The sequence below is a fragment of the Bos grunniens genome, chromosome 28 (genome assembly GCF_055505025.1).
Source record: "Bos grunniens cultivar Pamir isolate PY7600 chromosome 28, Bosgru_T2T1.0, whole genome shotgun sequence".
Lineage (NCBI taxonomy): Eukaryota > Metazoa > Chordata > Mammalia > Artiodactyla > Bovidae > Bos > Bos grunniens.
In genome coordinates, this window is record NC_141192.1 from 9,413,954 (window position 1) to 9,486,042 (window position 72,089).

The following is a 72,089-nucleotide window of genomic DNA, read 5'->3' on the forward strand; positions in this document are numbered from 1 at the left end:
TAAGCCAAGAACCAGTAAGTGACACATGGATTAAGTGCCAAGAGACTAGTAAGTAAGTAATGAGACTCAAAAATCAGAATGTCTGAAAAACAAGAAGCAGAGAGACTCCTAGCAAGAGAGTCAGAGCACTATTTCCACATGCAATCCATTTAATTCAGTATTTTTGCTTGGCTCTTAGTAGCATTTTATATAAAATCTTTTGCATTCATTAAATTTTATTAAAATAATCTATGAAATATGCATGTAAAGTTTAATGGAAAATTATTAATAATCCTTCCATCTGAAGATATTTTTTGTTGATGAAATTAATTTTTGTCTTGTATTTTAATACAAAATTTGAAGTTACAATATATAGGTGATTTTGTAGCTGGTCATATAAGCATTATCCACAAATTTGTGTTAATTAGTTATGTAAAGAAAGGGCTGCACTCAATATGCCAGCAAATTTGGAAAACTCAGCAGTGGCCACAGGACTGGAAAAAGTCCGTTTTCATTCCAATCCCAAAGAAAGGCAATGCCAAAGAATGCTCAAACTACTGCACAATTGCACTCATCTCACACGCTAGTAAAGTAATGCTTAAAATTCTCCAAGCCAGGCTTTAGCAATATGTGAACCATGAACTTCCTGATGTTCAAGCTGGTTTTAGAAAAGACAGAGGAACCAGAGATCAAATTGCCAACATCCGCTGGATCATGGAAAAAGCAAGAGAGTTCCAGAAAAACATCTATTTCTGCTTTATTGACTATGCCAAAGCCTTTGACTGTGTGGATCACAATAAACTGTCATAATTCTGAAAGTGATGGGAATACCAGGCCACCTGATCTGCCTCTTAAGAAATTTGTATGCAGGTCAGGAAGCAACAGTTAGAACTGGACATGGAACAACAGACTGGTTCCAAATAGGAAAAGGAGTACGTCAAGGCTGTATATTGTCACCCTGTTTATTTAATTTACATGCAGAGTATGTCATGAGAAATGCTGGACTGGAAGAAGCACAAGCTGGAATCAAGATTGCCAGGAGAAATATCAATAACCTCAGATATGCAGATGACACCATCCTTATGGCAGAAAGTGAAGAGGAACTAAAAGGCCTCTTGATGAAGGTGAAAGTGGAGAGTGAAAAAGTTGGCTTAAAGCTCAACATTCAGAAAACGAAGATCATGGCATCCGGTCCCATCACTTCATGGGAAATAGATGGGGAAACAGTGGAAACAACGTCAGACTTTATTTTTCTGGGCTCCAAAATCACTGCAGATGGTGACTGCAGCCATGAAATTAAGACGCTTACTCCTTGGAAGGAAAGTTATGACCAACCTAGATAGCATATTCAAAAGCAGAGACATTACTTTGCCAACAAAGGTTCCTCTAGTTAAGGCTATCATTTTTCCTGTGGTCATGTATGGATGTGAGAGTTAGACTGTGAAGAAGGCTGAGCGCTGAAGAATTGATGCTTTTGAACTGTGGTGTTGGAGAAGACTCTTGAGAGTCCCTTGGACTGTAAGGAGATCCAACCAGTCCATTCTGAAGGAGATGAGCCCTGGGATTTCTTTGGAAGGAATGATGCTAAAGCTGAAACTCCAGTACTTTGGCCACCTCATGCGAAGAGTTGACTCATTGGAAAAGACTCTGATGCTGGGAGGGATTGGCGGCAGGAGGAGAAGGGGAGGACAGAGGACAGAGGCTGGATGGCATCACTGACTCGATGGACGTGAGTCTCAGTGAACTCCGGGAGTTGGTGATAGACAGGGAGGCCTGGCGTGCTGCGATTCTTGGGGTCGCAAAGAGTCGGACACGGCTGAGCGACTGATCTGATCTGATCTGAAAGATATAATCACATGAATGGTTTGATTTTTGACAATTTCCATACATCTGAGATATTTTTCCTTTTTTCCCCATATAATATACAGCCCTGCCATGAACAGATTTGTGTACATACTTCACCTTGAAAATATTGATAAATTATTTTTTGAAGTGATTGTAATGCATGCAGTTTCAAAAGTAGAGTATTTGACCAGTGCTTTTTGAATTTTAATGTGCATATGAGTCACCTGGGGATCTAGTTAAAATATAGATCCTGGTTTTGTTAGGTCTCAGATGTGACCTGAGATTCTGAAATTCTAACAAGCTTCCAGGTGAGGCCAATGCTACTGCCTTACAGACCACAGTGCCAGCTGCAAAGCAGTAAGTTGCATGTTCCACAAATCCTCACTCAATGTGAAAATTTTCATTTTCTGAGTGTTGGTTATTTTGATAGTTGACAAGAACTAATCACGGGATATTAATCCTCATTTTTTAAAAATTGCTGCTAAACAGTTTTACAGATTTTTACATTTTTCTCTTTCATTATTTGTCCATTTATGTCCTTTTGTCATTGCTGAAGTGGGAGCTCTGACAAAGATGGAACTCATAATTTTAGGTAATTTAATAAATTTTATATGCACTTGTCATTTGACAACTTGCTCTCATCCCCAGAACAATAAACAATAAATTTGAGTTTATTATAAATAAATATATTATCTGTAAAACTGATAAATTTGAATATAATAGTATTAAGGAATTCTATTTATCATTTTACCTTAAAGTAAAAAGACAGATTATAAATTTGAAAAGGAGTTTTGTTTTTAATTTATTTTTTATTGAAGAATAATTGCTTTACAGAATTTTGCTGTTTTCTGTCAAACCTCAGCATGAATTAGCCATAGGTTTATATCCCCTCCCTTTTGAACCTCCCTTCCATCTCCCTCCCCATCCCCCCCCCCCATCAACCCTCTGTTGATACAGAGCCCTGTTTGAGTTTCCTGAGCCATACAGCAAATTCCTGTTGGCTATCTATTATACATATGGTAGTGTAAGTTTCCATGTTAGTCTTTTTATACATTTCACCCTCTCCTCCCCTCTCTCCATGTCCATAAGTCTATTCTGTATGTCTGTTTCTCCATTGGTTCCCTGTAAATAAATTCTTCAGTGCCATTTTTTCTAGATTCCATATATATATGTGTCAGAATACAATATTTATCTTTCTCTTTCTGACTTCAATCTGTATAATAGGTTCTAGGTTCATCCACCTCATTAGAACTGACTCAAATGCATTTCTTTTTATGGCTGAGTAATATTCCATTGTGCATATGTACCACAACTCCTTTATCCATTCATCTGTCAATGGACATCTAAGTGGCTTCCATGTTCTAACTATTACAGATAGTGCTACAATGAACAATGGGATACATGTGTCTCTTTCAATTTTGGTTTCCTCAGGATATATGCCTAGGAGTGGGATTGCTGGGTCATATGGTGGTTTTATCCCTAGTATTTTAAGGAATCTCCATACTGACTTCCATAGTGGCTGTATCAATTTACATTCCCATTAACACTGCGAAAGTGTTCCCTTTTCTCCATACCCTCTCCAGCATTTATTGTTTGTAGACTTTTTGATTATGGCCATTCTGACCAGTGTGAGGTGATATCTCATTGTAGTTTTGATTTGCATTTCTCTAATAATGAGTGATATTGAGGATCTTTTCATTTGTTTGTTAGCCTTCTGTATATCTTCTTCAGAGAAATATCTGTTTAGGTCTTTTTTCCCACTTTTTGATTGGGTTGTTTGTTTTTCTGGCATTGAGTTGTATGAGCTGTTTGTATATTTTGGAAATTAATCCTTTGTCAGTTGTTTCATTTGCTATTATTTCCTCCCATTCTCTGGGTTGTCTTTTCACCTTGCTTATAGTTTCCTTCACTGTGCAAAAGCTATTAAGTTTAATCAGATATCCTTTGTTTACTTTTGTTTTTATTTCCATTACTCTAGGATGTGGGTCATAGAGGATCTTGCTTTGATTTATATCATTGAGTGTTCTGTCTATGTTTTCCTCTAAAAGTTTTATAGTTTCTGGTCTTATATTTAGGTCTTTAATCCATTTTGAGTTTATCTTTGTGTATGGCATTAGGAAGTGTTCTAATTTCATTCTTTTATATGTAGCTGTCCAGTTTTCCCAGCACCATTTATTGAAGAGACTGTCTTTGCCCCATTGTATATTATTGCCTCCTTTGTCAAAAATAAGGTACCCATAGGTGCATGGGTTTATTTCTGGGCTTTCTACCTTGTTCCATTGGTCTATGTTTCTGTTTTTGTGCCAGTACCATACTGTCTTGATGACTGTAGCTTTGTAGTATAATCTGAAGTCAGGAAGGTTGATTCCTCCAGCTCCATTCTTCTTTCTTGAGACTGCTTTGGCTATTCAGGGTCTTTTGTGTTTCCATATGAATTGTTAAATTTTTTGTTCTGGTTCTGTGCATTGGTAATTTGATAGGGATCATATTGAATCTGTAGATTGCATTTGGTAGTATAGTCACTTTCACAATATTGATTCTTCCTACCCAGTAACATGGAATATCTCTCCATCTGTTTATGTCATCTTTGATTTCTTTCATTAGTGTCTTATAATTTTCTATGTACAGTTCTTTTGTCTCCTTAGGTAAGTTTATTTCTAGATATTTAATTAATTTTGTTGCAATGGTGAATGTGATTGATTCCTTAATTTCTCTTTCTGATTTTTCATTGTTAGTATATAGAAATGCAGGTGATTTCTGTGTATTGATTTTGTGTCATGCAACTTTGCTAAATTCACTGATTAGCTCTAGTAAATTTCTGATACTACCTTTAGAGTTTTTTATGTACAGTATCATGTCATCTGTAAACAGTGAGAGCTTTACTTCTTCTTTTCTGATCTGGATTCCTTTTATTTCTTTTTCTTCTCTGATTGCTGTAACTAGAACTTCCAGAACCATGTTGAATAATAGTGGAGAAAGTGGACACCCTTGTCTTTTTTTCTGATTTTAGGGGGGATGATTTCAGTTTTTCAACATTGAGAATGTTTGATGTAGGCTTATCATATATGGCCTCTACATATAGTGGAAGTGACAAGTAGATTCAAGGGATTAGATCTGATAGAGTGTCTGAAGAACTATGGATGGAGGTTCGTGACATTGTACAGGAGACAGGGATCAAGACCATCCCCAAGGAAAAGAAATGCAAAAAGGCAAAATGGTTGTCTGAGGAGGCCTTACAAATAGCTGTGAATAGAAGAGAAGCAAAAGGCAAAGAAGAAAAGGAAAAATTACACCGTGTTATTACTCAGCCGTTAAAAAGAATACATTTAAATCAGTTCTAATGAGGTGGATGAAACTGGAGCCTATTATACAGAGTGAAGTAAGCCAGAAAGAAAAACACCAATACAGTATACTAACACATATATATGGACTTTAGAAAGATGGTAACAATAACCCTGTATACGAGACAGCAAAAGAGACACTGATGTATAGAACAGTCTTATGGACTCTGTGGGAGAGGGAGAGGGTGGGAAGATTTGGGAGAATGGCATTGAAACATGTATACTATCATGTATGAAATGAGTTGCCAGTCCAGGTTTGATGCACAATACTGGATGCTTGGGGCTGGTGCACTGGGACGACCCCGAGGGATGGTATGTGGAGGGAGGAGAGAGCAGGGTTCAGGATGGGGAACACGTGTATACCTGAGGCGGATTCATTTCGATATTTGACAAAACCAATACAATATTGAAAAGTTTAAAAATAAAATAAAATTAAAAAAAAAAAAAAAGCAGAGACATTACTTTGCCAACAAAGGTCCATCTAGTCAAAGCTACGGTTTTTCCAGTAGTCATGTATGGATTTGAGAGTTGGTCTATAAAATAAGCTGAGCGCTGAAGAATTGATACTTTTGAACTGTGGTGTTGAAGAGGACTCTTGAGGGTCCCTTGGACTGCATGGAGATCCAACCAGTCCATCCTAAAGGAGATCAGTCCTGGGTGTTCATTGGAAGGACTGATGATGAAGCTGAAACTCTAATACTTTGATCACCTGATGTGAAGAACTGACTCATTTGAAAAGACCCTGATACTGGGAAAGGTTGAAGGCAGGAGAAGGGACGACAGAGGATGAGATGGTTGGATGGCATCACCAACTCAATGGACCTGAGTTTGAGTAAACTCTGAAAGTTGTCGATGGACAGGGAGACCTGGCAAGCTGCCATCCATAGGGTCATAAAGAGTCGGACACAACTGAGCAAATGAACTGAACTGAATGTTGAGGTAGGTTCCTTCTCTGCCCATTTGTTGAAGAGTTTTAATAATAAACGGGTACTGAATTTTGTCAAAGGCTTTGTCTGCATCTATTGAGATTGTCATATGGTTTTTATCTTTAAATTTAATATGGTGCTCTTCAGAAGTTTTTTCCACTGTTTTATCTTCCAGCTCACTGATTCATTCTTTTGTTTCAGATATTCTGCTATTGATTCTGTCTAGAATATTTTTAATACAGTAATTTTGTTGTTTGTCTCTCTGTGTTTATTCTTTAATTCTTCTAGGTCTTTGGTAATTGATTCTTTCATTTTCTCCATTTTGTTTTCAAGGTTTGTGATCATCTTTACTATCACTGTTCTGAATTCTTTTTCAGGTAGTTTGCCTATTTCCTCTTCATTTATTTGGACTTCTGTGTTTCTAGTTTGTTCCTTCTTTCTCTGCCTTTTTATTATTATTTTTTTAAACTTACTGTGTTTGAGGTCTCCTTTTCCCAGGCTTCAAGGAAATTTGAAGTCTTTCCTTGAAGAAGGTTGAATTCTTTCTTCCTTTTGGTTTCTGCCCTCTTAAGGTTGGTCCAGTGGTTTGTGTAAGCTTCGTACAGAGTGAGATTTTTGCTGAGTTTTTGTTTGTTTGTTTTTCCTCTGATGGGCAAGGCTGAATCAGGTTTTAATCCTGTCTTCTGATGATTGGGTTTGTATTTTTGTTTTGTTTGTTTATATGCGGCATCCTGCGCAGGGTGCTATTGGTGTTTGGGTGGTGCTGGGCCTTGTATTAAAGTGGTTTTCTTTGTGTGAGTTCTCACTATTTGATACTCCCTAGGTGGGCTGCAGTCCATGGGGTCACTAAGAGTCAGACACGACTGAACGATTTCACTTTCACTTTTCACTTTCATGCATTGGAGGAGGAAATGGCAACCCACTCCAGTACTCTTGCCTGGAGAATCCCAGGGACAGGGGAGCCTGGTGGGCTGCTGTCTATGGGGTCGCACATAATCGGACATGACTGAAGCGAATTAGCAGTAGCAGCAGCAGCAGCAGCAGGGTTAGTTCTCTCGTAGTCTATGGTCTTGGAGGCAGTGCTCCCACTTCCAAAGTCTCAGGGCTTGATCTCTGTTCAGGAACAAAGATTCCACAAGTGGTTTGTTATGGCATTAAGTGAGATTAAAACAAATATCCCAAAATGAGAAACCAAAGATGAACCCCAAATGGCAGTTACAAAATCAGGCAAGTAATAATTAAAATAATGGAATATATACATATATATACACCCATGAGCAAAGTGAAAACAAACAAAAATGTAAAGTAGATTGACCTGGCAAACAAAGGAAATCAGAAATTATATTTACCAGTTAACAACAAAACTAAAGCACCAACTGGAAAACAAAACTAAAACAAGGAGCTAATTGGGGAATAAAGCAATGAAAATAAAACTAACAAATGTGTTTAGAGGAAAGGAGAGAAAGAAAGAATAGATTTGCAGAGTTAAATAGAGGCAGATGAAGAAGATTTATATACATTAAAGATTAACTGCAAGGGGAAAAGAACACTAGGAAAATAAAACAAAGGAATAAGTGTAGAAAAATAATATTAGATTTAAAAAATTAAAAATTAAAATTATAAAAGATAGAGAGAGAAAAAAAAGAAAATCTCCACAGAACTGCAAAAGCCCAAGGTAGAGGTAGAGGTTTATTGCAACAATTAAAAAAATATGTGACTGAGAAAAAAGAAAAAAAGGCTCAAAGTTTAATTGGGTTTCTTAGTTCCAATAAAATTGACAACTACAACAGAAGGAGGGAAGGAAAAAAAAATCCAAAAGAATCTGCAGAACAAGTCCAAAAATAAAAATAATAAATGTTTTTCTTGAGTCATTGCTGTCAGAGTCCTTTCCCTTGCTGTGAGTCACAGTCCATCTTACCTCCCTAGGATGCCCTCCAACACTGTGCTGATCTCTGGACCTGCTGTGGGGGCAGCTCAGATTCTAATCTGCTCCTACACCTATGTGCTCTTGATGCCAATGTCCGGAGCTGTCAGAGCTAGTGCCTTTTCTTTTGTGGGAGCTCTCAATGGCCTTTCTTATAATTCCATAGACACAGAGCCTGGCTAGTTGATCATGTGGATTTAATCTGCAGCTTGTACAGCTGGTGGGAAGGTTTTGGGTCTTCTTCCTTAGCCACACTGCCCTGGGTTTCAATTGTGGTTTTATTTTCACCTCGACATGTGGGTCGTCCACTGGAGTTTGCTCCCAAGGCTGCCCTGGAGGACTTGAGTTAGCTCCTGTGAGGGCCAGGTGTGGAGGTGGTGCAGCTGCCTGGGTCGCAGGGTTTCTGGCAGCACCAGGTACTCAGGGGAGTTGGCGGCTAGGGCAGCAGGAAATACAATGCTCTCGAAGGGTATGGCAACCAGTTTTGGCCAATACGCTCCAGTATTCTTGCCTGGAGAACCACCCTCCCCCTGGCAGAGGGGCCTGGCAGGCCACAGTCTATAGGGTGGCAAAGAGTTGGACACAACCAAAGTGACTGTGCGCACATAGACACAAGCCTTTTTGCCTGTGGCAGCTCTGCCCCAGTTAGAGTTGAGTGTGAAGGTGGCACAGCTGTTTGGCTTGCAGGGAGCCTGGTGGCGCCAAGTATGCAGGGACACGGACTTCCTCCACTGCAGGAGTTATGGCCCTATCAGGGTCTTTTTTCCAGCCTCTTGTAGTTGGTGATCAAAAGGGCTTTTTGGCCAGTCTTTCTCCATAGCTCCACCCATACAGGTACTTAGAGGGCTCCCTTGCCTGGGGTCCTTCTCTGTTGTTTGTCACATCAGGCAAATAGAGGGCCCCCCCCTGGCTGGGGTCCTTCTCTGTAGACCAGTGTGTCAGGCACTTAAAGGGGCACCCTGGGTGGGGTCCTACTCTGCAGTTCAGTGCATCAGGCTTTTGATGGGCCAGCATATTGTTCAGCTACTGATACTGGCATGTGGGGAGAGAGGCTATAGTGATGGCTTCATCCACTGTTCGTGATTCAGCAGTATTGCCTTGCTTCCTTGTCTTCCTGGCTTTCCTCCACCAGCATTCCCCACCACTATCTCCTCCTTCATATCCCCTCAATCCGTCTCTCTTCAGTCAGTAGCAGCCCTCGCTCTGGGATTGCTCCACAATCCCCAAACTCCAGATCCCAGCCACTGCGCCTTCCAGGGTACCAGCGTTCTTGTCCGGGGCATGCATGGCTGTGGCAAGGACTGATTCTCATTCCATTTACTGCCATAGATCAGCTGTTTCACTCTCAGCTTTAAATGTTTCTCCTCTGACTCAGACAATTGCCCCAATGTAGGGATTGGACCCCTGCTTCAGTTCCCCCACCTGCTGAGGGTAAGTCCAGTCCTACTAACACTCCTGTTTTTCACCTAGTTCCTTTGTCCTACAAAGTTTTGAGTAGTTCTATATATTTGTTTTCCACTGGTCAGGTACTCCTGTCCACTCTTAGCTGGTGTTCTGCATGCACCTGTGTGTCTGAAGGTGTATTCCTGATGTATCCATGGAGAGAGAGATATTCCATGTCCACCTACTCCTGCACCATCCTCTTATCTCCCTGAAAGGAGTTTTAAAGTATATAATTTACAAAAGATTAGTTTCAAATATATAAATAGCTCTTAAAATCATCAAGACACATCTAATAAAAAGTAAGCAAAATAAATGAACATTATTTCAAACAAAAGAACACATACATGGCTAAACATTTTTTAAAATGATATTTTCACTAGAATCATAAAAATATCAATCAAGATCCCAATGAAATTCAATTTTTAAAAATAAAAATTTAAGATGAAGCCTGATAGTGCTAATTGTTAAAGGAGTCATGGATCAGGATCATCCTACACATTTTCAAAAATAAAAAAAAAATTTTTTTGACTGTGCCATGCGCAATGTGGGACCTTAGTTCCCTGAACAGGGATCAAATTTGTGCCCCCTGTACTGGAAACATGGAGTCTTAACCACTGGACTACCAGCAAAGTTCCCACTACACATGATTGATGGGAGTTTAAATTGGTGCACTTTCATGTATGATACATTCAGCAATTCCATTGTTGGGCATAAACTGATGAAAAAAAGGATATGTGTAATCATTGGCATTTATAAGAATACTCAGTTCAGTCACTCAGTCGTGTCCAACTCTTTGCGACCCCATGAACTGCAGCACGCCAGGCCTCCCTGTCCATCACCAACACTCAGAGTCCACCCAAACCCATGTCCATTGAGTTGGTGAGGCCATCCAACCATCTCATCCTCTGTCGTCCCCTTCTCCTCCTGTTCCCAATCTTTCCCAGCATCAGGGTCTTTTCAAATGAGTCAGCTCTTCGCATTAAGTGGCCAAAGTATTGGAGTTTCAGCTTCAACATCAGTCCTTCCAATAAACACCCAGTGCTGATCTCCTTTAGAATGGACTGGTTGGATCTCCTTGCAACTCTCAAGGGACTCTCAAGAGTCTTCTCCAACACCACAGTTCAAAAGCATCAATTCTTCAGCACTCAGCTTTCTTTATAGTCCAACTCTCACATCCATACATGACCACTGGAAAAACCATAGCCTTGACTAGACGGACCTTTGTTGGCAAAGTAATGTCTCTGCTTTTGAATATGCTATCTAGGTTGGTCATAACTTTCCTTCCAAGGAGTAAGCAACTTTTAATTTCATGGCTGCAATCACCATCTGCAGTGATTTTGGAGCCCAGAAAAGTAAAACCAGCCACTGTTTCCACCGTTTCCCCATCTATTTGTCATGAAGTGATGGGACCGGATGCCATGATCTTAGTTTTCTGAATGTTGAATTTAAGCCAACTTTTTCACTCTCCTCTTTCAGTTTCATCAAGAGGCTTTTTAGTTCTTCTTCACTTTCTGCCATAAGGGTGGTGTCATCTGCATCTCTGAGGTTATTGATATTTCTCCTGGCAATCTTGATTCCAGCTTGTGCTTCCTCCAGCCCAGCATTTCTCATGATGTACTCTGGATATATGTTAAATAAGCAGGGTGACAACATACAGCCTTGATGTACTCCTTTTCCTATTTGGAACTAATAATAACAAAAATTTTGGAAACAATATACATCCACAGAAAAGAGAAGGGATGCCATGATAAGTAAAATGGCATATTCTCACAATGCAGTACCTAATGATATAAAAAAAGAATCACAGTCACATACAGTATCATGGGTAAACTTAGTAATATAATACTGTGCAAAAAGGAAAATCATAGAAGAACTGTATCCCATAACATCTCCTATATATAATTTTCAAATGAGAAAATCTAAATTTATTGTATAGGCATATATACTTATATGAGAGCTTCCCTGATGGCTCAGATGGTAAAGAATATGCCTGTCATGCAGGAGACCCAGGTTCGATACCTGAGATGGGACGATCCCCTGGATAAGAGAATGATTACCCACTCCAGTATTGCCTGGAGAATTCCATGGACACAGGAGCCTGGTGGGCTACAGCCCATGGAATCTCAAAGAGTTGAATGACTGAGTGACTCATACTACTACTACTATAAACTTATATGAAGAACAAAAGGAAGTCTTCACAACTGGGAGTAGTTGTTACCTCTGAGCAAGGAGATAAAAGGATGGCCTAGCAAAAGAGATGGGATAATCATTCTTTTGTGTTTTGATTTGTTAATTGGACAGTCTACTGTGTATTTTATTTTTTAATGTCTGCTCAAAACCTTGTTTTGGATCAGAGGGCCTGGTTTACCAGGTATTAAAAAAAAACACAAAACTTCTGGGCATAGGTAGGTAATGAGGGAGAAAAAAGAGACTTTCAATCAAATTTATAACACATGAGCTAACAAATAACTCTGAGAGAGATAGCCAACAAAACTGACAAACTAATAACCAGATGATGAAGAAGATAAAGTAGTATAAGAACCTGGAAAATATTTTAAAGCAACTTATTAGAAAAAAGTAGGCAGAACTAAAATGAAAACAGTTGGGTATAAAATAAAACCAATGAGAAATTTGTTGTTTTAAATGCAAAACAGAAACTAATTAAAAATAAGGACATTTGTAATTAATTTCATCAGTTAATGGTAGAGTATGAAAATACTCAAGTTGTTCAGGATCTGTTTAGAAATATTGAATGACTTTAGATTTATTAGAAAAAAGCATAGCATATCTATTAAACATTTAATAACAGAAGATTCTAATAATAAACTCCTTTCATCTAATAATTTATTTTGTTTAAAATATTTATGTTTATTTTATTTATATTTGTATATAATGTATCATTATTTTTATAAATTAAATTTTATATAATGATAACATTTATTATTATTTATATATAACAGAAACAATTATGTTATTTTCATTTTATTCTAATTATTTATTTATGCTAGTAACTTTTCATTTATACTAGTCATTTATCTGTGATATAGTTTCATGTTTTACATGAAATGTGAGTCTAATTTTTTAAGAGAATTTTCCACTTTGAAACCAGTGATTTCTGCATTGGTCATAATAGTCCCTTTTCCCACTGGTTGATGATGGCTTTACCATATATCAGTTGCCAAATATACATGAGTTCTATAGCCTCTCTAATCTTTTACTATTTGATTATTCCTGAGCAAATAAAAAGTTGTATTTATTGCCATATCTTTGTAAAAACTACTTGTATACTGTAGGGCAAATCATTCTATCATTTTCTTTTTCATATTTTTTCTTTTGTTTTTTTGTTGTACTTGACCTATGTCCTCATATTTATATCTTTCTCCTTTAAGATCTGGCATGTCTGCTCTTGGATATTCTATACTCACTGTGGAATTTATGCACTGTGAATGACATGTTTAGTATATTTTCTTATTGATTTTGTATATTGATCTTTCATATACCATCCCTGCTGAAATTCTTTAATACCTTATACAGTGTATAGATTATTTTGTGTTTTCTAATATAGATAGCTATACTGTGTGGAAATGACAGTTGTGTTCCTTTATTTCCAATTCTCATACTTACTTATTGGTTAGAATCTCTAGTATAACAACAGAAGTAGTTATAGGAGTATTTGGGTCTTTTTTCCCACGTGTGCTGAGTTGCTTTAGTCTCAGTCCTGAATATTCATTGGAAGGACTGAAGCTGAATCTCCAATACTCTGGCCACCTAATGGGAAAAACTGACTCATTGGAAAAGACCCTGATACTCTGAAAGATTGAATGAGGGGGAGAAGGGGACAACAGAGGATGAGATGGTTGGATGGCATCACCGAATCGATGAACATGAGTTTGAGCAAGCTCTGGGTGTTGGTGATGGACAGGAAAGCCTGGCATGCTGCAGTCCACAGGGTCGCGAAGAATCCAACACGACTGAGCGACTGAACCGACTGACTGATGGTAGCATTTTGGTCTTTTTTCTCCACTTATGCCAAGTTGCTTTAGTTGTGTCCAACTCTTTGCAATCCTATGGATTGTAACCCACCAGGCTCCTCTGTCCCTGGGATTCTCCAGGCAAGAATACTGGAGTGAGTTGCCATGCCCTCCTCCAGAGGATCTTTTCAACCCAGGGATCGAACCAGCATCTCTTATGTCTCCTGCATTGGCAAGCAGGTTCTTTACCACTAGTACCTGGGAAATCCCCTGTTTCTCCATATATTTAATTTTTTTTCTTTTTAAAAACTTTTCATTTTATATTGGAGTGCAGCTGATTAACAATCTTGTGATAGTTTCAGGTAGACAGCAAATGGACTCAGCCCTATATGTACATGTATCCATTCTCCCCTTAACTCCCCTCCCATGCAGTCTGCCACATAACATTGAGCAGAGTTTCTTGTAGTAGCCTTGTAAACTAGTAAACAAGCCTTTGCTAGTCTTGTTACTGACTTGTAAAATTTGATCCCTGTGCAAGTTCTTTGCCTTCTAGTAATTTTCATACACTGTTGTTCAGCCACTCAGTTGTGTCTGACTCTTTGTGACCCCATGGGCTGCAGCATGCCAGGCTTCCCTGTACTTCACTGTCTCCTGGAGCTTGCTCAAACTCATGTCCATTGAGTCGATGATACCAACCAACCATCTTGTCCTCTTTGTCTCTTTCTCTTCCTCCCTTCAATCTTTCCCAGCATCGGGGTCTTTGCCAATGAGTCAGTTCTTCTCATCAGGTGGCCAAAATATTGGAGCTTCAGCATCAATCTTTCCAATGAATATCCAGGCTTAATTTCCTTTAGGATTAACTGATTTGATCTCTTTGCAGTCCAAGGGACTCCCAAGGGTCTTCTCCACCACCACAATTCAAAAGCATCAATTCTTTGGCACTCATGCTTCATTATGGTCCAACTCTCACATCCGTATATGACTACTGGAAACACCATAGTTTTGACTCTGTGGACCTTTGTTGGCAAAGCAGTATTTTTGCTTTTTAATATGTTGTCTAGGTTTGTCATAGCTTTTCTTCCAAGGAGCAAGTGTCTTTTAATTTGCATATATACCACATAGTATATTATGAAAATTCCCTTATATTTCTCATTTGCTAAGAGTTCCATTATGCATGTTTGTTGATTTTTAGCAAATATTTCCACATTATTAACACCATATTTTCTTCTCTTATCTATTAATATACAGTTTCCTTTGTACATTGCCTTAACTATCATGGGATTTGTAATATTGTTCATAAATATTCACTATTCCCTTTCCATGTGAAAGGTTTAAAATCTGTACCAAAGGTCATGTGACTTGCTATTGCTATGCCAACTGTGAAATAACTAAATATCCTTTTCTGTAACTTTGCTCCTGTCTAGGTTAATGTTTTGGTTGCAATTTGAATAGAGGCACAGTTTGTAGCAAAGCTGCAGCTGGGTGCAAAGCCATCATTGACCTGCAGCCTACATGGAACAAGAGTTATAAAGGAAGTTGTCATTTTAGGTCATTGAGATCTGAGGATAGTTTATGTAGCAGAGCCTACTAAAATAGCCTTAGCATATAATATCTATTCCATAATTTTTTTGTTATCATCATTTTATAAAGATTTTACAGGTTAAATTTTGATTTTCTTTTCTCATAATGTTTCCAGAATTGGAGTGCATTTGTCTCCCCATTGAACTGCAAATTTCACTGTATTATTTTAAAATGTGTTGGGCTGTATTTTTTCCAAGAATTGTAGTTTATTTTATTTACTATGAGGTCAATTTTCAAACACTATCTATGTGCATTTGAAAGACATTTCTTCTGTTTTCAGAGAACATGATAGTTATGTGTGTGTGTATTCACACATATATGAGCTATATATATACATGACCGTATTTATGTCATTTCAGATCTTTATTTTTTGGTTACTCTAATTTATCTCTGAAGTATTGAAAGCAAAGAATAAAAGTGTAAAACAATCTATAAATATCTATTGCTCACATTCATAAATGACTGACTCTAATTTTTTTTTTTTTGCTATGATTTTTATACCATGACTATCTTGCTTTTCATTTACAGCATTTACAGGCTCTGTTCTTGTTTATTCTTTGTTGTTATTTGTTTTGCCTTTTTGGCCACGTGGCATGTGGGATCTTAGTTCCCTGACCAGGAATGGAGCCCATACCCACTACAGTGGACATGCAGAGTTTTAATTGCTGGACCACAAGAGAGATAAATCCCTGTTTATTCTTTTCTTTTAAACATTTATGATATCTTTTACTTCATATTATTTTTGTATACTTTAACACTATCTGCATGCCTTTCATTTTTAAAAATGTTACTTTAATTTACAAATATGAAAATATGTTTGGTCTTTATCTCTACCATTTTCACTTGTTTGTTTCGTTTTTGAAGAATGTATTTTCCATCACTTATACTTTGTTGTGTCATCTGAGGTATTTTTTAAAATATCTGTGTTTTCCTTTTTAGAGTTTAAAACATTTCTATGCCCCCTTTTATTTGTAGCTCTTTTGTATACATAAACATATATGTAGTTTCTAAACTTCTTTATTGGTAGTGTTGTGCATGTATGCTAAAGTCTCTTCAGTTGTGTATGACTTTGTGTGACCCTTTGGACCATAGCCTGCCAGGGTCCTCTGACTGTGGGATTCTCCAGACAATCACACTGAAATAGGTTGCCATGCCCTTCTCTAAGGGATCTTCCTGACCCAAGGATGGAATGAGAGACTCTTAAGTCTCCTGCATTGGCAGGCAAGTTCTTTACCACTAGGACCACCTGGGAAGCCCATGTAAACATATGTATCATTTTAAAACTTCTTTATTGTTAGCTTTAGTCAGTGGATCTCTGTTGCTCAGCTGGTAAGAATCCACCTGCAATGCAGGAGACCCAGGTTCAATCCCTGGGTCAGGAAGATCCCCTGGGGAAGGAAATGGCAACCCACTCCAGTATTCTCGCCTGGGAAATCCCATGGATAAAGGAGCCTGGCATGCTGCAGTCCATGGGTCACAAAGACTCAGACATGACTGTGCACACATGTATCTAACAATAGCAGCTTCCAACATCCGCTGGATCATGGAAAAAGCAAGAGAGTTCCAGAAAAGCATCTATTTCTGCTTTATTGACTATGCCAAAGCCTTTGACTGTGTGGATCACAATAAACTGTGGAAAATTCTGAAAGAGATGGGAATACCAGACCACCTGATTTGCCTCTTGAGAAATTTGTATACAGGTCAGGAAGCAACAGTTAGAACTGGACATGGAACAAGAGACTGGTTCCAAATAGGAAAAGGAGTTCGTCAAGGCTGTATATTGTCACCCTGTTTATTTAACTTCTATGCAGAGTACATCATGAGAAACGCTGGACTGGAAGAAACATAATCTGGAATCAAGATTGTCAGGAGAAATATCAATAACCTCAGATATGCAGATGACACCGCCCTTATGGCAGAAAGTGAAGAGGAACTCAAAAGCCTCTTGATGAAAGTGAAAGAGGAGAGTGAAAAAGTTGGCTTAAAGCTCAACATTCAGAAAATGAAGATCATGGCATCCAGTCCCATCACTTCATGGGAAATAGATGGGGAAACAGTGGAAACAGTGTCAGACTTTATTTTTCTGGGCTCCAAAATCACTACAGATGGCGACTGCAGCCATGAAATTAAAAGACGCTTACTCAACTTGGAAGGAAAGTTATGATCAACCTAGATAGCATATTCAAAAGCAGAGACATTACTTTGCCAACAAAGGTCCGTCTAGTCAAGGCTATGGTTTTTCCTGTGGTCATGTATGGATGTGAGAGTTGGAGTGTGAGGAAGGCTGAGTGCCGAAGAATTGATGCTTTTGACTGTGGTGTTGGAGAAGACTCTTGAGAGTCCCTTGGACTGCAAGGAGATCCAACCAGTCCATTCTGAAGGAGATGAGCCCTGGGATTTCTTTGGAAGGAATGATGCTAAAGCTGAAACTCCAGTACTTTGGCCACCTCATGCAAAGACTTGACTCATTGGAAAAGACTCTGATGCTGGGAGGGATTGGGGGCAGGAGGAGAAGGGGACGACAGAGGATGAGATGGCCGGATGGCATCACTGACTCGACGGACGTGAGTCTGAGTGAACTCCAGGAGTTGGTGATGGACAGGGAGGCCTGGCATGCTAGGATCCATGGGGTCGCAAAGAGTCGGACACGACTGAGCGACTGATCTGATCTGATCTGAAATTTAAAAAATTATCTTTCTGGGACGACCCAGAGGGAGGGTATGGGGAGGGGGGGGGGGGAGTATGGGTATACCTGTGGCAGATTCATTTCGATGTTTGGCAAAACTAATACAATATTGTAAAGTTTAAAAATAAAATAAAATTAATTAAAAAAGATTATCTTTCCTCTTGGCTAGAAGAATTCATTTTGGTGAATCTATTTAGATGATTGTATTTTTTGCTCCTTTAACATTGCATATGTTAAGTTATATTGATTACTGAATGTATAACGAAACCTGTTATTCTTAGTCTGGCAAGAAGTACTTGTTTATTGCATGTTGCACTTATTATATATTGGGAATGCACCTAGCTAGTATTTTATAGAATGCTTTTTATATGCCTATGTGGAGAAGGCAATGGCACCCCACTCCAGTACTCTTGCCTGGAAAATCCCATGGACGGAGGAGCCTGGTAGGCTGCAGTCCAGGGGGTTGCTAGGAGTCGGACACGACTGAGCGACTTCCCTTTCCCTTTTCACTTTCATGCACTGGAGAAGGAAATGGCAACCCACTCCAATGTTCTTGCCTGGAGAATCCCAGGGACAGGGGAGCCTGGTGGGCTGCTGTCTCTGGGGTCGCACAGAGTCAGACACGACTGAAGCGACTTAGCAGCAGCAGCAGCATGTGCCCATGTGGGATATTTTTATGGTGCTTTCCCCAACTAGTTTTGGGATCATAAAGTTTCTTGGCTTATGAAATCAGTTGGAAAATGTGATAGGCAGAATAATGGTTCCCCTCAAAGATGACCATGACCTAATCCTTGGACCCTGTGAATACGCTCTCCTAGCTGGCAAAAGGCACTTTGTAAATGTGAAAGAATTAAGATTCTTGAGATAGACATTATCCTAGATTACCTGGGCGGCCCAAATATAATCATAATTATCCTTATACAAGAGAGACATGTAGGACAGAGTCAGAGAAAGTGTTAAAGAAGAATCTTGAGGGCAGCAAGAGATTATGCTTCACCTATGAAACAATTTACATGACAGTGTGTTTCTCAATAGAACCTATAGGGACCAGAGGGAAGTGGCACATTCTTTAAGTACTGAAAGAACTGTCAGCCCAGAATCTTATGCCCAGAAAATATCCTTCAGTAATAAAGGGAAGACCAAGACATTCTCAGAAGTCAAACAACGAAGAAAATTTGTTACAGGTATGCCTTTACCCCACTCCCCCGAAAAAAGCGTGGGAGAGAAATGCTCTAAATAGGAAGGAAATGAAGAAGGAATTTTAGAACTTGAGGAAGAAAGAAAAAAATATGGCATGCAAAAATACGAGAATGTACAGTAAACTTTCTCCTCTTGAATTTTTAAAATTATATTTAATTGTTGAAGTAAACATTATAATTCTGTTTTATGTAATTCAAAAAGAATATATATATTTGACAGTAGTAAATGGGGAAGGTAAATGGATTAACGAGAGATAATGTCCCAGTATTTCATTCAGACTGGTAAAATAACACCAGTAGACAGCAATGAAAGATAATAAAGGACTAGATAATAGAAATACACAAATTTGTTCAACTTATTTTTGACAAAGGTGCAAAAGCAACTGAGTGGAGAGATATTTTTTTTAAAAAACAAAGATGCTGTTGCAATTGGATATCCATTGGCAAAAAAAAAATAAAAAAGGACTTCAACTTGAACCACACAGTTTATATAGAAATTAACTCAAAATGGATCACAGAATTGGATGTATAACAAAATAACCTTTAGAAAACAATATAGGCAAAATCCTTCTGGATCTGAGGGTAGATCAACAGGTCTTAAAATTGACCCAAAACCACATTCTGTAAGACTAGTAGATAAATTGCACTTTATCAAAATTAAAATGTCTGTAAAAGATTTTCTTAATGATATGGAAAGATAAGCTATAAAGTGGGATAAACTATATGCAAACCACATATCTGACTAATCATAGGATCAATTATTTGGAAAGAACTCTCAAAACACAAAAGTAAAAACAAATCAGGTTAACAAATGGGTAAAAAATTATATAAATAGAAATTTCACTGAAGCTGATATATAGCTATCAAATGAGTGTGTTGAAAGATGTTTAATATTACTAGATATTAGGGAAATACAAATTAAATCCACAATGTGAGATCACAAATCAGAATGGCTAAACTTAAAAACAGTGAGAACATTAAATGCTGGTAAGGATACAAAAAACTGAATGATTCATACTTTGCTGTTAAATATGTAAAACAGTTCATCTACCCTGCAAAACCCTTTGGCAGTTTCTTAAAAAGAAAAAAATAAAAAAGAATACAACTATATGATCCTGCAATTACCATGTGGTCACTTATTTTAAGGAAATGAAAATTTATACAAAAACTTCTTCATGAGTGTCTATAGCAGCTTTATTCATAATAGCCAAAAGTTGGAAACAACCCAGGTATTTGTCAATTAAATATACAAACATTGCTACATTCAAACCATGGTGTGCCTCTAAGCAATAAAAAAGAATGAATTTTTAATATACAGTACAATCTGGATAGATCAAAAGAATTATAGTAAGTGAAGAATCCTGTCAAAGTTATGTAGTATATGATTTCATTTATGTAACATTTTAAAAAATGACAAGATTATAGAAATGGAGAACAGATTAGATGGTGCCTTGAAACTCAAAGGCAAAGACAGAGGGGAAGTAGTTGTGAGAGCAACATGAAGAATACTTTGTGTGGTGGAAATATTTTGTATCTTGACTGTATCAAGGAAATGGCAATCCACTCCAGTACTATTGCCTGGAAAATCCCATGGACAGAGGAGCCTGGTAGGCTACAGTCTGTGGGGTCACAAACAGTCAGACACGACTGAGCAACTACACACTTTATCCTGGCTGTAAGTGCATTGTAGTTTTTCAAGATCTTGCCACGTGGGGAAACTGAATAAAGGGTACAAGGATCTCTCTGTATTTATCTTAAAACTGCATATGAATCTTCAATTGTCTCAAATTAAAAAGTCTAATAAATTATAATAGAGGATACTGTGAACAAGAAATTTGAAAATTTAGATGAGATTTTCCTAAGAAAAAAACATATTACCCTATTCATTAAAATTTAAATATCAAGTATAAGGTATCCTATCTCTTCCAAAGAAATAGAATTTTAATAGAAGTAGTTTCTATAATCCTTCAGTCTATTTGTCTTCAAGGATGAATTTTTTTCAAACTTTTAAGCAATAAATATTTGCCAATCTTACACAAAATCCAAATATAAGAAAACAGGGAACACTTCCTGTATTTATTTTCTAGTACTGCTGTAACAAATGGCCATAAGTTTGACGATTTAAATCAAATCATTTTTCCAGAGCTCTGGAGCACACAAATCTGAAATCAAGGTGTTATTAGCAGGGCCACCTTTCTGAGGGCTCTATGGGCGAATCCCACTGTGGTTCATTCGGGTTTGGCTCCAGGTGTTCCTTGATTTGCAGCAACATAACTCCAGTCTCTACCTCGATCATCTTCCCATGGTTTTCTCTCCTGCAATCTCTCTCTGCCTCTCTCTTGGAAGGATGATTCTCACTGAGTTTCAGTTCAGTTCAATTCAGTTCAGTCACTCAGTCGTGTCTGGCTCTTTGGGACCCCATGGATTGCAGCATGCCAGGCTTGCCTGTCCATCACCAACTCCCAGAGCCTACTCAAACTCATGTCCCTCGCATCGGTTTTAGTACCCGCATTAAATCAAGGATGGTTTCACATCAACATCCTTAATTACACTGGCAAAGACCTTTTTTTCCCCAAATAAGGTCATATTCACAGGTTCCAGGCATTAGGACATGGAGATACCTTTGGAGGGCTATTAACTTACTACATGTCCCAACATATTTTATGAGGCCAGAAGCACTTTAACACCAATATTTGACAAGGATATTACAAGAAACGTATAGACCAATTTCTCATAAGTATACTTAAATTTTGCTAAAGAAAATATTAGTAAATAAAACCAAGTATGACTTAAAAATCATATGAAATTATGCTCTTTTAAGGAATGCAATATTAGCTTATATTTTTAAAAATTAATCATAACATTTGCTATAATAAAAAGAAAGATCATATGATCATTATAACACCTATTTATTTTAAAACTTCTTAGTAATCTAGGAATAGAAAGGAAATTCCTTGGTATAATAAAAAAATCATCAAAAACTTTGAAAGCTTTTTCTTTGCTATCATAACTTCTATCAACAATACAGTACATTCCTTGCTAGTGTAGTAAGGCAGGAAACAAGTGATAAAGGCATAAAAAGGAAGAAATGATTGTCATTATTTGCAGATGACATGAATGTGAATGAACAAAATTCAAAAGAATCTACACTTAGGATGTAGGACTAAGTGAATTCACAAGGTAATTGAATAAAATGTCAATAAATAAATTTTATTTCAGTTTACTGCTAATCAAGAAAAAGAAAATTAAATTTAGGAAATAGTGCCAGTTAAAAATAGCATTAAAATCAAATACCTCACAAAACATCTAACAAAATATATACTCTATTTTTGAAGATTATATTGTTTGGTCCTGCAATTTCTGACAAAGAATGTTATCCAAAATATATGAAGAACACATTTTAAGTCAAATTTTTGAAAAAGCAGAGAGTCAAATAGAGAAAAGAGGCAAAAGGTTTAAAGACATTTCACAAAACAGCCCATCCAAATAACTGATAAACTTAAAAGACGGTGCACAAGTTCATTAGCTGTTATAGAAATACAAGATAAAACTGCAATGGCATAATGTCTAAAATAAAATGACAAACACCAAATAATAGTGAGGCCCTGGAGCATCATAAGTATCAAAAGAAACATAACTGTGGTATGTAACTTTGTGCAAACACTTCTTGGCAATATTTACACATCCCACGATTCAGCATTTCCACTCTGAAAGGTTATATCTAACCATATGATGCAAACATATGTTTATCAAAATATATGTACAATGGACATTCATAGCAGCATTATTTGTAGTAAAAAATGGTAATTGTGGAATAGATAAATAACTTATGTTTTTAGAATTATTACCACTTTACAACAATGAAAATAGTCTATAAACTTAAGTTTGAGCAAAAGAATCTTGGTGTAAAATGTTCCATACTGTAAGATCTCATTTACATAACCATCAAAAATGAATAAAGATGTTATTAAGAGTCACCACGGTAGAGCAATGGTGACTGGGAGGACCAGGGATGCTTCTGAAGGAAGATGATTTATTCAATAATTTCTGTACATTATATGCATCATGCTTCATTAAATGGTCACAAAATAAACACTGGTGATAATGCCAGCTTTAGGTGTCTGAAATTTTTGTTTTGCTTTTCACATTTGAGAAAAATATGCATTCTGATTAAAAAAGAGCATTTCACACAAGTGGGAGAAATTATAAACTTTCCAAAAAGTTATGATGGAATAATTGGCTATCTTTTTGGAAGAGCATAATTTTGTTGTTCTAAACATTAAATCATCCATTAAAATAAACTGCAAATGCCTTAAAAAATAAAGAAGGAAAAGTTAACCATTTAAGAATGAGAAAAAATATGAAAAAACATTACAATAATTTTGAGGTGAAGAAAGATTTCTGAGCATAAAAGAAAAACAGGATAATTAAATATATAAATTTAACTATATATAATATAAATATTTTAATAGTTAATGAATTATCCTATATAAAATAAAAAAATAACAAATAATTTGTAGATGAGGTATAAGAGTAACAACCTTGATATTAAAAGAGTTCTTTCAAGTTAGTTAGAAATTAATCATACAATAATGATTAAATAGATACAAAGATATCGAGAGGAGAATTTCTCAAAGGAGAAACTAAAAATGCTACAATGAACAAAGGATAAAATGTTCACTTTTTGCAATCAAATAAATGCAAATTATTTCAGATGTTGTGTTGCCTATAAACAGGTGCAAAACAGCAGAGAGAGAGAGAGAGTGAGGGAAAAAGGGGGAGGAAGAAAAGAAGAAAAATGAAAAGAACCTGTCCATTATTGTCCTGGGGTAGGAGGAAAAAATAGCACATATGATGGGTACAATGTTCCATCCATTCTTTTGCTTTAATCCTTTTCCTATAAAAAGAAACATAGTCAGAAAAGTATATAATTTCTAACTTTGTGGAATATTATAAAACAAGCACCCTTGTAAGCTCAATACAAGCCTAACCATCGAACTCTGCCAGTCATTCCAGAAACTCGTTCTTTTTGACCTCTTATAATCTCATAGATAGGTCCGTTAAAAGTATTTCCAATCCTGACTTTCATTGTAAGTCTATCTTTATGTTTCTTTGTAGTTTAATCTTCCAAGAATGCATCCTTGTAACTTGTAAGAATCTTTTCATCTATAGACTCCTTTCTCTTTGTCCCTTTCCTTTCTTCATAGTTTATGAGTTGAAAATTTCATCTGTGGTTTCCTATAGTCTAGATATTGTGATGGCAGCCTCAGTTGGTGAGACTAAAGGAAGGATAAAACTTTGGATATGTCTTTTGGATACTTCCCGCAACTCGGTGCCTAGTCAATGCCTCAGTCCAGTAATCCTTTAGGAGAAGTTCACATGGTGATGTTCAACTTTCATAACTGCTTTTTGATTTATTAGTTAGAATTTTTTTAATGAAATAACACTTTCATTGTTTACTACTATTTGATTATCCAATGGTATAATTATAAAGAAAAGGTGGGAAAAATGTTTGATACTTTCTTTTATAATATTTTCACCTTTTAGATAATGGATTTATTTCCAATCATTTTCCTAGGGAGACTTACAAGCTTTTGTTTCATATTTTCATGAATTTACTGATTTAAACACATTTGGTGGGTTTTGATAAATCAAAATTATTATCTGTTTGGAAGCTCAAATTGTCCCATTTGTGATCAAAGCCTCTTCTAACTAGCTCTTGACATGACCATAGCAGTTGAGGGTTTCCTTGTTTTCTGTTATGTGAAAATGTACATTTCCTGCCTCAGACATGGAATCAGATATTTCTTTAAGATGCCCTGTTTTTTTTTTTTTTAATGGTATTTGGGTATTTCAAGATCATAATCCAGTCACTAAGGTTACTCATTACTTTTGGGTTGTTGATTATTATTTCTAGTCCTTGTCTGTTGACAGAACCAAGAAATTATATATGCTAAAAACACAGACACATACACACACACAGGACTCATAAATTCATATTGATATTGAAATTCAGGATTAGAGAGTTTTTAATGTAAACGTGTATCCGTATCTCCTGAGAATTCTGGTTCTGAAGGATACAATGGGTTAAAGACAGATTATTCCATAATTACACATTTACTTTATGCTCACACACATATCTGTCGCAGAATAACATTGTAATTTACCAACAATATACCAAAAAGAGTTAATATTTGTTTGCATAAACTCTCCCAATTCTCCCCCGTTTTCATACTTGTATAATATCTACATTGCCTGAGCATGTAGTCATGACAACCTGTACTCTTTTTAATCCCAATTTATTCTTAGTTCTATAACTATGTTTAATGATTATCAGTAGATCTTACAAATGTTTTTAAAGTTACTTTGCCTAAGCTCATTATCTAATAGAGACTTCAGGAAGTGCTCATGAAAACGATATTACCAAACTTTTTTATGTTAATTAATAATAGTTGTTTTTATGTGGTTTTTAGATTTGAAAAGTCACATTTTCTGGATATAAAACATTTGTCTCAGATTTTCTCTCCTTTAGTATATAAATATTTCTCTTTTCTTCATGTTGTCCATATGTTGCTTTGAAATGTAAGATGATAATAAAATTTTCTTTGTCTTATAAATATCTTGGTTTTTTGGTCTGCTAGCGAGAAGGCAATGGCACTCCACTCCAGTACTCTTGCCTGGAAAATCCCATGGACGGAGGAGCCTGGTAGGCAGCAGTCCATGGGGTCACTAAGAGTTGGACACGACTGAGTGACTTCACTTTCACTTTCGTGCATTGGAGAAGGAAATGGCAACCCACTCCAGTGTTCCTGCCTGGAGAATCCCAGGGACGGGGGAAGCCTGGTGGGCTGCTGTCTCTGGGGTCGCACAGAGTCAGACACGACTGAAGCGACTTAGCAGCAGCAGCAGCAGCAGCTGAGAAATGGTATTTTTTCCTTTTTCTATAAAGCCCAGATATTTTACTAGAATACAACTGGTGGTATTCATCCCAGGTTGGTATTTTCAACATGTGGGGGGCTCTTTAACATATAGTTTTAAATCTTTTTAATTTCCAGAAATCTTTTGTAAATTGCAAGTTTTAGTATTTGTTTTATTCCTTTGATTTGGTTTTATTCTTCAGGAAATCCTATTATTCATAGGATGGATACAGTATATAATTTTTAACATTCTCTCAAATATTTAAATTTTTTGCTTATTAAAAACTTCATCATTTTCCACCTTCTTTTTCTCTTAAGATATTGTCTATTGTGTTTATTTAGTCCATTTTTTTTCATAATTCAGTCTCCATTCAAGAATTTTCATTTATTCATAATTTTTTTCCAGACTTTCACCATATCGCTTGAGGTTTTTATATTATTATGACTTCACTTTCACTTTTCACTTTCACTCATTGGAGAAGGAAATAGCAACCCACTCCAGTGTTCTTGCCTGGAGAATCCCAGGGACGGGGGAGCCTGGTGGGCTGCCATCTATGGGGTCACACAGAGTTGGACACAACTGAAGCGACTTAGCAGCAGCAGCAGCATGTTGTTCTGTCATGTCTTACAAGTTTTCTTAACATATTTCAGCTTAGTTTTAAGATGTGAATTTTGATGTTTTCTGTGAGAAGACTTTTTGGTGTGTTTTCATTTAACATAGAAATGCTATTATCATTCTTGTTGTCCTATTTCTTTTGTTAACTAAGTGTGGAATTTGACCTCAGTACTTTCCTATTGATCATCTTCTATAATATGAATTAGCCTGAACTTGTGGAAGGAGGTGTAGTTCAGAGTAGCTTTTCTCATTTCTCAGAGCTCCCTCTTCTGTTCTTTTCAGTAACATTCAGAAGATTTTACTGACCCTCTTGGGTGGGGTAGACCCCAACTAGGTCCTTCCTGTGGAGTCCTATCCTAAGGCCACAGAAGCAGAGCCCAGACCCAAAGTCATTTCCGAAATTGACTGAGCCCCCTTGGTTTTGTATAGTCACTCAGTCAAGTCTGACTCTTCGCAACTCCATGGACTCCAGCCTGCCAAGCTCCTCTGTCCATGGGATTTCCCAGGCAAGAGTACTGGAGTGGGTGGCCATTTCCTTCTCTGGGGGATCTTCTCAATCCAGGGATCAAACCTACATCTTCTACATTGGCAGGAATTGGCAGGCAGACTCTTTACTGTTGAGCTACTAGGAAAGCACCCCCCACCCTCCATCACCAGCAAGCTTCCTAGCCCCAAATTAGGCAAAATGCCCACCCTGGTACCCTGGTACTCCTCCTATAGCACCCTAACCGATCACCTAATGCCACCCTTCCGGCAGGAATTTTCTTTGTCTTGAGGCTATAAACATTGGGTACTAAATCACGAAAAGAGAGTTGTTCTCCCCGGCCCACTAAATGTGCAGCACCTTCATTATCTCTGCTCTTGGTTCTGTTTTAACGAATTCACTCCCTTCTGAAATGCTCTGTGTTAGGAAATTCTTTACTCCCGTTTGGATTGCCACCAAATTTCCTTTGGCCTGTGTGGCTCATGCCAGTCAAGGAGACCGTGTTCCACAAAGCAGTACTGTACTTAGTCGGTCAGTCCTATCCCACTCTTTGTGATCCCATGGACTGTAGCCCACCAGGCTCCTCTGTTCATGGGGATTCTCCAAGCAAGAATACTGGAGTGGGTTGTCATGCCCTCCTCCAGGGGATCTTCCCAACCCAAAGATTGAACCCAGGTTTCCCATATTGCAGATGGATTCTTTACTGTCTGAACCACCAGGGAATCCCTGCTCAAATCAGAACAAAACCTATATTCCTTGATTGAGGAATTGGGCTTTTCTAGTTCCTCTTTCTTTAAAGACCCCTTTCTGCCTGAAAGAGGGAAGTGGGAAACTTTTAAGGAGTAAGTGGTGGGTACCTGTCAAAACTCTGGGAAAGAGATAGTGAAAGTGAAGTTGCTCAGTCGTGTCCGCCTCTTCGCGACCCCATGGACTGTAGCCCGACCAGGCTCCTCTGGCCATGGGGATTTCCCAGGCAAGAATACTGGAGTGGGTTGCCATTTTCTTCTCCAGGGGATCTTCCCAACGCAGGGATCGAACCCAGTTCTTACGCATTGCAGGCAGACGCTACCGTTTGAGCCACCAGGGAAGTTCCACCCGGGAAAGGTATAGCAATGTCCATAAATAGCTGGAGCATGCGCAGTTCTTCCGCCTCCCTTGCAGGTGGCACTAAGTGCCTAGCAAAGTTCGAGGCCCTACTTTAGGCGGAGATCCTAGCACTGTAGTGACGCAAGAGCAGCTTTTGGACACTTCGTGTCTCATCTGCACAAGTTCTGCCTTCGTGGTCTAGCTGGAACAGGTTTAGGGCAGTTGACAGTCGCCCTCTCGTGCCTGGCTCCCACAGGTTCTGCGGTTTGGTTGTTTTTTTTTTCCTGGGGCATCTGCCTTAGTTTTTGTTAAGCCAGCATTTTGTGGGCATGGACTAGAGATAGTGGTGCAGGAAAAAGGAAGTAGGTTGTCCTCAGTACAGGTATGGGTCTGTTCCTGGGAACAGACTTCAGAATTATGGTGGGTTACTTTCTGGAACTTCCAGACTCTTGCTTTCCCCATTTTCACCTGCAGCTTCTCTTTCCTTTTCAGTGTTATTTCTGGCTGCTGGATTTAAATGCCAAACTAAGCACCGTTTTCTGAGTGTGGGTTCCTACAGTCCCCTCCAAGGCAGGTGCCCCCGGAAATCAGTTTCGGGGGACAGTATGGGAACAGACCACCCAGCCTCTCCCATCTCCACTCTGTTGGGCTCGGCATGAATTAGAAGGATGGATACCATCTCTCAGTTTCAGATGCTGTTCTCCAACTGGTCAGCCACAAGATCCAGTAAGAATTTATTTTTGAGTTTCTGTTATCCTCCCCTCTGTGAGCTGCCTCACATCTCCCTTTTGCTCTCTCCACCTGGACCCTGATGCTATGTAGGTCTTGTGGTGATTGGTAGTTTGTCTTCATCTGTTTTTAATTTGAGGGTTGTGGTTATATTGTGTAACCTAGCTTTATTGTAAATGCTGTTCCCACATCTTTGGTTTTTGCTATTTACCATTTGCTTTAATATGTGGATTTGGGGATATTCAAGACCTGTGCCACCATTTCATCTTCCCAGAATATTTATAGGTAAGGTTTTAAATTAATAATTAATTAATATTTTTACTAGTGAAAGTAACTCGATAATGCTTCCCAAGTTGGCCACAGGCACAAAAGCCTCAGATACCTATTAATAACCAAGGAATTTCACTTCTCAGAATTCATTCAAAGAACATAATTATGTAAGATATGGTGACTTACATAATTATGTAAGACTATCTGGGCAAGTTTTCACTGGAGTGGATTTATAAGTGCAAAAACTAAGCACAACTTACATTTTCAATAACAGTCGAACAGTTCAAAAATAAATTAATAAAATGCTATCTTCTCATTAAGAATCTGACATAGAAATATGTTCAGAAATTAAGATGAGAAATAAAATGAAGAAAAGGTTCTGCAATACAATACTTAAAACATATATCTTTGTGTAGATATATCTCTTTATGTAAGTCTATTGGAAGATAAATGAATATCAATATTACAATCATTGGTTAGTATTGTGAACTTCAACGCTTTATTTACTCTATTATTTTTACATTTTAAAATGTGAACTGAGGCTCATTCAATACTCTGACCTGCATTTGGTTGTTAAATAGTAACCTTTAAGGAATGGTTGCCAAGATGCATTAACATTGAAGTTGTAAATAAATTTCAGAAAGACTTCTGGCATATATTACAAAAAAGATTTTCCTTCTCTACTGACCTCTGCAACTTGGTTTATTCACAATTACTAAAGAGTTACAGGTTTGCAGTTTCTGGTTTTGATTTGGGGTGTGGAATTTGCCATTACTCAGCAAAGTCTGTGACTTTCCATTAGATATTTGGAGGTGGAAATGCTAAAGGAAATAAGAGCCTCTAATCCATAGGTAAGCCAAAAAGAAATAAGACAACAAAGCCTCTAATTTTTTTCTGTCATGTTTCATTGGTTTTTAATGAACTGTTTAAGTTTATTGAGTAGCAAAGACAAGCCAGATGTTTAATGGTGCAATAGAGTAATTAATCAGTACTTCTGGTTTAACAGTGTTTTGCCTATCAGCCTCCATGGCACAATTTCAAATACATTGGATAGTTTAATTGCACTAACCATGCCCAGTTAACTCTTTATCAATAATTAATGACAATGAAGTATTTTTATTTACCACTTTGCTTTTACTTCATGTAATTATGTATGATCATAGTAGGTTGCAATTTGAAACTTTTATCCGTTTCACCCTTCCTATAACAATTGTTGGGCTTCCCTGCTGGCTCAGAGGGTAAAGTGTCTGCCTGCAATGCAAGAGACCCGAGTTCGATTCCTGGGTCGGAAAGATCCCCTGGAGAAAGAAATGGCAACCCACTCCAGTACCCTTGTCTGGAAAATCCCATGGATGGAGAAGCCTGGTAGGTAGTCCATGGTCGCAAAGAATCGGACACGACTGATAACAATTCACTCACTTTAACAATTATTAATATTTGGTTAATCATTATATGTTGTTCATTCTGCACAGATTCTTTGTTTTTAAATCTATCATGTAGCTCAGATACATGCTGTTTATCTTTTGGAATCTTCAACTTGTTTTCTCTTGTTTTAATAGATTTTCATGAAAATATTCTTAATAATCCAGATCTTATATCACTCTAGATTCAAAATGTTTGATGGATCACCATGCATCATAATATGGGTGCACACTAAAAGCACCTTTGTGAGCAAGGCAGGTCAGTAGGTAACATGAAAAAAGGAGTATGTCTAGAAAATACAATAGGTCTTAGAGTGCTTGGTAGCCAGTTAATTTAAAAATATTCCTTCTGAACCAACAGAATGCATCTGTGAGTCAAAAAGCTACAAGTTTGTGCCCTCTTGGAAAATTGAAGTCCAAGTCCAGATGCAGGCATACAAAGCACCTCATAACCTGAACCATACTCATCTTCCTACTTGTCACTCTTCTCAAATAGTGACGGTCACGGTTTCCATAGGCACCGACCCACATTCCTCCATGCCCCTGCCCCCAGTATACATGTATTGGGAGCACACCTGCTCATTTTTCAGTATTCAAATCACTGTTTTTTTTCTTTTGTGAAGAATTCCCTGTTGTCATAGTATCCTCTCCAGCTGATTAATTATACTTTGAGCTGTCTCTTATTCTTCCCTGTTCATAACTCAGTTTGAACATATTATCATTGCATTGTGATTATTTATTGATGTAAGCATCTTAAGTTATGCTTTAGGCTTCTTGGGGAGAGGACCGTGGGCTCTTCCCCTGTTAATGTTCCTTCTCAGTATCTGTGTGTGCTTACTTGTTCAGTTGTGTCCAACTCTTTGCGACCCCATGGACTCTGGTCCACCAGGCTCCTCTGACCATGGAATTTTCCAGGCAAGAATACTGGAATAAGTTGCCATTTCCTTCTCCTGGGGATCTTCCTGGCCCAGGGATCGAACCCACGTCTCTTGCATCTCCTGCATTGGTAGGTGGATGCTTTACCACTGTGATACCGGGAAAGCCCATCTCAGTATCTAGTACATGTTTAATGAATACATCCAGATAATTTATTCTGCTTTTTAATCTGTTTACAAGACAGGCAGTAGCATTAATATTCTGTTTATTCTCTGTATGTGTGTGTGTTCTAAAACTTGGACTCCAATGTGCATTTCAGAAAAAAAAAAAAAAAAAAAACCTCAGTGGTCACCTATCTAATATATGATTCTTAAGTTTGTGGGTATCATTTGACTGTTGATGGTCGTCATCATACATTAGGTTCTTTTACTAATAGGATGAATTATGTGGATTGTAAACAGTGTCAAAATAAAGACTGGTTTAGTGAGAAAGTTTTATAAATTGCACCACAGTTGGTGGAAATCTTGTTCCCATTCATTTATTGGGAGATTTTGGAAAGATTTCCTTTTTTTTTTTTTTTCCAGTCTATTTAAAGGAATTGACGATACATATTTTACCAAGGTGCTGTCAAATTATTTTAGGTACTTGATAAAAAGCTTTAGTACAGGCCTGGCGCACTGCAAGTACTGACCTTTTTCACAAACCAGGAAAATGATTTCCTCTTCCCTCCATCCTTCTGCTTGGAAGCTGAATAGTAACTCCTCTAAGAATCTGTGCATGTGCACATGTGTGTGTGTGTGAGAGAGAGTTGTTTAATCATGTCCAACTCTTGAGTAGCCTACCAGGCTCCTCAATCCATGGGATTCTCATGGCTAGGATACTGGAACGGGTTGCCATTCCCTTCTCCAGGGGATCTTCCTGACCCAGGGCTGGAACCCAGGTTTCCTTCACTGCAGATTCTTTACAGCCTGAGTCACTAGGGAAACCCCCTCTAAGAATATTCCACCACAATCCTATCCTAATGAACATTGTCCTAGACATCATGTTTAGTGCATGATGTTCTTGGAATCTGAGCCAGGTGTGGATATCTTTTTAAAAATTTTACAGAAAGAATGTCCAACTCTCTTCCTTCACCTAAAAACCATTTGTCAGACATCTTTTCAATTCAGGTGCTCTGCTCCACTTGAAATTCCAAATGTGTTCTTAATCATCTCAGGAATAAGAATCCTAGTAAGGGCACCAAAATAGTCTTGGACTGTCTTTCAGAGAAAAGGTCAGCATCTTTTGTGCATGGGTGAAAACAGGGATGCCCCTGTCCCACTCTGAGCTGTCTGTCACACAAGATGAGTGAGTTGGGTTTATGCAATAAAGCAGGATGATGCACTGACTTTTTGGACACCTTGAATGTGAGTTGTTCGCCGAAACATCTTCAAATGGAGGGGTAGTCAAGGGAAGACTTCACTAACACCAGTTGGAAAATAACATGAGAGAGAAAAATAGAGGATAGTTGCTTATATAGAGGTGACATTTATCACTGACCCAAACAAAGTTCCTCAGTCTTCACTTGTCTGAAATTTTGTGCTTTGGAAATTCATGAGGAGCATTTGGACAATAAATAACAGTCTTACAAAATGAAACAAAAAACAGCTGCCAGCTGGTTTTATGCTGAGGCAGGCAACCAGGTGCTGAGCAAATGTAACCAGAGCTCTAAGTTCCAAGAGTTTCATGGATTCCAGTATTTCACCATGTCTTGAGATTGCCTGACCAGGTAATGTGTTTAATAAGCACACCCGAAATCCATCAACACATACAGAAAAGTTTATCATGCTTCTAAGAACACTTTATGTAGCATGAATATTTTTGCCACTAATTTTTGTTCCTATTTCCAAGCCAAAAATTCTTCAGCAACATGCATCTGTATTCGTGAATAACACAGAGAAAGCTAGCACAGTCCTGTGACTCACGTTCCAAATCTGGCCTCAGTTCCCATCCTCCTCTTACCATGCAGTGCTTAGAACTCTTGGTGTTGACTTTTCAATCCTGTTCTTGACTCCTGTGTCCAAAAAGTGAAAATCTGTTGTCAAACATGAATATGAGATGTATTTGATGTCAAGTATATATCTTCATTTCAAATTGTTGATTTACTAAGAGCAGCTACCATGAGGAACAACTCAAATCTCCTAAGCATTCATATCAACAATCTTAGAAACGTTCTATTCTGATGCATTTCTTTTGTGGTAGCTTAATGGACTTCTGTAGTTCACCTATTCAACTCTGGGAAGACTTGTTAGCTTTATAGAAGAATAAACCTTTCCTGAGTTGTGGTTTATCTGTCATTCTTAATCACTTACTTTCGGCTGACCATTGCTTCTGGTTAGAATTAAGTTGTCACTTCATCATTTGATATTTGTATTATCCATATTTTTGAGTTTATTTTCCTGGACTCAAAATTAGACACATAAGAATTAAACTTCTCTGCTTGAGGAAATTCTGACCTTGGTATAAGGAACTGTTTTCTTTCCAGCATTTGGAGACCACGCATTTAGAGCCATTGGTCAGGTCTTTGTCAGTGCCCTTTACAGATCAAATCAAATGTAATTTTAAATCAAATTAGATAATTAATTAGGCAGATGAGATTGCAATTTTTCCTTAGTGTTCTGTTGAGAGCACACGAGTGGATGGCTGCCAATTTGTCTCACAGCCTGTCTATTAACCATATATTACCCCAGTTTTCAAATCAACTTTCAATTCAGTTATTCAATTTTGGGACTGATAATGATTCTCAAAGATAGCCAGTGCCTCATTGTAGGATGAAGATGCTGAGATCTGATATTACTCAAAAGACAAGCTGTAAAGCTGGCAACAGAAATCACATCTCCTGAACCCTCAGTTCAGGTTTAGGGTCTGGGAAGTTACTAATAAGTTAGAAAACCATCAGGTCATTCTAATGCAGAGCACAGTAAGTGTATATAGTACAGAAAGATTTATAGTGATAATTAAAAGCAAAGTGTGGCATTGTTTCATTTGCTTAAACTACAAAAGGAAAACTGCATATGTGTATAAGTTTATATATGTACATGTGTTTATGCAATATGCCCTGATATTATCTAAAGAATGAGATGACTTAAAAGAGTAGTTTGAGGATTTCCACTTTTAAAATTTAATGAGGAACATTTTCACGTATAGATGCTTAGAAATTTTTCTTGAGGTTTTAATTCAGAAACATAGGGTAGATCCCAGTAATATTCATTTCCCCAAACTCCTGTCTGAATTCTGGGGCAGATAACCATGGACCATACTTTTAATTACAGAGATTTATAAGGTAGCTTCTTATTGTGGACCAGTCTGTGACTGTAAGTAATAGATTCACATTGCCTCCCAATAAGGCTTATCTTTAGATACTATTGGCCATCTACAGGGGAAAAAAATAGAAAAAGGAAAAACATGGATATTCATTTAGACCCTTAAGAATTTAGTAATGCTGTATTCGAGATGTGAGTTGATGTGATCCAGGAAACTAAATTATCAGCTGAGTTAGAAGGCATCTTTGGGATAGTACCTGGACTTAATCCTATCTCTGGGGCTTTAAACTCAAGGGGAAGGAAAGATAAGAGGGCTGTTGGACTTTAGAAACTTAATAACACATTTACTCTCTTTTCATAGTTAAAAATGTACAAGCTTTCAGGTTTTATAGAAACTCTCCAAATTTTAGTTCCGGCCTTACTTCTTTTATATGATGAAATGCACTATTTTATCTGGTTTGAGTAGGAACTAGAGGAGGATGGTTGGGTAAGGAGCAAAACCTGAATCTGGTCTGTGTTTAAAGATTGGTGAGAATGAAAACTTAGACTCAATTCCAAGGTTGATTTTAATTTATGCTCAAAATAGGAACTAGGATAATAGGTATTAAAAGATAGGGGTTGCAGGGCTAGGGATTTGGCTGTCCGTTGGCTCCTTCATGAAGTTAGTATTCTCGTGGAGTTTGCCCAAACTTTGATGGTCTTACGATTTCACAGAGAGGATGCCCTTTGGGTGCCGGGAGCTCAGATTGAGGGTGTGCAGTACTTTCAACTTTTGCAACGTCCGTGCCCACAAACCATTTATATAATATTAAAGAAATAATTCTGTTACTAAGCATAAACAAAATTAAAATTAACCTTGGAACTGTTCTGACAATATAAGATCAAGGTTCCAGTCTTTGAAATGGCATCTGGGCTGACACTGGGCAATCTCTTCTTTTCCGCACTTGTGCTCTGAGATCTGGGTGTACTCACTATACATTAAGAATCCTAATTGTGGGTTTGGAACACTCCTCCATCCCATTATCACACACAATTTTTCTTGTATAGATTTTAATTCTTCCTGTTACCATAGATGATTCATTTCTAAACTCTTACAGTGCCATGTTTGTGCTTGTGGAGAGGGAATTAAAAATTACACACTAGTATGAGCATTTTAGAAGTACTGAAGAATGGAGTCTCTGGCAGTGTGGCAGAGACTGCCAGGGCACTGAGCTAAAAGCAACCCGGAAGAGAAATTACCTATCTAAAGGAATGCTAGTTACATAATACAGATTCATCAAGCCTGTTCCGTCCACAGGAAACAAAAGACGCAAGGATTAAGATTTTTAAAGATATTACAGATCCAAATGGAAGATATGTGTGATGGTGAAAAGACTAGGTGAGTTCTCCTGTGTCTGCAAGTAATGCTTCTAAATAAGCTGTATATGGTTGTAATCTAGAAGTGAAACATGTAGTCTTGTTTTCTAAGTAGAGTTACTACTAATGTTCTCAATAGCATTGGCAGTGTTCTGGAGTCTAAGGAAGTGTATGCTCTTTTAGATCTTGCTAGGCCATACTGCAGACTTATAGATGGGAGACAAGAAAAAACAGAGGAGAGTCTGAAGTTTCTACATGACAGGTTCATATGGAACATCTGGTGAGGCCACAAGGACTAGCTTGTCATTCTGGCTAAGTGACACGAAGGAAGAAAAAGAAAGCAAAACTCTAATTCACAGACTTTGGGTTATTTGGGGTTTGTTATATTAGCACATTCTCAGTAAGAAATTTCAACCTTTGTGTATACTGATCCCTCAGTCTAAAAGTGGAGAACATTAGTTGGCATCCATAGGAATTTATCCTGAAAACTCAACATATCCCTGCCTCTTTTCTTTGCATTATCAAAGCATGAGGTTACACAGAGACACATACTGTGGGGAAGAACAGTTGAGGGGCTCTGATTTTAGACATAAGTACTTAAATCTTTAAAAGCAAGAAGATTCCCTGAGATTCTATTCATGCTGTTGATTGCTTTTTATCTCCAAATAATTGTTGAACTCTTTGCATGTATTTGTCATATTTGCATATTTGTCATTCGAAGCATAAACAAAAAGTTCCCTTCTTCCCTTGTAGATTCTTCTGCTATTCTAATAATTAAATTGATATAAGACAAGTTAACAGGAGGAAAACAGATTTACAAACACACAGAAGCCACTTAAAGACATGAAGACTCAAAGGGCAGCCAGGTAAATGAAGCTTATATTGCATCCTGCTGAGGAAAGGATTACACAGACTTGGGGATACAAAGGGAGGAAGGCCATTCACTGGAAGAGAGAGTAGATGTTTAGCAAACAATGGTTACCCTGTTACATAGATAAATTTCTTAGGTGAAAAAGAATGTCTGATATAGATGGCTTATGCTACAGGGCTCCCTCCTGTGTGAATTAAGGCAGTTGAGAGGGAGGTAAAGAGATTTTCCTAAAACTGCTGGGTTTTGATTGCCTTTAGCTCAAAATAAACCTCATGTCAAAGAGGCATATTTTGGGGTGACAAATTTTGCTCCCCTGCATCATATGTGGCATGTGTGACTTTGCTTATACCGTCACAAGTGTAACACATCTAGGTTAGATTTCACTAGATTTACATGTTGATCTTGGCCACTATAAATCTTGCCTTTGTTTGTTTTGGACATTCAACTTAGTTATGAAACAGCAGCTGCTTCAAGGAGATTGCCTGGTTAAAATGCTGATACAGCTACTTTCCAGCCCATTGACTTAACCTTAATTTGAGCAACTGACAATTTTTTTAAGCCTCAGATTTTCAAACTATAAAATTGAAGTAACAGTAGTATCCACCTCATAGGATTATTATGAAAATTAAGTCCGTTTACATAACGTACCTTGAACATATTAAATGCCCATCAAATGAAAGGTATTAAATATTATTTGAATCATCCATTACCCTGGACTGTCTAGATTACATCTCCATAATATCAAAATAATAATAATGATGACAAATATATATATTGTTTATTATGTTCTAGATATTGTTATAAGAATCTTATTTACATATTAACTCATTTAATCATCAGAGCAGCCCTCTGAGGTAAGAACCTTACTGCTGGCATTTACAGAGGATAGTGGAGTCAGGAACTCCAAGTTGGCATTTTCTTTGAGAGATTTTCTTCAGACTTCTGCTTTGGCACCATTGATTAAATGGTACCCTGTGATCTTCAGCTATTTTCAGTTTTTTGAATTGAGACAAAGAAACATGAGTGGGACTTTTTTTTTCTTCAGTTCAGTTCAGTTCAGTCGCTCAGTCGTGTCTGACTCTCTGCGACTCCATGAACTGCAGCATGCCAGGCCTCCCTGTCCTTCACCAACTCCCAGAGTTCACCCAAGCCCATGTCCATTGAGTTGGTGACGCCACCCAACCATCTCATCCTCTGTCGTCCCCTCCTCCTCCTGCCTTCATTCTTTCCCAGCATCAGGGTCTTTTCAGATAAGTCAGCTCTTCGCATGAGATGGCCAAAGTATTGGAGTTTCAGCTTCAGCATCAGTCCTTCCAATGAATATTTAAAAATGTTTTTTAGGTTAAAATAATTTAAATATGTTTTCAAACTTTTAAGACAAATATATTATTTTATTTTTTCTTTCCAAATTCAGTAAGAATGGGGTTTATAAACCAAAGCCCATTTTCCCAGGTGGGCCTTAGTTTTGGTATCTATCAGAAGCTATATTCAATGCACTAATTAAGTCAGTCTTGGTTTTGCTGCAGTGGCAAAATGATATTGGAACACACCTCCTTAACCTCAGTTTTGCTGAAACTGTCATGCTCTGAAGACAAGGCCTGGACTTGCAGTAATTCAGCTCCACTTGATTCCCTCTTGGGACAAGTCAGTTCTTAGAGCTCTTCTTCCCTCGCTGGGCTGTAGGGAGGCACAATCGTCTATCCCTTCTGTTCACTGGGACGGTGTAGCTGTGAGTGAATATTGGTTATTATTTGAGTTGCTCCCTGGATTGGATTGCAAGTTTTATTCACACCTTTTTAAAAATAGTTTTCTGGAATCATGTGACTTAGATATTCTGCTTCTAATGATAGATTTCGTGTCTTCAAAAGTCTCCAGAGTGGTTACAATGAAACTTGCAAAAATTTAAAGTTTTGCAGCAGAATCTTTAGGAATACAGAGTTTTAATGTTTAATTGTGTGACACAAATGCAGTTTTAAAAGTAAGCCATATTTATCTCGCCATATGCTGTGTGATGCCTTCGGTCTCCTTCAGCTAGTTGCTAACTGCCTATAAAAGACCATGATGCAAGACGTTTATGCCTGGTGTCATCTCTATTTGATTTGGTTTTCATTTCATTTTAAAATGCCACCTGAATCTTCTTAATTTCCCTTCATTAAAATGTGTCTAGTTAAAATGCAGGGCAGGAATAGTCTTTATTGTTGATTGGGATCTTATTCACTCACTGTTCTTTTCAAGGAATAAATTACCAACAGATTAGGTCAAATAAAAAGCTACCCCACCTAATGACATAAAAGACAGCAAAGCAATGAGTTTGATTAATACTCACTAGGCCAGAGTCTGATCAAACACCAGGAAAAAGGAAGGGATAGTTCTATACAGCACACAAATGAACTAGGTGTGAAGTAGAGACAAGGTGTTCCTTTCTTTAGAAGTACATCTCTTCAAAAAACTTCCCTGATCCCTTAGTTCCACCTTTTGATTTTAACCTTAGGTTGAAAATAATTTCTACTTCTACAAATATCCAGAGCCCCAAACATAATAGTTATAATGACAGTAACCATTTATGTACTTACCATGCACAGATCAATTATCTTATTGAATCAAAATTTTAAATTTTATTTTTTTAATAAAAAAAATAAGATATGCGAGTCTTAGACCTGCATATCTAGCATATAGATAACACTTAATAAATGACTGTAGAAAAAAAGAAATAATAGTGAATGACATAGAACATTAAAATACCTTCATTCCATGAAAGTGAATGTGCTAGTCACTCAATCATGTCCAGCTCTTTGGAACCCTATGGACTGTCGCCCATCAGGCTCCTCTGTGCGTGGAATACTCCAGGAAGGACTACTGGTGTGGGTTGACGTTTCCTTTTCCAGTTGATTTTCCTGACCCAGAGATCAAACCCATGTCTCTTGCATCTCTTGTATTGCAGTGGATTCTTTATCATCTGAGCCACTAGGGAAATCCATGAGGCCATGAGGCCTTATTATTTCCAGCTTAATCTGATTTTTGTTTCAGACAAACACCTTGGTATTCCCCATTTACTTCTCCCCACATTTTGTCCTCTTCCATGATATCCTGGAATTATTTCTTTTCAGTTCTTATATCTCATTCTTAAAATGTGTAAAGCTTCAAGGCTAAAGGGTGACTTCCACAGAGATTAACAAAATCCCTATTTATCTGTTCCAGTTGAAATGACCAAACCCAGGAATGTAGCTGACCAGAATCTGAGTAGTGCTGTCTCTACAACTTAATAGTTTGCTTATCTCATGTGTATCCGCATTATGCTACCAGCATGAGCAGAAGACCTAGGTCTAGAGGATCCAGAGTTGGAGGACAGAAACTTTTAACTTCTGAATGCAGGAGCATTATCTAACTGAAGTTCCAGCAGAGATTCCAAGTGCAGGAGAGAGGCAGGGAGCAAACCTTCCAGGGAAGAGGAAAATTCAAGAATAATTTTGGAGTTAGATTTAAGTGTTAGATTTATAGTATTGCTAAGTGCTGATGTTGTCAGGAAAAATATTTTCTAAGTTATGCTTCTGAGGCAATACAATGAGGAAGAAATGTCCCAAAGCTATAAAAGGGCTCAGAATGATATGGTCTCCGACATCATCAACAATAGAAGGGTTACACAGGGTAGATTTAGAAAGATGATCATTTGCAGCAGAAAAGGAAGCTCCCTTTAATTTCAAAGTAAAAGTAACGAGGTCAATATAATGGATTGTATTGTGTCTAGTGTCATATCAGTTAACGTGTCTTCTTCTCAAGAATACACCCAAAAAGTATAAAATTCAGCATTGGAAAACGCACAGTTTTTATAGCTTGGAAGAAATGGAAATAAATAACCAACCATAACATAAAAATCATACAATTTAGACATTTGTAAAGAACAACATATGATTCTGGTTTTGGTGACCCCCCAAAAGGCTTTGGGGGTGCACATATGAGGCTGCTGGTGTTCATGGTTTTGGATCTATTTACTGTCACTCAGGCAGGGGAATGAGCCAAGCTTTTGGCCTCTAAATCACTGCTGAACACCGATGTGCCATGGAAGGGTGAGACCTGACCTTACAGTACAACTTCTACAATGTTGGCTCGAGTGCTGTGTGTATTAGATGTGGAATTATCTGATGACTTTTTCCCTCTAGAAGTTTTCTTTGACATTGTCTCTGGGATGCGCAGTGTCAAATGGGATCAGATTGCATCTGCTAGCAGCATCTCCCACATGGTCCTGCACCCTCTCAAGGCTGGTTATTTCACTTCACCTCAGCAACTACTACTTGCTTGGCCCAGGAGGATGGGTCCCTTGTGATGGGCTTTTCCAGTGCAACTGGACAGGAAAGATCCCTGGCTCAGTGGAAGTTTGATAGGGGATTCTCCCTCCATTTCCTGGACTGGATGACCTTTGGGGTCATGACTCTCCCTCCCATTGACACACCCCTGCAGTTGTGGAACTCCAGCAAGAGGAAATATGACACCCCCAAAGTCAAGAAAAAGTGAATGGGGTCTTCCACAGCCCTTCCTTCCCAAGATGTCCAGGTGCTTTCCAGACTCCAAAGGGTATCTCAAATGCAATCTCTTCTCCCTTAGCCCTTGGTTGTGTTCTCCTGGATCTTGCCCTGCTCTCAACCAAAGCAAAGGACCAGGCCTGGGAGGCTATGAAAGCCTCTTTGGTTCCACCTGAAGCTATATAAAGAGGATTGCCTAAGGCAACAGCCTGAGCTTAGGGGCCCTGTGGTGACCCCCACCCCCTCCGCTTCCCCCCCACCTCAAGGTGCCGTAGGGCATGTTGCTAGCGATGTGAACTCTCTCAGGGGTCCAGGATGGGGCACCTCTGAGACTGCCTGACACCACACCCATTGCCCACCATCCACCATCAAAAGAAGGTATAAGATAAGGTGAAAGCTGTGGGACTCTTAGAGGCTACCCAGTCTCTGTGGTGGCTTAGGGAAGCTCTTACCAAATGGGATTTTCTAATAAAAACAAATGTTTGCTGTAAAAACAAACAAAAAAAGAACAACATACAATATTTTAATTAAGTGCTTGGTCAAAGGATAAATCAGATAAGAAAATATTAAGAAGAAACTACAAAATACAAAAATATGAACCATGTGCATAAAAATGTGTGTCTTCTCACCAAACACACAAATCACATCCTTAGAAATTTTACTGGTAAGCAAAAAGAATTAAAATATATTAAGCGTTCAGTGTAAATAGTTGGTAGAAGAATAAGAGAACATGAAGAAACAGATCAGAGACATCAGTAAATATAGAGAGAAAAATTAAAGAATCTATAAATAGAAATGATAAAAATTAGATAGAAATATCTACACCTACTTAAGAAGACAAATAAGAACACAGCTAATTGTGAACTAGCTTAATCAAGAAAAAAGGAAAAAACCTACACAATTATATGAACATCTAACAATGTTCATATTTATATTAATAAAATATAAAAAATATAAAAAATAATTTATATTAATAAAAATGAGTTATTGTATAGAAAAGTAGCACTTTAGGATAAATAATAGTCATAATTCAAAAATAAATTGAGGAGCAATTTAGACTAATAACTACAGAGGCTTTGTCTTACCAGTTTAACTGCCCACTTAGTATCTCAAAGACATCTCAAATCAGACTTGACCAAACTGAGTGGCTGAGTTTCTTTCCCAGCCCATTTGGTCCACCCACAGGTTTCTCCTACTCAGGAAATGACACATCTCCCATTTTTTCATACTAAAAATCTTGAACTCATCATTACCCATTTTCCCCTTCATATTCAGCAAATCCTGTTGTCATTGCCTTTGATAAAATCCAGAATCCAAAGTCTATCCACCATCTCCATCCTGCAGCCCTGGCTTTCTCTCTTTGAGATTACTATAATGCTCTCCTTCATGGTCTTCCAACTTTGGTTTCTTGATTTATTAAAGACTTACATTACTCCTTACAAACCTTCTATGCTGCCCATTTTGCTCATGGTGAAAGTCAAAGCCATTGCCATTCTTTACAGACCTCCCTCTCTAAAACCCCTCTTCTCCTACTCACCCCATCACCCCATACCCATGCTTCCCCCTTGCTGCCCTATTGCCTGTGGGAGTTGATATGGGTAAGTTATTTTGCAGGCTAACTTGAAAATATGTATCAAAACCTTAAAAAATGCACATACCCTTTAGTTCAGCAATATTTTTTTCTGAATTCATGATATAACCACAAATGTACTACAAATAATGTTTACAAGAACAGTCATTATAATGTAATTTTAATATTAAAATTAGAAAACATCTTAAACCTCTGGTAAAAGTAATAACTGAATACTTTAATAAATTATAGTATTGTACTGAAAGGAGCATTTAAAATTTATTATAAAAATTCATATTTTATAATATAGGGAATTTTTACTATATATTTTGTGACTATAAGATACAAAATATACACTATAACTTTAATTTTGAAAACAAATTTATACTATATTATATTTATAATATCATCTGACATGAATACTGCATGGATTTTCACAAATGGGAGTATTAAAAATATATATTTCTTCATAATTGGATTAAGCATGAATTCAAACATTTTATATCTTTTCCTTTTTTTATTTTATTTTTTAAATATAAATTTATTTATTTTAATTGGAGGCTAATTACTTTACAATATTGTATTGGTTTTGCCATACATCAACATGACTCCACCATGGGTATTTCCCCCAAAATTAAAAGAAAATTATTGACTTTTAATCAGAAAACTAGTAGCTCAGACAGTAAAGCATCGCCTACAATGCGATAGACCCAGGTTTGATACCTGGATTGGGAAGATCCCCTGGAGAAGGAAATGGCACTCCAGTGTTCATGCCTGGAAAATCCCATGGACCGAGGAGCCTGGAGGGCTATGGTCCATGGTGTCGCAAAGAGTCGGACACAAGTGAGAGACTTCACTTTCACTTTCTTTCATAATAAGATTAAAAATATTGAGGAGAATTTACTTGAGAAACTCAAAGTCTACTGATACGTTACTACCATTATCAATAATGGTAACCATTTGTTGAGGGCTATTATTTGTGACAGCCATTCACATAGAAGCTTCAGAGTTAGCTCAGTGCATTATACTGATTTTCACCCTGGGTACACAGTGGTTCTGACTTCGTATGCTTCTATGTCTATGTGTGTGTGTATGTATCTTGACTTCACAAATGAATTGTGAACACTTTCAAAGGACAGTAAGTGTCATAAGAGAACATCAAACATCAAGTGTTTTTCAAGCATGTTTTGTTATCAATGACTCATTTTATAAGATGGTATCTTCTTTCCTTTCCTATCAGTTTTCTCTCATCTGTATGCATAAGTCATAAGAGCTATTTTAAAATCCTCAATCTTGATTGTCTAGTACCTTCCTACTACCAGCCTTAGCTGGGAGCTTGTTGAAATGCAGCATCTCCGCCACCCGCACCGCCCAGACCTGTGGAATCTGAATCTACATTTGGATAAGGTCCCAAGTAGTCGAGAGGCACAGTCAAGTTTGAGATGCTCTGGATTAAAAACTTTCTTAAAACATCAAATGAAGGAAAAAGCTTTCCTTTTCTGTTTGTTTCTTTTTGTTTTCTGTAAACTGATTCAGACTCATTGTCCTTGGGAGCACCAGAATTATTTTATTTTGTGATGCAGACTGTCACATTTAAATGACTCTATGTAGTTTTGCTCTATGGCATTTCCTACAGAGCATCTGGTTTAAAGTAATCTGAGGTGTAGCAAATGAACTGTGCTTCTCCTAGTGCTAGGGAAACATGATTGATGTTTTCAGTTTGCTGCTGTTCACATCTGTGAGTTCACCTTGGTTTGTCTCCCTTTTCAGCTCCCACCACTTGTGTGGGCTTTGGTAGCTGGGAGGTGCACAGGGAGAGGGTCTCTGCTCCTTGCACTTGGAGATGGTGTGATGACATGAATGCCTACACAACAGTGGTTGGCAGAGAAGTGAGGTATGCCTTACAGGCCGCCAGATCGTCCTTCCTCTTATGTGACACCTGCCAGACTTGGGACAATTTCTCATCTGAGGAAAGGACTGGGTACTCACAATGGAGGCATTCCCAATGTCAGTTCAGTTCAGTTCAGTCACTCAGTCATGTCCAACTCTTTGCGACCCCATGAATTGCAGCACGTCAGGCCTCCCTGTCCATCACCAACTCCTGGAGTTCACTCAAATTCATGTCCATCAAGTCAGTGATGCCATCCAGCCATCTCATCCTCTGTCGTCCCCTTCTCCTTCTGCCCCCAATCCCTCCCAGATTCAGGGTCTTTTCCAATGAATAAACTCTTCGCATGAGGTGGCCAAAGTATTGGAGTTTCAGCTTCAGCATCAGTCCTTCCAATGAACACCCAGGACTGATCTCCTTTAGAATGGACTGGTTGGATCTCCTTGCAGTCCAAGGGACTCTCAAGAGTCTTCCCCAACACCACAGTTCAAAAGCATCAATTCTTCGGTGCTCAGCTGTCTTCACAGTCCAACTCTCACATCCATACATGACCACTGGAAAAACCATAGCCTTGACTAGATGGACCTTTGTTGGAAAAGTAATGTCTCTGCTTTTGAATATGCTGTCTAGGTTGGTCATAACTTTCCTTCCAAGGAGGAAGTGTCTTTTAATTTCATGGCTGCAGTCACCATCTGTAGTGATTTTGGAGCCCCCCAAAATAGTCTGACACTGTTTCCCCATCTATTTCCCATGAAGTGATGGGACCAGATGCCATGATATTAGTTTTCTGAATGTTGAGCTTTAAGCCAACTTTTTCACCCTCCACTTTCACTTTCATCAAGAGGCTTTTGAGTTCCTCTTCACTTTCTGCCATAAGGGTGGTGTCATCTGTATATCTGAAGTTATTGATATTTCTCCCGGCAATCTTGATTCCAGCTTGTGCTTCTTCCAGCTCAGCGTTTCTCATGATATACTCTGCATAGAAGTTAAATAAGCAGGGAGCCTTGACGTACTCCTTTTCCTATTTGGAACCAGTCTGTTGTTCCATGTCCAGTTCTAACTGTTGCTTCCTGACCTGCAAACAGGTTTCTCAAGAGGCAGGTCAGGTGGTCTGGTATTCCCATCTCTTTCAGAATTTTCCACAGTTTATTGTGATCCACACAGTCCAAAGCTTTGTCATAGTCAATAAAGCAGAAATAGATGTTTTTCTGGAACTCTCTTGCTTTAACGATGATCCAGTGAATGTTGACAACTTGATCTCTGGTTCCTCTGCCTTTTCTAAAACCAGCTTAAACATCAGAGGTTCACGGTTCACATATTGCTGAAGCCTGGCTTGGAGAATTTTGAGCATTACTTTACTAGCGTGTGAGATGAGTGCAATTGTGCGGTAGTTTGAGCATTCTTTGGCATTGCCTTTCTTTGGGATTGGAATGAAAACTGACCTTTTCCAGTCCTGTGGCCACTGCTGAGTTTTCCAAATTTTCTGGCATATTGAGTGCAGCACTTTCACAGCATCATCTTCCAGGATTTGAAATAGCTCAACTGGAATTCCATCACCTCCACTAGCTTTGTTCATAGTGCTGCTTTCTAAGGCCCTCTTGACTTCACATTCCAGGATGTCTGGCTCTAGGTGAGTGATCACACCATCATGATTATCTTGGTCATGAATATTTTTTGTACAGTTCTTCTGTGTATTCTTGCCGTCTCTTCTTAATATCTTCTGCTTCTGTTAGGTCCATACAATTTCTGTCCTTTATCAAGCCCATCTTTCCATGAAATGTTCCCTTGGTATCTCTAATTTTCTTGAAGAGATCTCTAGTCTTCCCCATTCTGTTGTTTTCCTCTATTTCCCAATGTCACCTTCCTGTATTTTATCTGGAACTGGGGCTCTAAGTGCCCAACCGCTCAGAAAAAATTACCTTCTACAAAGCAACTCACATAGTAACATTACATAGTGACCACATTTACCATGTGGTTCAGAGATGCTGATCTCATTTACACAATCATGTGAGGCAAGTAGAACTGTTTTGTTTGTTAGATGGACCAATTATGCCTCATACAGTCTAGTTACTGCTCTGGGTTTCACTTTAGTGAAGGATGGAATCTCATGTCCCTTGTCTAGATCTCTGTCTGATGCCCTGGCCTTGGGACTGGGAAGTTAAAGATAGCAACAGTTGTTAAGGCACCTAAGAAATAACAACAGGCTCTGCTGCTTTTTGATCACATCAGACCCCTCTCCATATCTATGCCGTCCTTTCTCCTTTGCCTAAAACTACACTGTCCTTAGGAACTGTCTTAGTTCCAATTTTTAGTCATCAAGCAGCTCATCTTCAGTCACATATGGTTCGTTTAATCAGCTGTCCTCCCTTATCAAGCTGGAGTTTCATTGCCCTATAAAAAAGAGACATCCCTCTAAGGATAAAAGCATCTCCTTTGTCCTGCTCCTCAACTTCACTGTGCTCCCCTTTCGCTGACTTAGTGATTGCAAAAGTCACCCATTCTATCCTTCAGTTCTTGTCTTTTCCTTCAGATTTGCTATATTTGGTTGTGGTTTCATATACTCAATTCAGCAGTTCTTTCCTGGGTTTCCTAATATGCTAGATGATACAACGTGGTCTGATACCTTATATTTGTCCACAGGCCACCCCCCTCCACTCCCAGGACAGTAGGTGCTATGAACTTGCTCCCTCACATCTTACAGGAAGCAGTCAGATGGTTCCACCTCATGTGTCTGCAGCTCAATCAAGATCACATTTGTGCATCTGTTTTCAAGTACTGAGCTTTGACTTTCTCTCTGTCTAATCTCTTGGCTTGGTAGTCTGTTTATTACCAAGGGGAGGATCTGGGCCTCTGATTTGCCTAGTGCTTCGTCTTCTCTCTGCTCAGAGCTTGAAAACCAGGTTTGTGTCTTGGATTCCAATACTGGCTAACAATGATGGCTGCCCACTGGTCACTTTGTCTGGGCCCCTGATGCCAAGGGCTTATCTGTATTATGATTTATGGATGATGACCATTTTGGATATTGTGTTCACATTGAAGGTACCCACCCTTCTGTTTTCTCTACCCACTCTATGTCTCTCTTCAGCAAGAGTCTAATTCTAGTTCTTACTCTTTCATTTCCTATAGTTATCCATGCCCTGACTGCCTAGCCTACTTCATAAAACAGAAGATTAAGGAAAGAGAAATGAATGAAGATTTGGCATCTAGATCAAGAATGACATATTATATATTGATTTTTTTAAGTATAGTAACTATTTATTGAGCAGCAACTATTTATTTGAATGTAGAGCAAGATATTTTGTATTTTTTATTATTCCTGCTAACAAAAACCATACAAGGTAAGGATTACACCCTCCATTTGTTAATAGTGCAATTTGGGCCTAAGCTTGAAAACTTATATATAGTCAGTAAATGTCAAAACTAGAATTTAATGAAAGTTATGACCAACCTAGATAGCATATTCAAAAGCAGAGACATTACTTTGCCAACAAAGGTCCGTCTAGTCAAGGCTATGGTTTTTCCTGTGGTCATGTATGGATGTGAGAGTTGGACTGTGAGGAAGGCTGAGTACCGAAGAATTGATGCTTTTGAACTGTGGTGTTGGAGAAGACTCTTGAGAATCCCTTGGACTGCAAGGAGATCCAACCAGTCCATTCTGAAGGAGATCAACCCTGGGATTTCTTTGGAAGGAATGATGCTAAAGCTGAAACTCCAATACTTTGGCCACCTCATGCGAAGAGTTGACTCATTGGAAAAGACTCTGATGCTGGGAGGGATTGGGGGCAGGAGGAGAAGGGGACGACAGAGGATGAGATGGCTGGATGGCATCACTGACTCGATGGACGTGAGTCTGAGTGAACTCTGGGGGTTGGTGATGGACAGGGAGGCATGGCGTGCTGCGATTCATGGGGTCGTGAAGAGTCCGACATGACTGAGTGACTGAACTGAGCTCAGCACTACCCCAGCTCCTGTTTTCCCACTGCTCTATTCTAGTAGTATTATGATCACTTGGAGAGTGTTTTCAGAATCTTCTTTAATCATCTGATTAATTTTGATAGTAAGCTTATCTCAGTGCATCCAGGATTAAAATTACTTTGATCAACCAAAATCCAGTAACCATGATCATATTTTCACTACTTTAGATATATGCTACTTAAAAAGATTATATAAGATCTTCTCAATGACATTTTAGTCATAATTTCTAAAGCTCATAATCAGTTTGAAAAGGTGGTATTTTATATTGAAATCTGCCCTTGAGTGTGGTCAGATGATTCATTCACCAGCCTCACTGCCTTTTCCTGAGTAATTAGGGTCTTGTTTGAAGTTAAGCTGTTCATTGCTGGATGTCCTAACTCTTCTGCCTGGTGACATATGTCAGATAGGTCCACCATAGCTGGTCAAAGTCACATTCCTCATCCAAGGGGAAGCCAGGACATAATCTCATAAGAAGCTCTGATTTGCGCAAGAGGGGATGGGTAGAACTTGGTATCTCCTACTTGGAGTATTCTTCAGGCAGGTCCCCGTTAGACTCACTGTAGATCACTGCATGGAGAGACTGAATATTAAATGAAGAGAGCTGTTTCACTAAAAACAACAACAACAAAAACTCCGGGGGTACTGAGACCAAAGACATCCACAGAAAAGTGGATGTCCTAAAGGGTGAAAGTTATTCCCCATTTCTCATCATCACACGCCTACAGTCACACCTGTATTTCTGGGACACCAGTGTACTGGACACTGTGGTACTCTTAGGCCCTAGGTGATACGGCAGCTGGGTCCAGTTAACAGCTCCCAGGTGATATGGCATCTTCAGAGTGGTAATGTCTGATAAAGCAGCAATAGTCCTGGGCTAGGAGATGGAGAGTCTAGGAGAGGAGATGGAGAGCCTAGGAGAGGAGATGGCACAGAGGAAATTTTAAGAAACCACAGATCTCCAGGGCAACTGATCTGGTCATAGTTACGTGAGACCACTGGGGCGATGCCCTGTCAGTATCCCCTTAAGTCTCAGTGAACACCTAGGGCTTTCTCCTGTGCTTCTGACCTCCATTAGCCTATAATGTTACATGGAATTTTAGGATGCATTAAATAACTTTATTTTCCTTTCTTTTCCTTCAAAAGTTAACAATATTATGGCTTTGGGCTTTAGGAGCCATCTTTTTCTTTTGCTTTAGTTTTTAAATGCAGTCAATATTTCCAAACATGCCCCAGAGCACTGAATGCATTTACAGTGTGTGTATGTTGTAGCCCAAGCCTCATATCCAGGGTAGAATTTATGATGTTATTTCATCAGAAATACAATTTTAGAAAATATAAACTTTTAGAAGTTAAAAATGAGCTGAAGGCCAGCAATTGGTTTTATATCACAGGGTACTATGTCACAGTTTGCTGTCCTGTTTTCTTTGGGAGTCAGTGGACTTTGTAAGCACAGTCCTGGGACTAGGACTGGATGTATTTTATGCCCGTGAATAAGCATTCACTGTATGCTTATCAGGCTATACATCAATGCCAAGAAGAATAATCAATAGCTAGTTGTGAAATTCAAATGGGACAAAGGAGCCATGGGGAGTCATGACATGTGAACTATGGATGTGGGCAGAGGAAAAGGAACCTGGCAGAATTCTCTGGAGATCAGTTATTGATTGTGAAATATTGGTCATTTCTAAGTTCAGCTGAGTGAAGTAAGCCAGTTGGAAACTGCTAGAAATGTGTTTAGGTAAAGGAAAGTTAAACAGCGCTACTCAAAGCATCTGATTCCAGCTCAATATTAATTTGCCTCTTTCTTTCTCTGTGAAAAATTTCATCCTTAGTGCATTTTCCATTTCTGCAAAAAAAAAAAAAAAAACCAAAAACTCATGGGCTATTAACTGATTTCCATGTCCTTTCCTGGAGCAAAGTGACTTGGAAATAAAACCATTAAGCCAGACTTCTCTGTCAGATATGCTAAAGTATTTTCCACACAAATAAACTACTGTGTGTCCAGATAATTTCCTCCATGCAGCTTGAAGGCGCTTGAAGATAGGAAATTTAGTGATTTTCAGTCAGATGGATGTATAGTAATAGTAATCATCCCACAAAGATTAAACTCACTAGGGCGGTAGGGTGCTTGGTAAGAGGGTGAGTATCCTTACTGTCACTTAGTGAAAAGATAAAAAGTGGCTGGAAGCAGAAATGGCTCTGAATCCATTCAGTTCAGTTCAGTTCAGTTCAGTTCAGTTGCTCAGTCGTGTCCGACTCTTTGAGACCCCATGAATCGCAGCACACCAGGCCTCCCTGTCCATCACCAACTCCTGGAGTTCAGTCAGACTCATGTCCCTTGAGTCGGTGATGCCATCCAGCCATCTCATCCTCTGTCGTCCCTCTCTCCTCTTGCCCCCAATCCCTCCCAGCATCAGAGTCTTTTCCAATGAGTCAACTCTTCGCATGAGGTGGCCAAAGTACTGGAGTTTCAGCTTTAGCATCATTCCTTCCAAAGAAATCCCAGGGCTGATCTCCTTCAGAATGGACTGGTTGGATCTCCTTGCAGTCCAAGGGACTCTCAAGAGTCTTCCCCAACACTGCAGTTCAAAAGCATCAATTCTTTGGCCCTCAGCTTTCTTCACAGTCCCACTCTCACATCCATACATGACCACAGGACAAACCATAGCCTTGACTAGACGAACCTTTGTTGGCAAAGAATTGTCTCTGCTCTGAATCCGTTACCACCCTCCCAGATCTCAACTATTCCTACATCTCCCCCACTTCATTAGCAGTATCAGCTTCCACTGTCTCCAGCCACAAATGCTGCAGTCACCCCTGTTTTCTCTGAACCCCTTACCTCCTCATCTATTGGGTCTCAGGTTACTCGCTTGTAGAGACTTGTGGAGTTTTACATTATTTGGAGAGAAGAGTGTTAAGGAATTGATGAGCCAGAAAAACAAAACATATCATATTAAAAGAAGACATGATGTAATTTTCAAGACTGGAAGCCCTTAGAGACCTTAGTTATGGACCTCCACATTAAAATTTTAAAATATTTCAAAAAAATCTGTCCAATCATATTCAGGTTTAGGCAGCCTATTTTAATCTTCATCACTTATTACTTCCCAATGCTACCAGATCCTTAAAAATGTAAATCTAAGTTCTATCATTCAAAAGAAACATCATTCAATGTCTGTCAATTTCACAGAGTGTGTGGCTTCTTAGCTTCAACCTTGTTCATCATCCTGTTTTCCAGGCATAAATGTTAGTATGTAGTTTTAAGACAAGTAATTGGTTTTCATACTTAAATCACGCTGTTTCAACTCTCTGTGGTTTTTTCACTTTTCCAGTCACACCTACTCCCCTACCACCTTCATATCCTCTATCTTTCCCCACCTGCTAGTTCAATTCTCATTGAATGTCTAGCTTGAAATTCTCGTTTCAATATCAGAGTCAACTCCTGACTCAATTTGCCCCCTAATTCTTCATGCAGAATTAAGCTCTTCCATGTCTCTGGTGTGGTGATCATTTTATTGAATTTCCATCTCCATGTGTCATTCACTGTATTATGATTAGCTCTGTGTATAATCTGCCCACTCTGCTGGATTGGGAATTTCTAGGAATTCAGACTTACTCACAACTTTATCCCCAGCACCCAGCATACTGTTTGACAAATAGTACTCAGCACATATTTAAATGAATTAAAAATACATGTTAAATTAATTGATCAGTTTAATTTTCAAGGATTTAACCTGCCAGTGCTAAATATTACATATATTAAATTATATATTTCATTAAATATATATTTGGACTGAATATCACACCCCAGGTCATAATATTCAGATACACATTTCTTGTTATCAACCCTTCTAGTCCTGAGAGTTCTGAGAACAGGTTTCAGTATGGAGGATTTTTCAGAGAAGAAAGAGAATGGTAAAATGGGGTGCAATTACTTGACAGCTCATTTCTCCTTTTAAGTTCTTATATTTAGAGAAAATAAAAGTGTGCACAAAGAAACCTAAATTTCAGCAACTGCTTTCTTTTGATAACCTCGGATAAAGTCAATCCTACCTCTAGAGTTGCACTGCCCCATGTGATTTTTCCAGCCCCATGTGGCTATTCAAAGTTCAATTTAGATTAATTAAAATTATATAAACTGAAAAATTCAGTTTCTTGGTAGCATTAGCCACATTTCAAATGCTCAATAGCCGTGTATGGTTAGTGGTTACCATATTAAACAGTGTGGACATAGGACATTTCTGTACATCATCACAGATAGTCCTACCAGACAGCAATAATCTATAAGATTTCTCAAACCACTGAAAGAGCCGTCTTTATAAATGTAGCATGTTTATGTCCCTCTCGTGCCTAAATCTTTTAGTGGGGTGAGATTATGTCCAATATCAAATTCAAAGGCTTTAATATATATCCCTGCCCTTCATGGCCTGCCTTTCCTGATGATCTTTCCATCTTCGTGGCTTGTTATAGTCCCACAGTCACCTTGTGTGCTGCAGGAAATGGTTTTCTTCCAAGTCGGTAAATTGGCAGAGCTCTGACCCCTACATCTACCTTTTGCCTGGAATACCTGTCCATGTGTCTAATTCACATGAGTTTTCCAGGCATGATACATGAAACCTTCCTTGTCTCTCTCTACTGGTCTCACTCCTTGTCTCTCTCCTCATCTGTGTTCCCATCACCTTGTGTGCTGAATTTTCAGATACAATTTCCCCTGAACAGTAATGGTAATGTAATGCCTTTTTTACTTTTAAATGTAAATGCCTTGGTTACTTTTTCTTTTTTACTTTTAAATGTAATGCCTTTGTTACTTTAAAAAAATTATTTTAATTGGAGGCTACTTACTTTACAAAATTGTAGCGGTTTTGCCATACATTGACATGAATCCACCAGAGGTGTACATGTGTTCCCCATCCTTAGCCCCCCTCCCACGTCCCTCCCCATTCCATCCCTCTGGGTCATCCCAGTGCACCAGCCCTGAGCACCCTGTATCATGCATCAAACCTGGACTGGCGGTCTGTTTCACATATGATAATATACATGTTTCAATGCTATTCTCTCAAATCATCCCACCCTCACCTTCTCCTATAGAGTCCAAAAGACTGTTCTTTACATCTGTGTCTCTTTTGCTGTCTCACATATAGGGTTATTGTTACCATCTTTCTAAATTCCATAAATATGTGTTAGTATACTATATTGGTGTTTTTCTTTCTGGCTTACTTTGCTCTGTATAATAGGCTCCAGTTTCATCCACCTCATTAGAACTCAGTAACAGTAATGCCTTTTAGCTCCATCACGAGGTAAATATGGTTGATAAAGCATAATGATTGTTTCTATGGAAAAAACACATCAACGTTTAATACAGTGTCCTCTTACCATTCATCTTCAATTCCCCAAAATGGATATAACACATAAAAATTTCTAAATTTGGCAGTAGTTTGAATCAGATATCTCTATACTCTTTGGCTACACTATTCTCTGATTTACACATTTATCCTCTTAACATATCTTTATAAAAATAAAAATAAAACATTTATTTTTGAGTTGGTTATCCACATTATTTAATTTATTGATTTTGGTAGATTTCTGCTTTGCCTGTCCCAAGATTGTGGTTACCTATATTCAGAGATGCTGTTTTGAACGCAAAGAATAACCCACAGAAGTTAAAGAAATGATTGTGAGTTGCAATATTCAGAGAAATAATTGGAGAATGTATTATATTGTCAACATTTAGCCATTATAATCAACTTTAATCATCAAAGCTGCCTTGGAGTCTTTAGTATTTTAACATTAATTTCAAAATAATTTATTCTATTATTACACTGACTTTCATACTAATGTAAATGAACTTAATAAGATGAAACACAAATGTAATGTTAAAACAGAAACATAATAGAAATTGTAACCCAAATGAGTACACTCCAAAGAAAAGAGGCTTTTTGGCTGGCTTCTGTGGAGGAATTTTCATTTCCTTTAATCCATATCACAGACATGTTGTCACATCACCAAAACGAGAGATAAAAATTCTAATGAAATCTTTTTTGCATTTAAATGATAACTTGTGTTCTGTGTTCATTTGCCTTTGAAATTGACTGAAATTGTTCTGAAAACATGTGCATTCTATGGTTAAAAGTACAATTGTGAGCCTGACTTGCTCACACACATACTTGATCCCTCCCCTATATAACCTTCATAGGGATTTTTCTCACTCTTCATCCTTATTTCTCAGTTAAAGAGAAATGATCTTTGTTTAATTTTAATTTTTAGAAATTATAAGTAGTACTCAGTCTTTGTCATTAAGTCTAATATGTTTTGATTACCTGGGAAATAGTGACAAAATTAAATGTGCCTGTTTAACTCTTAAATCCTGGATAAATATTTGTTGATATTACTTCATTCTAATTAAAAATGGTAAAAATATAAACCTACACCTTGAATCCAAAGGTATGCAGTGTGCACATTTAATGTGAATTAGTCTTTGGGACTTCAGTCTCTCTGTGGTTCATCACTGTGACTGTTTCTAACAATTAGTTCATATTAACTGTGGTTAAACTCTGGTATAAAATATTAAATATATGAACTGTAATGTTTTGATACTCTGAAAATATGTGAAAATGATATCATGACTTTTAGATGAGTACATGATAAAAGAGTACATTATCTTTCAGGTCAGGGTAATGAAAATATATTTTAAGACCAATAACTAAGCAACCAAACTAAGAAATTGAATGTCAGAAAAAACATATATGATACAAGCATCTTTTATACATTTCACTATTTGTGTCCTCTACTTTCTGGTAATGTTAGCTCTCTCCTTCCTGTCCCATTCTTTTATTTTATGCATAGACACATAGACACACACACCTGTACAATCACTATGTCCTCTGGGCACTTAGTCATCTTGTAAGTCACTTCCACCAAGTGTGAGACAATAAAAAATTCTTCTAGTCCTAATACCATTGGTTCCATGATAGGACCCAATCTGCTCTGTGTTCAGAGCACTAATATCCTCAGAATTAACTTTTATTCTAGTCATACTCTTTCTTCCATGGTGTGTACATGTGTCTCTCCTCCTACCTCTGTAAAAACAATTGTCCTAGCCCTTCTTACTGTTGATTCCATGATAGGACCCAATCTCTTCTGTGTCCTGCTCTCCTTCTACTTGAATTATCTTTTTTGTACTCCTACATAGGCTGTAATTAAGACCCTTGAATACAAAACATTTGTAACAAGAATCTACGCTACTACAATCACTTCTGACTACAGTATCACCAACAACGAGTTGACAGTTTCACAACTCCCACTTGGACCCTTATAGTTAGAAACTCTCTCCATAAGTCATATTAAACTTTTATTAAAGAAAGAAAATATAATTTTTTGTATTAAGATTGCTTTTTGATATGGACACCACATCTAATTAAACACCACTCTTGTCTGTGACTGCTTCTTCTTTGTGGGTTATGGGTCACTCTGCACTAAATGTCATTCGACTCTTTTGCTAAGATAGAGTACAGAGTGTTGAAAAATTTTGTCTTTGAAATCAGGTCACTGGATTTGAGTTCTAATTCCACCTCTTCTGAACTATGAGACCTATATCACAGATTCCTGGGTTTTTATCAGTTTACTTATAAAAACATGGAGGTAATAATAGCACCTACCACATAAAATCGTGAGGATTAAATGAAGTAATTCATATAAGTATTTAATACAGTGCCTGACACAGTTAACTTTCTATAAATGTTATTTATGGTAATTTTGAAACTAAATACAAAATCTATCTACTATAATCATGGATTTAGCAAGCTGATTGCATAAGTGGAATTTTGCAAATGTAATTAAGTATTTATGTTAATTTGAATCAAACATATATTATTACTCATTGCATTCTCATTACCAGCATAGTGCATTACATTGCACGTTGTATGTAGGGAATAACTCCTTTTATCTGATGGTCAGACAGATGAATTATTTGATGGATGAATAAAAACAGTGTATGAACATGCAGTTGAAATTATAAATGAGTAAGACTGCAATAATTTAAAAAATATTATTTTATTTATTAATCATGTAAAACTACCATTCTTCTTTTAGAATATTTATTATACTAAATTGAAAAAAAAATAGCTAGCCTGAAATCTCTCAACAACATTGGTTGGACGAAGTTCACTGTGTCCAAACCCTTTGGCCTAAAAGGGCTCCACTTAGAATCCTCTTACCTAATCATCTTTCCCTATACATGGCTTCTTGGCTGATTTGTACCATCAGATAGAAATTGGCCTCTGAAGCACCCCAGTTGACAGGGTAAGGAGAAAAGAGAAGGGAATGTTTTGTGGTGTTTATTTCACATTTCTTCCTTGGAGGGACCACCTCTCTCCAAATCCATAGTCCTGGTAAAGCTATGAAGACTATCCTGAACGTGGACAGCCCAGCAAAAAGGTAGAGAGTAGCTCTCCTCTGGACAGCCAGAGCACTTCACTAGACATTTCTGAGACTGCCAGTGGGGACAACTGTTTCCTGCTTTGGAGACATAAGGCTGACAGGATGTGAATTTGGAGCTGCCTGAGCCAGCTTCCCTCATGACATAATGGAAGCCCATATGGGTTGGGAAAGAATTAGGTCAACCTTCAGAAAGAAATAGATCCAAGAAATTGAGAAACTTAATAACTTCGTGTGAAACCCTGGATGGAACTGTTTGAAACCATTTCCTACGCCTCCTCCAGGAGCTTCCCACTTAACTGAAGCCAATACACTCTTTTTTTCACCTGTTTTTTGGAGTTACATTTTTGTCAATTTTCTACAGGAAATGTCCTGATTAGCTAGGGAGAAATATTAAGACAGCTTTGATTTTAATTATTCCTTAGTGTCCAGGGAAAGGAAAGGAAAAGTTAAAAGGGAGGCCATGTTCTAGAACCAAGATATTTTCTTCTTTCAGTTAATCATACATTTATGAAATGTTTATTCAGTGCTTAGTATGTCCCAGGCATTTTTTTCTAGTTGCTTGGGTGAGATCTGTTACAGAACAGACAGATATTCTTGCTCTTGTAACACTTACATTCTAACAGGGAGAGGAACAAAATAGGGTAGATGCAATATACTTGACCATGCACTATATCTAGGAAAGGATGGTTAAGGAAAGTTGTAAACCATTATACTAGAGTTAATGTGTTGGAAAAAGAAAAAAGGTACTTGCTGAGAGTGCTTAGAGTGAAACACAGATTATGGAGGGGTAACTGGTAATTGTAATGATAAGATCTAACAGGTATGACCAAGGGGATGAGTGACTGAGGTACATTGGAGAAGAGAATGTTAAGGAAGTAGCAGGTAAAGACATTGAAAGCATTATTTCCATTTAGGTTGGAATTCCAAACAATTAAGGCAGAAGTGATGTTAGCAAAAACTGGCAGTAAGCAAGATACTAAGGTCATTGAGACATGAGGGGAAAATGGGTATTAACAAAAGAGGAGAATAATAATTCCAAAGGACCTCAGACTCCTGCAGGACCATTCTGAGAGGAATGTTCTATCATAGAAAAATGATTTTTTTGGCCAGGGAAGAATGGATACATGTATATGTATGATTGAGTCCCTTTGTTATTCACCTGAAACTATCACAACATTGTTTGTTAATCAGCTATACCCCAATATAAAATAAAAACTTAAAATTATTCACAACCTAAAAAAAACCCCAATGATTTATGAGTTATATTAAAGAACAATTACTTAATGACTTTATATCTGAGTCTCAGGGCCTGTGTGGATTCTTGATTTAAGATGAATTTAAGAAATTTGGGGAAATTTGGTTATTTGTGCATAATTGACCTTAATGCATCTTGGACCCAAACACTCTGCTCAGATTTCAGGAATCCCTTTGTGGTTTGTAGGGGAGCTGATGATCTTCTTTGTCAAGTCTAAGACCTGAATTATCTTACATACTGATGGCTAATGAGAAAAGAAGACAGTCAACATTTGTCCATTAGTATTTCTTTTCTTTTCATTCTTTTGTTTTTTCTGTTTGAGAGAATGCTACAGAGTATCTCTGAAGTCTTATGTAATTCATCGGTAGCTGATGAAGAGGGTAGTTGGGGATATGGACTATTTGGTCCAATTAGCTAATTTGGATGATATAATTTATAACAAAAATAAATAATAGCTACAAAACAGATGTGTACTCAACTGAAACTATTTTTCTAACGGAATTTAATTTTCTTCATGAGCTCTCATTTCCACTTGGCAGTGAACACTTTAATTTCAACACCTTCAGGAATACTCAGTCTGATTCAGCAGTTTTTTTTTTTTTTTTCAGTCAAATTAAGCACTGTTTCTGATTTACTGCCCAGTTCTATGTTACCACATCAGTACTGCCTCTTCCCTTCCTTTGCAGTTTTCTAACGCTCATGCAGAAATACATACCGCTATAGGAAGGTATTGCGAGAGAACAAGGCATACGTATGGTCTTAGGCATACAATACATATGGTTTGGGGGATGATTTAAGGGGATGAGCGGCTGAGATAAGTTGAAAGACAAGATCATTTGAGGAAGGCATTTCAAGATGTTAGAAAACTAGGATACAATAAGAATCTTCTACATGTATGTTGAAATAGCAAAGAGTTAATATTAGGGGTATCATTAGGAAAAAATATCTTAGGCATTATATGTAGCTAACTTGGCTATCTGGAACCCCTGTAATTTCCTGGCACATAGATAGTTCTATAGAAATTTGTGAATCTTCATTATTATTCCAGGTAACAGGACTGTTTCACAGTCTCTGCTCCTTGTGTACCCTTTCCTTGCGTCATGATTGGCCATCCAGAAGGTTGTCAACCCAGCTCATATGTTCTTTCAATGTCTTCTCCTTATTCTGGATCCCAGTAGTAGACCTAGAAGTGGAATAAAACAAAGTGGAGGTAGTAATAGAAGATAATGCTTAGTGTAGAGTTTGACTCTAGGTTAGAATACTTTCTGAACTTACATGAAATTTAATGTTTTGATTCTAAACTGGATAGTGTCACTATTCAAATCACATGCTGTATTAAGCCTTTCCATAAAGTGTCATTTTTTCCACACCCTTCTGAAGCAAGTGCCACATACATTTCCAATAGACTGTGACAACAGATTATTCTCAGCTTTCTGCCCTTCCTCATTCCCATGCCCTAGGTATGATAGTGAATTAAAGAAGTGTTCCTGACTAAATAAGCATTTATGAGCATGTTGAAAATTATGCCTGGTTCTGTCAACACTTCATCAATTTGACTTACAGTATCAGAGTAACACTAGGACAAACTGCCAACAAGAAAGTAGTCAGGAGAGCCATGGGTATTGAAAGAGGGAAAGAGTGACTTCTTATTTTATTTAAGAATCAATAGGAAAACCAGTGAGAAGCTGCAAATTATTGCTGACATGAGATCTAGGAAGGCCTGAGGGTTGACACTCTAAGGAAAGCAAATCTGTGGTATTCCTTACTAAGAGTCTCTTTGATGGGGACACTAGGTGCTCCATTCATAAACTGTTACACTATTACTTGGTAAAATTTTGGTGATAAATTTAAGGCATTTGTGTTTGCTCTCATTCATGTGTGAACTGATCATTACTTCACGGGATTATGGTTACTAAACTGCATGTGAGGGCTGGAAATGTGTGGCAGTTCTGTCAAATTATAATTTCAGGACTAATTTTTGAATGGGCTTAGTAAAAGAGGTACTGAGAAAATTGTCCAGTTTCACATTCAGGCCACTGACATTATCTCCAAGAAGGAGAAACAAACCATTTAGAGGTACAAAGAGTGAGTTTATTATGGAAAATGATCTACTATGAGTCTTGGTCACCTCCCGATGGCTGTGACTATTAACTCGTGAATTAATCAATCATAGTCCTTTAGCAGATTCTCTTGTTCTGGTTGTATTTTAGTCAAGAAGACACAGCTATGTGTGCTAAGCCACGTCAGTCACGCCTGACTCTCTGCATCCCCATGGACTGTAGCCCGCCAGGCTCCTCTGTGCATGGGGATTCTCCAGGCAAGACTCCTGGAGTGGGTTGCCATTTCCCCCTCCAGGGGATCTTCCCAACCCAGGGATCAAACCCTCATCTCTTGTGTCTTCTGCATTGGCAGATGGGTTCTTTACCACTAGTGCCACCTGAGAAGCCCTGAAGTCGTAGCTAAGACAGATATAAAGAGTAAGAAATGTTCAAGTTATCAGAAGTAAAAGATTTAGAGCTCTTTTATTATCTCTAAATACCCACATAATTTAAAAGCATTTTGTTAAATCTACCAAGAACTTTCAACTCAGACAGAGGATAGAGTAGAGATGATAGTTGGTATTCTTGGTCTGTGACATTAGAAAATTCAGCATTTCTTTTTCTATCTTGCCCATAGTGAAAGGTAGGGGTTCCAGTTGCCCATTTTTTCTGCTTTTAGGTATATGAAAAAATGATTAATGCTAATTAGTACTCACTTTCCATTCTCCTTCCTTTGTAGTAAAATTCTCAATGGAACATGGTCACCAAAGTGAAGACGTTATTTCCAATCCTTGATAATATATGTAGCTCTACAGCTAAGTTTCAACCAATAAATATAAGTATATATAATGTGTACCATTTCTAAGTCCTGCCCTTGAAGAGAACAGGCATGAATCCCTTGGTCTCTCTCCCCTGTTTAGAAGGCAACTGTGATGATAGAAATTGAAGCAATCATTTTAGACCATGAGGGTCTAAATCCACATGTTAAGGATTGCAAAGCAAAAATGCAAAAAAGAGCTTACTCTACAATATCAGTCCTAGGTTCCTAGTCTTGGACTCCTATGTGAGAAGGAAACAAACTTCCACTTATTTAAGCTGCAACACATTATTTTGATCTCAAATTTAATAATTGAACTGATAATCTGACAATTATAGAAGAAAGTAATTATTTTCTAAGAGTATGTTTGAAAGACTAATTGATTGGGGGTTATGATACTCAGCATTAAAAAATAACACCATACCATTCAGATTCAGTGTCATGAGATACAGAATTTGGTGGTTTCAGACAAACAAACTAGCAAATTAAAAGTAGTTTCATATTTGAAAGTGAAGTCATTAGCATTCTTATCCATGAAGTATAGCTAATGGCCAACAGGAGGCAGTCAAGCTGGTACATTGAATTAATCTCCTATTTCTGTTCACTTGTTGGGGAGCATGTGGACAGGACAAAAAGACCCAGTACTTTTTAACCAAGGAAGCTCCAAAACAGGTAAAAGTCACCTCATTTCCTCCCTTGCAGAATACAGAAGGAGAAAAAAGTCAGTTGTGACCTCAGAAGATGACTAGGTGAAGGGCAGGAATCCCACAACACCGACATAATGAGACTCAAACTGTCTTCTGCATTCCTTCACATAAACACAGTAAGCATTTGAAACTGTTGAAACTGCTCAGTGCAGGTGGGCTAGGCACACAGTCACTCACTCACCATTTATTCAGTTACATTTAACCCTGCACTTACTAAAGAATCTAAACTAACAAATAGCAATTCATTTCCACCCAATTCTTTGTACTACTGGTGACTGGACTTGGAACCTAGTGATTTAAATAAATTGTACCGCTCCACCCTTAGAAGACTTGTATTCTAAAGCCTTACTCTAGCTGTAAGTTCTAGAGAATTTACAATCTATTGTGTTAAATGATATTTCCTTAAATAAGGGGGGATTTCTAATTTTCATGTATTAGCTGCTAATATGCTTGGGAAATCCCATATTTTTAGAGATAAGTAGTAGACTCTACTTTTCTCTGGAAAAAAATAGAAAATGCTATTTCCTGTGCTTTGTTTACTTTATTGAAGTACTGCCCATCTTTCCAAATACAGTTCTGTTAAAGGAATTTACTCTGCTATTGGGATCTTTAGTAGAGAATTTATATTCACAATGTTCTATACTAAACTAAGAATTTTAACAGTCACTAATGGCATAGTAAAAAAATAATAGGTCCAATTTTCTGGTAAAGTAGGAAGAAAATTGTTCTCCTTCTTGGAAGTGTTGAATTAATTGGAAAAAAAATACTTATAGTAATCACAGTGGCTTATTCTGATAAAAAGTTCATTGCAGTAATTTTATTTTTTTTGCATATTGATTATCTCTAGCCCTATGATAATAAATGAGAGCAAATACTCATTTAATCATTGATTACACTTTATCACTTAACGAAAAACTTTACAAGAGCTTATCACAAGAAAATCTTTTATAATAACTTATCTCATGTGGACTGTAAACACATTTGGCTATTTATATAATATGAAGAAAGCTAATGCTATTAACTTTGGATAGGATGTGAATATAAAGAAGTCTAAGGATTTACATAAATCATTTCAATATTTGGCAAAACCAACACAATGTTGTAAAGTTTAAGAATAAAATAAAATTAAAAAAAAATAAACAGTGAATTAAGATCTTTGTGTAAAAAATTGAAAGGAACTTGAAATGCATACAGTCCCTATTTTACATGTGCTGAATTTTGTAGGGGGAAAACTGAACTTAATTTAGGAGAGTTTGCTTTCTACAGATTGTACAAAAAATGACTGACATTTGATAAACTAGAACTAGATATGATTATATGATAGTATTGTAGCAACTTATCCTCAAACTGTTTCTATTCTTAAAGCTGGAATCTGAGTTGATTATTTCCTCTTGCCTTATACAGTTTGGAATATTTTAATGTTTTTGTTCTGTATTTTTAACCAAATCTTTAATCTTCCCTTCAGAGGTTGGAATTATTATATTTAGTTATTTATAATATTTCACTGAAAGAATATTTTGTTTGGATTTTATATCTGAAATTGTAATCCACTTTTACAGATGTGGAAGCATCACAGAGAGATTAGTTTCTCTGAGGCCATAATGGAAAGAAGTTAGAAGTCAAATACCAGTATTCTAAATCCAGAAGTTTATTCTTTTAGTGATAATTCTTAAATCTAGAAGTCAAGGACCTAATATATTTCCAAAGAGGGTTGTGATTCACTGCTTATTGTTTTCATTCCTTTAAGTCTCTTATTTTATATATATGGTGATTATATTTGAGTTATATGAAGACTGACAAATTTTTAGCAGTGATCAAAACTATTGATGTCTTGCATAATACTAACCTATTTAAAAAAAAAAAAAAACAGATGTAAAGAGTTTACAGAGTTGGACCTTCTATATGAGTGTCTTCCATCTAAACTCCTAAATCTAAGAAAACTCTTGAGTAGTTTGGTTTACTATCTATGTTACTAAAGCACATATATTACAAAGCCTTTGACTGTGTGGATCACAATAAACTGTGGAAAATTTTGAAAGAGATGGGAATACCAGACCACCTGACCTGCCTCTTGAGAAATCTGTATGCAGGTCAGGAAGCAACAGTTAGAACTGGACAGACCTGGAACTGGAACAACAGACTGATTCCAAATTGGGAAAGGAGTACGTCAAGGCTGTGTATTGTCACCCTGCTTATTTAACTTATATGCAGAGTACATCATGCAAAATGCTGGGCTGGAAGAAGCACAAGCTGGAATCAAGATTGAAGGGAGAAATATAAATAACCTCAGATACGCAGATGACACCACACTTATGGCAAAAAGTGAGGAGGAACTAAAGAACCTCTAGATGAAAGTAAAGAGAAGAGTGAAAAAGTTGGCTTAAAACTCGACATTCAAAACTAAGGTCATGGCATCTGGTCCCATCACTTGATGGCAAATAGATGGAGAAACAATGGAAACAGTGACAAACTTTATCTTTTTGGGCTCCAAAATCACTGGAAATGGTGAGTGCAGCCATGAAATTAAAAGATGCTTGCTCCTTGGAAGGAAAGTTATGACCAACCTAGACAGAATATTAAAAAGCAGAGACATTATTTTGCCAACAAAGGTCCATCTAGTCAAAGCTATGGTTTTTCCAGTGTTCATGTATGGATGTGAGAGTTGGACTATAAAGAAAGCTGAGTGCTGAAGAATTGATGCTTTTGAACTGTGGTATTGGAGAAGACACTTGAGAGTCCCTTGGACTGCAAGGAGATCCAACCAGTCCATCCTAAAGGAAATCAGTCCTGAATATTCATTGGAAGGACTGATGTTGAAGCTGAAACTCCAATACTTTGGCCACCTGATGCAAAGAACTGACTCATTTGAAAAGACCCTGATACTGGGAAAGATTGATGGTGGGAGGAGAAGGGGACAACAGAGGATGAGATGCTTGGATGGCATCACTGAGTCAATGGATATGAGTTTGAGTATATTCTGGGAGTTGGTGAGGGACAGGAAGGCCTGGCATGCTGCAGTCCATGGGTTTGCAAAGAGTCAAACATGACTGAGTGACTCAACTGACTAAACTTACTAATTTTTAAATGCTGTCTTATGGGATAAGGGGAGCAATCATGGAGCTTCCCTGGTGACTTAGCAGTAAAGAATCCACCTGCCAATGCAGGAGAAGTGGGTTTGATTCCTGGGTCGAGAAGATGCCCTGGAGAAGGAAATGGCAACCTACTCCAGTGTTCGTGCCTTGGAAATCCCATGGACAGAGAAGCCTGGTGGGCTACAGTCCATGTGGTTACAAAAGAGCTGGATATGTCTTAGTGACTAAACAAGAGCAGGCATATCAGCATTTCTAGACAGCAGTTATTTTTTGTATATACTAGATGCCAGAAAGCTACATGCTACTTGGAATGAGACATAAGTTATGATATAATGAAAAGTGTTTAGTAATCAGATAGACCTAGCTTCCAGTACTGGCTTTGCCATTGCTTACTGTGTGTACTTTGATAAATTAAGTAACTTCTCTGATCTTGCAGATTTAGGAATGATAATTTTTTAAAATGTTACTCTTAAAGGGTCTATTGCAGGATTTCACAGATATTAAGTGGCCTACATATGATTTTTTTCTTCCCTAGAATTTGAAACTAAACATAAGAGGCCGTCCATGGCTTGAAAGACAATGAACGACCTATGTATTTTTACCAAATTGTTCTGCTCTTTTTGTATATATTGAAACCTAATCACGCAGCTATTGTAGGATTTTATTTTTATTTTTAAAATTTTTTTATTTTTTTTTATTTTATTTTTTAACTTTACAATATTGTATTGGTTTTTCCATATATCAAAATGAATCCGCCACAGGTATACATGTGTTCCCCATCCTGAACCCTCCTCCCTCCTCCCTCCTCCCTCCCCATACCATCCCTCTGGGTCGTCCCAGTGCACCAGCCCCAAGCATCCAGTATCGTGTATCGAACCTGGACTGGCGACTCGTTTCTTATATGATATTATACATGTTTCAATGCCATTCTCCCAAATCATCCCACCCTCTCCCTCTCCCACAGAGTCCAAAAGACTGTTCTATACATCAGTGTCTCTTTTGCTGTCTCGTATACAGGGTTATTGTTACCATCTTTCTAAATTCCATATATATGCGTTAGTATACTGTATTGGTGTTTTTCTTTCTGGCTTACTTCACTCTGTATAATAGGCTCCAGTTTTTATTAACCTGGTCTCTAGTATCAGAAAGCTTGGGACTCTTTCTTGCTGTGGCCCTCTCCAACTATGATAAACTAACTGTGCTGAGTTTCTTCAATTGCATGTAAACTGGGAAATATCTTCCTTATAGTATTATCCAAAGGATTAATTATGGATAAATATAACAGCTGTAGAAATAAATTTTCAGTTATATAGTACAATATAAATTCACAGGCCATTTTTGTCACTTTTATTATTGCCTTTATTTCCAATATTTGTGACTTTCAACACTTACTGAAAAGACATTTAACAAATATTTATGAAACATTAATATGCATCCTATTTTTATATACAGAAGTTGCTAAAATCTAAGAAACAGTCTAAGGGAAAACACAAAAGCAGGGCTAAGTAAGAAAAGCACTTGCATTTTCTATGAAATAAGTATGAGTTTAAGGATGCATACTGCATTATACAATGCACAAATTTTTAAGAGAAAGACTGTAGGTTAAAGCTTATCTTCTTTGCAATTCCATAATCAGCCTTTCCAAATATGAGAAATTGTGACATTCTATTTGATAGTGAGTCATCTATTAAGGGGTTATCCTTTCAAAATTCTCACCCCGTTTTCCATAATTTATAACAAATCACATCTCCTATTTATGTGGGAACTGTTTGCTCCAAATGCCACCTCTTCCTTCTGATCTCTCATAATCAGGCTGAGATGTGCTAGTGCCAGAGCATCACAGCAGTAACCGCAGCCAAGAGCTCACGATTTCTAAACCTGATTAGTTTCTGCAATTTATATTTCATCATTGACATATCAGTCTTTTAACAGATTGAGGAGTGTGCATGTTTGAAATGAAATTTACACATTTGACAACTGAAGAAGATCGTTTATTTCTTCAAGAAATTAATTCACTCCTAATGAAGAATGAAAGACTGTCTGAATCATTCATCAGTGTAAGCTTTTTCATCCTCTGGAAATCGACCCTTCATTTATAGGACTTTAAGAGAGAGTATTATTTTCCCTAAACTTAATAATTGTTCAAAATAATTCCAACTTTTAACTGGACATTTTGCCTTAAACACTTTATTTCACTAAGTTATTAAACATGAGTATTAGACAAATTAAGAATAAGTAAAATTGGCATTGAGTGAGTAGGCTGTGAATCACTGTTTTGTAATTTCCCCTTAAACACCCATAATAATTTATTGAAAGAACACCTTTAACAAGCACTAAGAATATCTTTTGCAAGATTTTATTTAAAAAATTTAAACTAAAATCTTCTGTAGGTAATACAGTGTTCACAATGTTTCATAGAGAAATTTTGCCACATGGACCCTCTGATGGAATAGGCTTAATCTCTCTATTATACTCTTCAGTAAGAGTTCAGGAATTGCACCAGTTTGAAAACTGGACCTGCCTAATCTGTTGTGTGTGTGTGTGTGTGTGTGCAAGTGTGTGGCCAGATGTAATTCTTGTCCATTTGCCCCAATTCTATCACTTCTCATTTTGCTAATATTTAGTAACAGTATCAGCAAACAAAAAAGATAAGGCAGGATGTAGAAGGCTCTGGAGGTGAACTATTTCCCAGTTTATTCTCTGTAATATGGTCAAGAAGAGAAATGATAGTGTATTGTAGGGACTGCAGGTTTCGTTATCCATTATTTAGTGTCAAATTCAAATTCACTTTGTTTTTTGACGTTCAAAAATCTGAAATAAATTGATCCAAGTAGTGATCACATTTCATTAATCTTTCCATTTATAGCAATTTGTTTGATCTGATTGTTGTTTGGTATGCTTTATGGCTTCCCTGGTGGCTCAGACGGTAAAGTGTCTGCCTGCAATGTGGGAGACCTGGGTTCGATTCCTGGGTCGGGAAGATCCCCTGGAGAAGGAAATGGCAATCCACTCCAGCACACTTGCCTGGAAAATCCCATGGACGGAGGAGCCTGATAGGCTACAGTCCATGGGGTCACAAAGAGTCAGACATGACTGAGCAACTTCACTTTCACTTTCAGTATGCTTTAAGCATGAACATCACTTCATGGGAAATAGATGGGGAAACAGTGGAAACAGTGTCAGACTTTATTTTTCTGGGCTCCAAAATCACTACAGATGGTGACTGCAGCCATGAAATTAAAAGACGCTTACTCCTTGTAAGAAAAGTTATAACCAACCTAGATATCATATTCAAAAGCAGAGACATTACTTTGCCAACAAAGATTCATCTAGTCAAGGCTATGGTTTTTCCTGTGGTCATGTATGGATGTGAGAGTTGGACTGTGAAGAAGGCTGAGCGCTGAAGAATTGATGCTTTTGAACTGTGGTGTTGGAGAAGACTCCTGAGAGTCCCTTGGACTGCAAGGAGATCCAACCAGTCCATTCTGAAGGAGATCAGCCCTGGGTGTTCTTTGGAAGGAATGATGCTAAAGCTGAAACTCCAGTACTTTGGCCACCTCATGTGAAGAGTTGACTCATTGGAAAAGACTCTGATGCTGGGAGGGATTGGGGGCAAGAGGAGAAGGGGACGACAGAGGATGAGATGGCTGGATGGCATCACTGACTCGATGGACGTGAGTCTGAGTGAACTCTGGGAGTTGGTGATGGACAGGGATGCCTGGCGTGCTGCGATTCATGGGGTCGCAAAGAGTCGGACACGACTGAGCAACTGATCTGATCTGATCTGAACAGGATGTTGTGATTGTTTTATTTGTATTATTATTATTCCCAGTAATTAAATGAGAGATGACTATTATACTTATTTCTCAAATGACAGCTGGGTATGGAAAGGATCAGTATATTGCTCAGTGTTACTACCCTTTGGGTAACGATAAGGGTCGTTCAAGTGGAGGCCAAACTTGAACCTCGATCGTCTAGTGCTCTTATTAGTGCTCGATTGCTTGTATGTTCTCTTCAAGGACATAAAGTTCTGCCTTTTATGTCTCCGTTATCTGTCTTCTACATAGATTAACTTATCTGGAATATGTTTGAAGGCTTAGTACTTTTCTCCTATGTTGTTACACAGTGACTTAAACTTTTCCTCCACATACAAATTCAATATTCTGAATTTTATACAATTGAAAATCTTCGATGACATCACATTTTCCTTTATGTTGTTTAACATTTCAGCTTCATTTTAAATTACTTCCTTAAGAGTGGAAATCTGCAGCTTTCTCATAGTTTTTTTTTTTTTTTTTTCCTGTTTCCTGAATTACCATTATCATCATCATTACCATCACTATCGTTAACATCATCCTGTTACTTTTACACTAAGAGCAGCATCCTCTGTTGAGAATTTGCAGCATGTCTCTTGGCTCTAATTGTAGATCCTCCGTTTCCCTTATGGTTTGCCATACCTTCAAGACTTGCCTCAGTTGGTCCCCAAACTGCACGTTTCCTGCGGGGGTTTTCATTTGCTAGTCGTAGTTGCAATGTGTTTTCCACCATATTATTATTTCATTCTGGTAATTTTAGCAAGTTTTCATATGAGGGGCTAAGACACCTACTTTTATGCCCCATCTTTTCTTAAAATCAAAGTTTCATGTCCTCTTGCTTAGTGCTGCTGCTAAGTCGCTTCAGTCGTGTCCGACTCTGTGCGACCCCATAGATGGCAGCCCACCAGGCTCCCCCGTCCCTGGGATTCTCCAGGCAAGAACACTGGAGTGGGTTGCCATTTCCTTCTCCAATGCATGAAAATGAAAAGTCGAAGTGAAGTCACGCTGTCGTGTACTACTCTTCACGACCCCATGGATTGCAGCCTACCAGGCTCCTCCGTCCATGGGATTTTCCAAGCAAGAGTACTGGAGTGGGGTGCCATGCTTATTAAAGCTTATTAAAAACTCTAATTAGATTGTACTTTCTTTCATGTTGAACAATTTGGCTTTCTTGGGAAGGACTTGTAGAGGGGAGGAAAATAATTTTTCTCTACCCTTCTAGGTTCTTGGCTAAGACCTCCCCCCTTTAATAAAAAGGCAGATTAATAGGAGGAAAACATATTTAATTATGCAAATATGCTGGCGTGCATACTAAGTCTCTTTAGTCATGCTCAACCCTTTGTAACATCATAGACTGTAGCCCGGCAGACTACTCTGTCCATGGAATTTCCGAGGCCAGAATACTGAAGTGGGTTGCCATGCCCTCCTGCAGGGGATTTTCCCAACCCAGGGAATTGTTTTCTGAGTTGGCGGGTCACTTCTTTACCACTATCACCGCCTAGAAAGCCACATGTACATATGGGAGCCCCATACAGATAAGAGACTCCAAAAAGCCAGGCAAGTGAGGCTACATGCTATCCTGAGCTGAGGAGAGGGACAGAGAAACTTCAAAGGAAGAAGGCAATTCACATGGTGAAAAGAGAAAATATTTGGTAGATAAATGTTTGCTTGCCAAGCAGGTAAGTCTTTCAGATGAAAATGTTATCTCTGGTAATCGTTCTCTTCCTGATATAAGCCCCTTTCTAATTTATTTTAGGCAGTTAAGGAAGAGAGAAAATGTTTTTCTTGAGTTGTCTGAGTGTTGATTGCCTTCAACTCAAAATGCTGCACGTGCCAAAGTGAATATCTTGTGGTGGCACATTCTGCTACCTTTACTTGTATGCATTTCCAAGTGCCTATCTCTTTAACTACCATTATATTTTAACCTCAGTCCATTCTAAACAAGATAGATAGGAAGAATAAAAGATTCTAAAATATTTAGAATATTTCAAGAAAGAAAAAGAGAAAAGAGAAAGACAGATGGCATGTTAATATAAGTTAAATGTTTTAATCTTAGACACATACAAAACTCTTTCCAGATTTACATGTAGTTAGAGAGGATAAAGACAACATCTACTAAACTACTCTCTTGGCCTCAGCAATTGACACTCTGATTACCCTTTGAAGATGGTAAGACAGAGACAAAAATATTGACTCTTTAGTACCGATGTAGAATGTTTTCCTTTATAAAGCTCATCTAGCAATGATAGCAATCCTGTTATTCCTGAAATAGGTCATCTGATATACAGTGTTTAAAAACTATTAAAACTAAATGTCAGAAATGTGAGGGACATTCCAAACTGTCCAAATAGGAAGGTCTCAAATCAGTATCAGCCCTGACAGTTATTTCTCGTCATCACTGCAAGCTATTGCATTGCTAACACATTTGACAAGAGAATAAATAATTTTAAAGCGCCAATTCCATTTAGATATATCAAGGTCATAAAAAGGTTGTAGCAATATTGAGTCAGAAATGTAAGAGAGTCGCATTTGTACTCCTTATAAATGCACTAGTGGAGATGACAATGTTTTGGATATCTGTTAGTCTAGAGTGCAGTTATGAAAGATCTGGGAACCTAGTAAATAGAAAGTATTGATTAGCACCATGTTTGTATATATAACATTTTCCCTAATTTATTTCATTCATTTGTTTATTTTCATTAGAGTGTAGTTGATTTATAGTTTGAGTTAATTTCAGGTGTGCAGCAAAGTGATTCAGCTGTGTGTGTGTGTGTGTGTGCCGTCATGTCCTACTCTCTGCGACCCCATGGACTATAGCCCACCAGGCTCCTGTGTCCATGTAACTTTCCAGGCAAGAATACTGGAGTGGGGTTCAATTTTCTACTCCAGAGGATCTTCTTGACCCAGGGACCAACCTTGAGTCTTCATGGGCAGGCGAGTCCTTTACCACTGCGCCACCTGGGTGGTGCCTCAGTCCTGTCTGACTCTTTGCGATCCTATGGGTTGCCATTTCCTCCTCCAGGGGAGGCCCTATCTATATTTATATCTATATCATCTATCTATATCTATGTCTATGTCTATATCTATATCATCTATATCTATATATCTACATCTGTATCTAACTTTTCTCAGGTTCTTTTCCCTTATATGTTATT

General features: G+C 37.8%; 1 long non-coding RNA gene and 1 pseudogene across 1 annotated transcript; both read left to right on the forward strand.

Moving 5' to 3' along the window:
- Positions 1–27,839: 27,839 nt before the first annotated feature.
- On the forward strand, positions 27,840–29,001 carry LOC147342812 (uncharacterized). Its single transcript, XR_015156586.1, has 2 exons — positions 27,840–28,380; positions 28,491–29,001. It is a non-coding gene; the product is annotated as an uncharacterized LOC147342812 (long non-coding RNA).
- Positions 29,002–40,775: 11,774 nt separating this feature from the next.
- Positions 40,776–41,696, forward strand: LOC147342813 (translocon-associated protein subunit beta pseudogene; annotated as a pseudogene).
- Positions 41,697–72,089: the final 30,393 nt, after the last annotated feature.